Here is a 72,089-nt window from a genome sequence, read left to right as displayed (position 1 = left end):
ACTGAGTTGCGAAACTCAAAGAATTAAATTAAGTCAGCACAATTAAAGCGAAAAAGTTACATTAGTTCCTAACCTCCCATTTGGAACTAATCACAAGGGACCAACAAGTGGTATCAGAGCTATATAGCTCACTACTCAAAGATATAACTATCTTGAGCTGATCCCGATAAATGGCTGAGAACAGCACTCGTTTCCTTCCAGGGAACCAAACAACACAGATACTCCCTGAGGGATTATGAATTAGTCGTCCTCCCCTATTCTTTGGATCTAATTATACGTTCTAGAAGAATAGGATGAAGAACTTTATTCAAGCCACAAATATGAGTGCATAGCTTGCAATAGTTCAAGGCCCATATGTGCCTTATAAAACTGTTGACAATGAGAAAATTGTCAAGAGTGAAACTGAGTGGTCAGAAGATGACCTTAAGAAACTACAAAATAATGCTTCGGCTATCAATATGCTTCACTGTGCGCTGGACGCTGCAGAATACAATAAGATTTTAGGTTGCGAGTCAGCACAGGAGATTTGGAAAAAGCTTGAAGTAACCTATGAAGGTACAAGCAAGGTTAAGGAATCAAAGGTGAACCAACATATGAGATTATACGAGTTGTTCGAGATGAACGACAATGAGGACATCTCTGGAATGAACGCTAGATTCACCAACATCATAAATGAGCTAAAGAGGCTCGGCAAGAACTTCACTGAAGAAGAGCAGGTGAAGAAAATCCTGAGAAGCTTACCCAAGAGCTGGCAAGCTAAGAAAATTGCCGTGGAGGAAGCTCAAGACTTGACCACATATAAATACGACGAGCTGATCGGATCTCTGCTGACTCCTGAGATCTCTCTGAAAAATTTCGAAGCAAAAGAAAAGTCAGAAGACAAGAAACAAAAATCACTTATCATGAAAGCTGACTCAACCGAAGCTGACTCATCGGATGATGAGGAAATGGCCATGTTCACAAGGAAGATGAAGAAGCTGTTCAGAAAAAATGAAAAGAACAGCAAGAGGCCATTCAGAAGAGGCGATAGGTACAAAGCTGAGTCCAGTGACAAATACAAAAAGGACAGCTCCAAGCCTGTCACGTGCTTTGAGTGCCATCAAACTAGGCACATTAAGTCAAGCTGCCCTAATCTTAAGAAAGAAAAGAAGGGAAGCAAAAAGGCAATGGTGGCCACATGGAGTGACAGCGATGAGTCAACATCATCTGAAGCTGATGCCACCGAGTCAGCAAACATATGCTTCATGGTCGATGACGCTGCTGACCACACTCGATCTGAGCAAGCTGACCTCTCTGAAGAATCTGAACAAGAGGAGTACTCAAATGAGGTAACATCCTTACACTTGCTTAGAAATGAAATGATTAACGCCCTGAGTGATTTATATACACTGACTAAAAAGTGTAACAAGAAAATAAAGGCACTCAGCAGGCGGTGTGACGAGATTGAAGAGGTCAAACTTAGTGACCTCCGATATCTTCTCCAAGACAACTCAACTTTGCATAGCAACATGGAAATTATGCACAAGTTTGTCTCGGAAGTCCAATCAGATTCAAAGAAACTGAGAAAGGATGTCACAAACCTTCAGAACCAAATAAAAGGTTCAAAAAAATCCCATGCTGAGTACTCAAGTACTGGTCTGCGCAGACAGTTCACTCAGTGTGACTATTGTGGAAAAAGGGGACACACAATAGATGTGTGTTGGTACAATAAGCGGATTGTCCAATGTGACTTCTGCGGAAAGAAAGGACATACCACTAAGGTATGTTGGCATGCTCAGCACAATGGTGCTGACCAAAAACAAAGTCACCCTAAAAGGGTAACTCATTGTGACTTCTGTGGTAAACAAGGCCACACCATAAAAGTATGCCGTCACAAATTAAAACATGACTTTGCACATGTCTATGCTAACAAACGAGGACCCAAAAAGAATTGGGTACCTAAAGATGAATGATTCAAAATGTAGGTGAGCCTGAGGTGCATGGAAAAGTCCAAACTTTGGTATATTGACAGCGCATGCTCGAGGCATATGACTGGTGATGAAACTCAGTTCATCACACTTGAGCTTAAACGAGGTGGAAACGTAAGCTTTGGAGACAATAAAAAGGGTAAGATAGTCGGTTCAGGTACTATCGGAGGTAACCCTACTATTGAGTCAGTCTCCTTAGTAAAAGGGTTGAAATACAATCTATTGAGTGTAGCTCAGCTGTGTGACAGCGGTAGACAGGTTGTATTTGATGCTACTCAGTGTCGGATACTCGAGGGAAAAACAAACAATTTGATTTTAACTGCCCCTCGCGTTGACAATGTATATATGTTGAGTTTAGAAAAACAGTTTTCCAAAAATATATGCTTAGTATCTAAAGAGGATAACTCCTGGCTATGGCATAGGAGACTTGGTCATGTAAGCATGGACCTCCTTGCCAAATTAGCTAGAAAGCAACTAGTTAAGGGATTGCCCAAATTGAAATTTGAAAAAGATCAATTATGTAATGCTTGTCAGCAAGGTAAACAAACGAAAAAGTCTTTTCAAATTAAAAACATTGTCTCAACCAAGAGACCATTGGAGTTACTACATTTGGACCTTTTCAGACCTGTTCAGCCACTCAGCTTGGGCGGTAAGAAATTCTCCTTAGTCATTGTAGATGACTTCTCTCGGTATACTTGGATCATCTTGCTGAGTAGCAAGGATGAAACTTTTGAGATGTTCACAACGTTAATTAAAAAGCTTGAAAATGACAAAGACCTAAGAGTAGCTCATATTAGAAGTGACAATGGCGGAGAATTCAAAAACCAACAGTTTGATGAATTCTGTGAAGTCAGTGGCATTGACCATAACTTTTCTGCTCCTAGGACACCTCAACAAAATGGGGTTGTTGAAAGGAAGAACAGAACAATAGTTGAAATTGCTAGGACAATGCTGAGCGAAAATAGGCTTCCAAAGTACTTCTGGGGTGAAGCTGTCCACACAGCTTGTTACATACTGAATAGAGCTTTAGTTAGACCTATACTCAAGAAAACCCCATATGAACTTTGGAAAGGACGAAAGCCCAACATTGGCTACTTTCGTGCTTTTGGGTGTAAATGTTTTATACTCAATACAAAAGATAACCTTGCAAAATTTGATGCTAAAGTTGACGAAGCGATCTTTTTAGGGTACTCAACTAACAGTAAAGCATATAGGGTGTATAATAAACGAACTCAAGTAGTAGAAGAGTCTGTCCATATAGAGTTCGATGAAACTGACCCTGCAGGAAAGACAACTCAGCCCGCCGAAGATGAACCAAGCTCAGCTTCCGCTGACCAAACAAGAGCCGCCGAGTCATCAGTACAAGGGCTGACCAAAGGTAAAAATGAAACCGAAATTACCTTTTCTGACCAATCTACTTCTGTAGATATTGTAGAAACACCTATTCCAGACAACTCAACACTACCCAAAGAAATAAAAATTCCAAGAGGACATTCGGAGAAGTCCATTCTTGATGCCGCTGACAACAAGCTGATGACAAGAGATCAGCTTAGAAAGTATCTCAGCAATGTTGCATTCGTCTCAGTACAGGAGCCAAAGAACTTCTCAGAAGCTGAGCATGACGAACATTGGATCAATGCTATGCAAGAGGAGCTTGATCAATTCAAAAGGAATGAGGTATGGGATTTAGTACCAAAACCTAGGAATCAAAAGACCATATGAACTAAGTGGGTCTTTAGAAATAAACTAGATGAGCAAGGCAATGTGGTCAGAAATAAAGCCGACTTGTAGCCCAAGGCTATAGTCAGCAAGAGGGCATTGACTATGGTGAAACCTTTGCTCCTGTTACTAGGTTAGAGGCTATACGTATTTTGTGTGCATATGCTAGCTATATGAACTTTAAATTATATCAAATGGATGTTAAAAGTGCCTTCCTTAATGGCTTTATAAATGAAGAGGTATATGTTAGTCAGTCTCCAGGGTTTGAAGATCCAAAACTCCCAAACCACGTTTATAAACTCAAGAAGGCCTTATATGGCTTGAAGCAAGCTCCAAGAGCTTGGTATGAGAGGTTGACCAACTTCTTGCTGACCAGGAATTATGTCAGAGGCAAAGCTGACACAACCTTGTTCATTAAGAAAAAGGGTAAAAATACCCTGCCAGCACAAATTTACGTAGATGACATAATCTTTGGTGCTACTGACGAATCTATGTGCAAAGAATTTAGTAAACAGATGCAAACTGAGTTCGAAATGTCCATGATGGGCGAACTCAACTTCTTCCTTGGTTTACAAATCAAGCAAGGGAAGAACGGCATCTTCATCAGTCAGTCCAAGTACGCCAAAGAAATGTTGAAAAAATTCGATATGGAAGAATGCAAGTCCATATCAACCCCAATGGGTACTGACACTGTCCTTTGTGCTGACGAAAAAGGTAAGTCAGTAGATAGCAAGTTATATCAAGGTATGATAGGCTCTCTACTTTATCTTACTGCTAGTAGACCTGACATTCAGTACTCAGTGTGTTATTGCGCAAGATATCAAGCTGACCCCAGAGAATCTCATCTTATACCTGTAAAAAGAATTTTCAGATATTTGCAGAGCTCAGTTAATGCAAGTTTATGGTATCCAAATACAAATGACTTCACACTCATTGGATACACTGACGCTGAATATGGACGAGATAAGCTAGAACGTAAGAGCACTTCAGGAGGATGTCACTTCCTAGGAAGCTGTCTAGTATCTTGGTTCAGTAAGAAGCAATCGTCAGTGGCCCTGTCTACAACTGAAGCTGAGTACATTGCTGCTGGAAGCTGTGTGGCCCAGGTCCTATGGATTGAGCAACAACTAGAGGATTCTGGAGTCAAAACGGAAACAATAGAGGTCAAATGTGATAACAAGAGTGCCATTGATCTATCTAAGAATCCAATCCAACACAGCAGGATGAAACATGTTAGCATAAGGCATCACTTCATCAGAGATCATATACTCAAGGGTGAGATCAAGCTGACCTACGTACCAATAGATGAACAGCTTGCGGATATCTTCACTAAGTCTTTGGCTCATGAGCAATTCAACATACTAAGGGAAGCAATCGGTATGTCTAATCCTCTTCAATAAAATTCTTTGTTTAAATTGAATGTTGAGTGATTACCATGCTGAGTGATTTGTGCCAAATTAGTAACTATTGCATGTTGAGTCAAACATAATATAAAATCACCTCACACTGAGTAGACTCACATACTGAGTGATTATCTTAAGCTAAGTTACTAGGCAGACGAATAATTCTCCTACGTAAAACTGACTACTCAAAATTTCAAACGTTTAAAATTCTTAACGCTGAGTAAAAGATCCGTTGTACAATTAATGCTGGCACGCGTATTAAATAGCCACCTAGGATGACATAATCACAATAATTAGAAAACACATGCGCTGATTGTGTCATAAATGCCAGAATCATTGTCGGTTGATTATCTCGAGGTCAAACCGCCATTCCAACGATTCAGATCAATTCGACACCCCTATAAATAGTGGATGAATTCCCACTTCTACCTCTTTACACTTGGAATTTCTGGAAATCAATCTCTCTCTATCTAAAATTCCCAAACCTCTCAAAATCTCTCTAAGAATCATGTCAAATGATTCACAGAATATCTCCGATGCCGGTTACGATGACAACCCGATGAAAACCCTCAATCTCCTGCTCATCAGGAATATAGCGAGACTCCCACCAAGCATCAAGAACATGGTCAACATGACCAAACTCCGAGAAAGAGCCCCCATGCTGACCTAGAAACTTCGTCGAAAAAGAAACAGAAAAAGGATAAGGGGAAGAAACCGATGGAAAGAACTTACTCCCCAGTCTACAACAGTGTCAGGGGATGCCAGGTTGATCAGTCCCGATGGTTTTCTAAGGGATTTGTAGACACTGAGAAACCGTTCTGCGAATGGATCTCTAAAAATGGCTGGGGCGAGCTATTTTCTATTCGAGAAGCCACTTACCCAGAACTAGTAAAGGACTTCTATGCAAATTTGTGAGCTGCTGATGATGACAGGGACTATATGGTCACCAAGGTCAAGGGAAAGGAAATCTTCGTCAATCCTCCCTACCTCGCTAAATTGCTCAAGCTGACCAATAGCGGAACCAAACTCAGAACAACAAATGACCACACCAAAGTTGACTATCCCACTGAGTTTTGCAAACCCGCCGGTCATGTAGGGGAAATCGCTAGCACCTCCATGGGTCAGAATCAGAAGATGGCCCATTACATCCTGACTAATTTCCTCTTCCCAAAGGTCAACTCCACTTCCTCAGCGTCAAATTTTGAGCAATGCTTTATCTGGCACATGCTGACCTACAAGCCACTCAACATGCCTGTCTTTCTCATTGGTGCCTTCCAACGAAGCACTGGCACCCTTAGGTTAGGCTCCCTCATCACCAAAATCCTCCAAGACTACCAAGTGAGCCTAGTAGACGAAATCAACGTCTGGGGTACAAAGATTTCAGCTGGAATACTGTTCGGCTTGGCCTACGACCAACCAATCGTACCGAAGAAAGGTAAGGGGGCCGCAACTAAGGAAACACAGGGCATGCTGACCAGAGAGGGGAAGAAAATAAAGCAAGCTCGCACTAACAGAAAGAGGAAAGCGATTCAAACCTCTTCCAAAGACATAGACGTTGTCCCGAAAAAGCTTCGGATTGTATCAAGAGGAAAGAAAGCTGATGCTGAGCAAGGTCAAGAGGAACCTAAGTCAGCAAAAAAACAAAAGAGGCAAGTTGAGCCTGAGGAAGAAGAGAAAGAAGACACTCCCGAGCAGCCCCTGCGTAAAAAGAAGAAGATTTCATCTGGGTTGAACCCTATAGATGCACCCCCTCTTGCCTCGGTGATATCTGAAGACTCACACTTTGTGAGAAGCCAAGAGATTGATCTCGAGAAAACCCCTACTGACCGAGATGAAGAAGAGTTAGGTGATCTCGGAGGTCAGTTTAATGTTGAGGAGACAATGGCTGCTGAGCATGAACAGACAGTTAACACTAAGCAGGTTGAAGAACAAACTGAGCCAACAGCGAAAGATCACGCTGACCTAGGGGTAAACTCATCTTTTGAATCTCTTGACTCTATTCAAGCTGACCCCTCTCCCCCAAAGGCTAAGAGATTCAAACGGCTCAAGAAAAAGGCTAATAAATCTCCAGTCATTGACCTTTTGAATGATTCTCCTCTACGGGATCCCATCACTGATCTCTCTGACATGCAATTCAAATTCTTCTCCAATCCCACTGAGCCTTCTCCAAGGAAACTCCAGAAAAAGCAAGCCTCTATTTCTCAAGCTGAGGAACAAGCCGATCCCAAGACTCCGAAAAATCCAATCCTTACCAAGCAAGTGCTTGAAGTTCCTGCTGATCAAACCTCTGAGTCAGCGCAGGAAAAGTCTGCTCGAGTCAGCTTTGAACTTCCTCAATCTCCAACTCCAATTCCAGCTGACACTGAGCAAGTGAATAACTCTGCAGATCAACCTCTTCCAAATCCGTTAACACAGAACGCAAACCAGTCAGCTCCTAATCTGAATAAAAGTCCAGCCGCTGACCTCGCTGGCAGTGGCACATCTGCTTCTGGACAGCACCAAACACAAGGTGCTACTCATATTCCGGCATCTGGGTCACACAATGATGAATCCTACATGTACTTGCATACTACTGAGTCTGGATGCCGAATCATCGACTCAGCTCAAGCCCTACTTCAGGATATTCATCACTCTAATGCCGAAGCCACTGGGTCTGATCATGTTGAGCCAACTCAACTTTCTTCTGTCACTCAGCTTCTAACCGAAATTAAAGGTTTTAAGGATATTCTGAGTATCATGACATCTCTCCAATCTCAACAGCCCAAGCAGGAATCTATAGTAAAGCTGGCTGAACTCCAACTGACAATGGTAAACCATATGAACTCTCTCCAGGGTCAACTCAACAACTTGTCAGCTGTGAACTCAATGTATGCAACCTCCGCTGAGGTTCATCAACTCTTTACCCAGCTAAACGCTGAGTAAACCATGGCTCGTGAGTTAATCTCCTATTCGTCCCAGTGTTCTATTGAGAAAATAAATGAGGCAGTCCTCCTACTCAACTTGAGTAAGGAAGAAATGGAAACTGACCAATTCAAGACGAACGAACTTTTGCAATACTCCCGAGCCACCTTCAAACATGTGCGCCACACGAATGCTCAACGTCAGTTCTATGATTCGGCTTTGCTTAAGATGTATCATCAAGCTTATGCCATGCTGACTGACACTATCACTTGGGTAGGCAAATCCTAAGAATATATTTTGAGTATGCTCAGTGCCTCTATCCGAATTCCCGGTTCTGTCTTGGACGATGGTGTTCCTGTTTTTGATGGTCTAAATGAAAGCACAAAAAGGCTTAAGGCGTATTCCGTAAGATTAACTCGTGCTGCTCTCAACGACACCTTCGTTCCACCTCCACCCAATGCTGGCAAAACGGGGGAGAAAGAACAAGCTGATAGAACTCAACATCACTTTAGGGAAACATGAGGAGCATCTAGTAGTCAACAGCAATAAAAGGGAAAAGGCAAAGTTAATCCTGTCCAAGTCAATAGGAAGAAATAGTTTGGCTAGATTTGCTAGTTTTTATTCTTGACTTGTAATTTTTTTTTGTGTTTTCCTTATCTGACATACTTTGTCTTGCTGACTATCTATAAACTTATGCATCTCTTATTCAAAATTGACTAATCTTATGTGATGCTTACTTACGTATTGTGCTTTATGCTGATCTATCTTAACTGAAAAAAAATGGAATATACTCAGTACACACTAAGACTTGATACATCTGTTCTTATAATGTTTTCCCATAACTCTGATATCAAACTAACCATGTATCAAAACTGAGTAAAAACATTGACCTCTTCTGAAAGCTGACCTAGGCTCATCTGAATTAGATCTTGGAAGGTCTAGAACTAAGCTAAGCCAGGATAAGCATGCCTTAATTCTACTCAATTAAATCTTAAAAGGTTTAGAGTTAAGTTAAGTCAATAGATGCAACCCTTATGGGGGAGTAATTTCAGAAGCATAAAAGAATTTCAATCATGGGGAATCTCGTACTGAGTTCCATCAATTAAATATTTTGCTAACATCAAAATGGGGGAGTTTGTTGAAACACCTTTCCACATGATTTTGATTTGACAAAATTATTTAAGTTAATCCATGATTAAGGGACATAAATTTAAGTGCTTTGATTTAATTGTACTAATATGTTTGTTCAATGTTAAGTGTAAATATAAATGCAAATGGAAATAAAAAGTAAGACAGGACGAAGTTAGCATGAGAAAACAGCACAAGCTGAGTGGAGTATAACTCAGCGTGATAGAAGATCTTCAGAATAGAAGCTTAAGGATCAAACAAATCAATGAAGCTGAGTGGAACGCAACTCAGTATCAAAAATAGAGAAGTCTTCTTGAGAACTGTGTCTTGTAGAATGAAGCTGACCATGGAAGCTGAGTAAAAGAGAACTCAGTATCTGAATTAGAAACAATCGAAGACAACGGCTATCAAAGTCAAGCTGAGTGATCTTCAGGACATCGCGAATGATCCGTTTGCTAAAAGACAAGATCCGACAACTGTCTGCACCAATAATAGAAACCTTGGAATTACACAAAAGCCAATTTCGAGATGCATGGGTCAACTGTTCTTTTGCTAAAAGACAAACTGGCACAAGAAGACGAAACCTGCGAGAAGAAGACAAACCTGACGCCTGCGGAATTCAGACGACTGGATTGGCCTGCAAAATCTGAAGCTGACCAGAACATGTCTCAAGATAAAGCCGTTTGAATCCAACAGATAACTCCAGATTAAAATCATTAGGCTTCAGACTTCAACTATAAAGGACAAGTTCATTCTTGGATCCTTTGCCGATTGTGAAAACAAGCATACATACAAAAGCACATCAATACAAGAAAGAGATCTTACACCAATCTATTCCTATGTAAATGCTAGAGTGATTTTCCTTGTAATCATCTAAAGTGTTCTTTGTCTGAAAAAGAACAATTTTGTATCAATCATAGTATTGAGAGAGTGTGCTGAGTACTCGGTTTGGTACTCAGTGGTAGAGAAAATCTAAGTGTTGGGTTGTAGCGCTTGGTGGAGTTGAGTAGACGAATAGAGGACGGTACTCTTGCATATTCAACTGCCTTGTAAACGGTTTGTGCTCTACCTTTAAAGAGCTCAGTATTGGATTTAAAAAGCACGGAGGGATTCTAGGGACTGGACGTAGGCGGAGAGGCCGAACCAGGATAAGTTGTGCTGAGTAATTTCTAACTCTCCTTCAAAATATATCTGTATGTGTTGCTTGCTATATTTACTCAGTATATAAATTGCTTAAGCTGACACTAAGTAAATCAGAGTGATGAGTTGGAAGCTGACTACAAAAGTGTCATTTCCCAACTCACAAGTAAAACAGTTCTAGTCAGTATCTGACTAAAACCGTCTTACGCCTCACTCGGCCACGCTGACCAAAACTGAGTTGCGAAACTCAAAGAATTAAATTAAGTCAGCGCAATTAAAGCGAAAAAGTTACATTAGTTCCTAACCCCCACTTTGGAACTAATCACAAGGGACCAACACACTCTACTAATATAGTAGATCGAGAATTGCTCCGTTCATTCCTCCCGAATCAAAACCATACCTATATTGAGCCACACTTATGTATGAGTACAAAGTTTCATTTTACATTTATATATACTTTATTTATCTCGGATGGTCATTTTACTGTCCGCTTATTCTATTCCTGGCTTTTAGGGAAGGGGCCCCCTGATCCTCTTCGTCATTTATGGCAGCTGTATATCCCTCCGTGCTATTCTTTAACAGCTTGGAGAGCCGTGAGGGGTCGGATGCCAACTCACGACTTGCTGAAACGCAGGGGTTTGCTCATCATTTCCAGATGTTGCCTCTGTCTTAGGAGCGAGGAATCTGCCACGCACTTGTTCTTAAGCTGTAGCTTTGCAATGCAGCTCTGGGAGGCTATTTCTTCTCTCTTTGGCAGAAGAATCGGGTCGGATAATCAGCTGTTGTTGAGGATTAAAGAAGTTGTCGAATTCAGATTCAGTTCTCAGATTCAAGCTATTTGGCGGAGTGCTGTGGTAACTGTGGTTTCGGTCATATGGAAATCGCGTAATGACTGCCTATTTGAGGAGATTACACCGAATATACATAGTGCTCTTCGCTTGTTAAGGGTGCTTATTCGTCAATCGGATACTTTGGGTTTTGGAACTGTGTGGAACTCGGAGGTTGAGCGCAAAATTGCGGGCTCTTTGGCCATTCGTCCGCGGTTTCACCCCGCGCCTAGGATAATCCCTGTTAGTTGGACGACACCTCCGGTTGGCTGGGTAAAAGTGAACTCAGATGCCTCAGTTACCAATAGCTCAGCAGGCGGTGGCGGCATTTACAGGGATAGTGAAGGTCGAGTGATCAGCGCATTTGCTAGACCGTCTATCCACCAAATTGCTCACATGACTGAGTTAGAAGCGGCAATCTGCTGTGTCCGTTTCGCGGCGGAAAGGAATTACAGTAACCTCTGGCTTGAATGCGATTCCGCTTATGTGGTGTCCATGTTCCGCACTCGCTCTCTGCAGGTCCCTTGGTGTTTGAGAGAGGATTGGGTTGAGTGCCTTGGCTTGCTTCCTCGCTTCAGTTTTGTGGTGTCTCACATATACCGTGAAGGCAACCAAGTGGCCGATAAACTTGCTAATTACGGTCGCCTCCTATCTTCGATTCAATGGTGGAGTTTTACTCCGGATTTTTGTTTTGAGTTGATTAGGGACAATTTATGGAACCGGCCTACGTTCCGGTTCGTTTAATTTCTTTTTCTGGCTGTATGTTCTACCTTTTAATTTTTCCTTTTAATAATATATGAGTCGGTGTTTTAGGGAGGTGCCAACCTAGTTGGGATGTCCCTGACCCCTCTCCATTTTATTAAAAAAAAATACTTTATTTATCTCTATCAGGTTTTATTATTTGTACTTATCTTATTTAACAAAAGTTTATTTGATGGTTTATGTTTATGTTTTTTTTTTTTTTAATGTTATTCGTGATTTTTTTTTTTTTGGTGCATTTTATTGTTTAGTTGTAGTTTGAATTTGATTAAATGGAAGTGTATTTACACTTTTATTACCACTGCATGTAGTTACTTTTATTACCACTGCATGTAGTTGAATAAATGTATGATTGTACATGAGGACAATTCAACGTTTTTTTTTGAAAAAACATTCTGCTTAATTTTAACTTATGAAATATGAAATAATGTAAATTTAATCATAGAAGGCACCTTAATTCTAATGTTTCCAAGTAAGATTAATTTTAGCAATACGTTATTTAAAATAAAAATAAAATTGGATTGATTGGTATTTAATTATCACTTTAGACATTTTAAATATCAATTATATCTAAGATATTTAATGTATTATTAACAAAATTATAATTTTTTTTATCAAACTGTCTAAAATATTTACTGTGTAATTAATATAATTACAAAAAACCAATGAAAAATTTATGAAACTGTTTCAATTTATTAACAAACTTGTTTGGAAGATTTGATGAGACAGCTATATAAAAGTCAAATCAGTCTTTTCAAATTTTTGATTATGCAGAGCTAAAATTGATCTTGTTTAGAAACGTTACGGTTAAATTTGTACAATTTTATACGTTAGAGCTAAATCTGTATTTCGCTTGAAACGTTAGTGTGTGTATATACACACTAAAGGCTTAATACATTCTGCACCCCCAGACGTCAACAAACCCTGGATTTTAAAAATATTCTATTGAGCCTATGTACTTGTTTAAAGTGAATACTCAACCTCCAAAATCTACATAACAGACTAATGAGAGATTTTTGGAAAAGTTAAAATGTGAATACTTTAAGCAAGTTTAGAGAGTCAATTGTCTTAAGCAAATTCAAAGTAAATAAAGCTTTTTGAAATACAAGAGAGCATTTGACTATTTTGGACAATAAAGAGCTAAACATGAATAAGAATAAGCCTATAAAAAACAATGAATAAAGGTTCAAATTGGCATTCAAAGTTGGTATGGATGGTCAATTAAGTCCAAATCAATCTTTGGATATCAACTCAGTCTTTAAAGTTGGTCGGAAAGTTCAAATTAACCTAGGATCAAATCAGTCATGAAAATATAATATGTTTTTGATACCTGAACTTTATCATGTTTACATTTTGATACTTCAAATCTATTTTTATACTTAAAAACTATTATATTCTGCGCAGCTGTAGAGCACTTTGGTGTTGGCCTAGGATTTCTCCCCCATGGAAGCAAACAATACAACTAAAATAATTTTTATCCAAAAAATAATAATTAATAAAAATCAGAAATAAAAGCTCAAGTTCATGTAAAATAGTAGCAGAAATATAAAATCAAAATTCAAGTAGGAGCAAAAAAAAAAACTAAAGCAGAGAGACAAAGATCGGAGATGGAGTGTCGGACCAACGATCAACGATCCGACTACGGAGGGATTGGCTGCCGATTTTGATTTAATCTTAGTTAGGATTAAGGATTTCAATTTAGGTTTAAGAAGAAAGAAGAATTGAGGAAGAATTAAAGAGATTAAAGAGAGTAAGAGAGACCGATGATTTGTTTTATGACCTATTTAATTTTACGTTTAAATATTTATTTTTTATTTTTTTATTTTTGTTGTAAACAAAATGACGTAGTTCTAATTAAATAAAACGACGTCGTTTTGCTTTAAAACAGAATTAAAAAAATAAAACGAAAATATTAAATTTGAAATCATTCTCAATCCTCAATTATAGAACCAGTAAATCCTAAACCTCCATGAAGAGGGACAAAGCTCTAAAACTTCAAAATTAATACATGAGTTTTTAAAAAAATGCAAATGTCAGTGGAGGCAACTGCCCCCAGTGCCCTCATACTGGATTCGCCCCTGTCGGCACATTACTTTATGTGTTAGTTCAGAATATCAATGCACTAATATTATTTTGAGGGATTTAGTGAAGTGTTTTCTGTTTTTGTTTTGGAGAGTTTCTCTCATAATTAATTGTTCGTGGCCCGTACTCCTACTTAGAGAGTTTTCCTTTGCCAGTGCGATTTCTACCTCTATTTATTCCTCTTACGTATTATCACTTAATATAATTATTTCAGTAACAATTTAAAAAAAATAAAATAATATAGTATAATTAAAATTCTAAACTTGATCACTTCTTATTCAAAATTAGATATTCTGCACTAATACGTCGAAGTCAAAATGTTCTGTAATTGCATGGAATATAACCGTTTTTTATAAAAACAGATTTTAGATATCAAAATAAAAAATGTATTATATTTTTAAGGCTAATTTGATTCTGATTTAATTTAACATTTTCAATCAACTTTAAAAGCTGAGTTGATATAAAAAAAAAAAGCTGATTTAGCTAAATTAACCCTCTATACTAACTTTGAGGGTGAATTTGAACCTTTATTAAAAGAAAAAAAACAAAGAACAAAGTAAAGCAGACTTCATACATTTTTAAGCAGAGACTCTAATTAATTATTAATGTCATAAAAAGTTAATTAATTAATAATAATTGGGTGGAAAGGAAATTCCCACCGTACGTGATTCCTAGAAAAAAGGGAATTATTGGGCGAGATTTAAATCTTAGAGAACACGAATTATAAATCTTTAATATATTGGTGTGGTGTGGGTCATTCAGACAGCCCATCTTTTTGTTGTAAGAGAAATTAGCTTCATAACATACTTGATTATATAATATTACACCCAGAGACAGCTATAGAATTTTATTTTAAGATATGATTAAAATAACTTGAAAGATTTCATAATTTAATCCACCAAAGCAACTTTTGTGTTTATTCGAAAACGACATACATCTACCATACCATTCATTTATGTTATGTTCACTAATCCACCGACGGATACTATGTTCGAATTTTGGGTATATTAGATATTGCCTAATTTTTATATATGATTTTTCTAAGTTCCCAAAATTTATTTAAATTTGATTAGAAAGATTTCACTAATCAGCTAATTAATTAAGTATCATTCACTTGATTATTATTTTTTAACTGAATATTAATAGTGGGTTATCAAACATGTAACAACCAAATTGACTTGAGATCTAACACGCCACATCTTATGGTTGCTTTGCTTGTGATTGTTATGTAAAAATTACCCACACCCATTTATCAAAATACATATATTGTAACCAAAAAAACAATACATATATATATATATATATTTTTTTTTAATGATGAGAATTTAATGGTCATTTTGCATAGAAACTTATATATCCAAAATATTCATATCTTGGTTAATGCAACCTTGTAATATTTTTTAAATGCAAGTTTTGATATGCTTCCAATAATTAATGCAATTTTGTTCTTAATTGGTATTTATTGAAGTAGTGTTGTCATTGACCTTAATCACTAGATGAATTTTAGAGGGCGTTTGGTTACTGCTTTTCATGCTCTTGTTTGTCTTTTCACTTCAAAAGGGAGAGTTTTTAGGTGTTTGGTTCGTGAGCTCGTATTTGCCTTTTACACCCGAAAAGTAGTTTTTTTTACAAAAGCAGAGAATCTCTGCTTTTTGGAAAAGTAGTTTTTTCCAACAGCAAACAGCAAACCGTAACAGCAAACAATATGTAAAACAAACGGACCCCTAGAATGATTAAAAAAAATCATAGACTGACATTTAAGAAAAACTAAATTTATTGTTTTTAATTTGTATTAGTTATTTAAATTATTTATGTTAAATTTATCTAGCTAGGAGTCCGAAATGTGGCAAGGGCTAAGGTTGAATTCATTCAACACAGCAACAACACCTCGTGGAAGTGGAAATGTCATTTTCCACTCCAAATATTGAAGGAAAATACCCAATTTTCCTTTGGGAGGGTTGTTGGCTCGTTCGTCCTCATTAGGAATAGTGATGATCATCTGTTTCAGCCACAAATATAGTTATGTATTTACAAGTTCTAATGTCATTATCGAAAGCAGGGCAGGAACCTTCAAGTTTATTTTACAAACTTTAGTATGAGCTTCTTCTGTTAGGTTTCGAGACGAAGAAGGCTATGAACTCTTAGAAAGACGAACCTTTTTCAAGCCAGTTTTTTGAGACTTGAGAGCCATAGAAAAGAAATGAAGAGGAAAATAACAGAAAAAGATCAAGGAACTTACGATTCAAGTTGCAATAGTAAAAGCAAGAAAACAGTGTGAAGTTTGAGAAAAGCACCTTCTCCATTTATAATAAAAGGGGAGTAACGAAAGGTTTTTTCATAATTATCATCTTAGGCTTTTCGTTTATCCCAAAGCCTAAGATAATAATGAGGAGAAGTTGAACGATGGCTCACGTGTTGCTTCAGCAAACTGTCATTATTGGGAAACGTTTTGGAAATAAACGTCATCCTGTCAGAAACATAAGCTCTAAAGAGCTTTTATAAGCTTAGAGGGACACATCTGATATAGGATAAATAAAGTAGGGCCAAAACAAAAGTCCAGATGAATTAGTTTATTAGGCTCAAGCTAAAGGACCATATTGCAAAGAGCTTCATGAAGAAGGCATCTAATTGTGCATGTGGATCAATGGAAGCTAAGGCCACGCTCCTAATCCCTAGATCACGCCAAAATTTGCACAGTGGTATAAATGGATTAAAGTCTAAAGCCAATCAATGGACTATACATGGAAAGGTGTTTGGCTGAACCAATCAGAAACTGACACGTGTAAAGTACATTGCAGTTTAGGTATGTAATCATCTATAAATAGCATTGGAAATCATGCTCCAGGTACGTTCACTGTTCATCTACATACTAATTGCTTTCAAGTTACTTACCTTTAAGAACACTACTGACTTAAGCATCGGAGTTGTATTTCGGCCCCTCATTGACTGTTTGTTGTGATTCAGGTCATCAAAAAGTAGCTAAAAGATTGTGTTTAGTATTGAAGACATCAATGTTAGAAGTACGAGTTAATCCATAAAGATAACTGAACATAAAATGAAATATTATTGATTACAGAACGAACAGAATATTACAAGCGGAAATACAAAATAAAAAACAAAAACATTTTTAAACATTTGAATCAACACAAAACAAAAGTTAATTGTGCTGAGACCTGAAACTACTAAGTTTTCTTAAAACATAATTTGCCCTGTAAGCATCAAATCGTGTCCCAGGATACAACAACAGCGTAAGCGGACTTGAACCGTGCATGTACCTACCATCGGAGGCAAGAGTGGAAGAACGACAAACGAGATGAAAAGAACAATCTGTTGTGCGTTTTTTGGAAGAAAATTTTCATGAGTTTGTAATACTCTTTGTGACCAAACTGGAAAAAATAATCTAGTTCTTATTCATATAGAGGAAAATCAGAAACGTTTGTCTATTAATCCGCCAATTAAGCACAATTTGAAGGTTTTATTAGAGTCCTGCAATCACACAAACGTGTGCATTTTTTAAACCAAGAGGTTGTTAATGTTTTTCCGTTTTCCAGCTCACCAACATGAACAGTAATAGGTTTGAGAGAAAAAATGTACGGGCTGGAAAAATAGGCCAGCCCAAAGGTCGTCATTTCGGTGGGCATTTATGTCGCCGCGTAGTGCTGGTGGCCCCCAATCTAGTGGGATTGGATTTGCACCCCTGGACGTGAGAGAGCATAACCTCTCGTTATTAATTAAAGGCTTGTAAAAACTTTTCTTTCCTCAAAAAAAAAAAAAAAGGAAAAACTTTCTTAGTTATTGTTTTTCTACAATTGTCGGGTGCTATGGAATGTAAGTGATGAATGTGAGGAAAGAAGAGAGGAGGTGGATTGGCCCTATGGCCCTTCTCTAAGAGCGTCTGCAACAAAGTTGAAGAGTTTTAATGATGAGTTTATGGAAAGAGCGGCTAAACAAAGTGAATCGAAAGACCCAATCTCAAACATTTGTGTCAAGCAAAGAGGGACCATCCTGCTGCCCGAAGCAACTTAGCCTAATTCAACATGTGAATAGCTTGAGTCACTAATGGGCTTGAGTCAAACCAAAGCAACAAGGTATGTATGGATGTTGGAGAAAATTAGGATCAAATAGAGGAAAGTGGAGGTAAAGAGATATCAGTTCCAATGAAGAAATGGATACTCTACTCATCACATATAAACTTAAAAATGATGGATTTCTTGCATTGGGAGAAAAGGGCTATTGATAAAAAAAAAGCTTAAGTTCACTATGCTGAATTTCAGAAGGTGGAGACTATTTTGCAGTCACTTAAGCTATAATGTTAAAGTGTTGGACAACCCGAGACCATTATGTTCCTCAAGTTGACTGCGAGGGATATTTGACCAGATATCTTTTCTATTAATCCCCGACGTTTAACCCATTCAATTAAAATGTTAAGCTGATAGATGAGGTCCAACAATAACTTTTCTATTAATCTCTAACACTTATAGAGACAAAGTTGAATCCAGATTATACAAAAATAAAATAAGAGATGGTTGTTTATGGTACAGATTGTTTGGTGCTGAAGCAATGGGGAGAGCTTGGGTTATTCCTTAGTTGGAAAATGAGATTAATGTCCATATTGAAGGCTTCACGTATCACTACAACTTATCAGACATGCCCCCGTTGACGTTAAACTTCGGATGGGAAAATGTCACATGCTACGATTTCTCTCCCTTCGAGGGCTTAAAAAATTTCGGAAGACTAAATTGGTCGACATAACAAGTATAATCCCACCATCATTCTCTATCTGTTGGAATGAATTTGTTTGAAAAAAAAATTAAATTTAATACAAAAGAAAATTTAAATACAAAAAATTTAAATTTTAAAAGATGCAACGGTTACGGAAATAATCTTAGACCTAAAGAAATTGCAATACACATTTTAGACCAAAAAGAAATCTTTATAAAAAATAAAATAAAGAAATTAAAATCTCAAAAGATGCATCAATAATAATTATAATCCATAGACCTAAACAATCATAATACACAATTTTATAACTACATTTTTTTATAATAAATTTTCGCATGATGATGCAGATAATGTTTTTTCAGAAATAAAAGTGTTGCAAATGACTTTGTCAAACTTGTTGATGTGAAATTCTTGAGTTTATCAAAGTAGGAAATTACGAATATTTCAATTCCTTTTTTAATTCTCGTAACTACGATAATGACCATTCTGTCTGTTCAAAGATTTTTATCGAAACTAATATTATGGAAAAACTATTTGAGGTCATCAACGTCACAAAAAATGTTGACTGGTTTATTAATTTTATGTATTGAAAGAAATATGTTACACCATAATGACGTAAACACGATTTTTAATAGTTCTCCATCAAGAAATGCTCGTAGATAATGTTTTATATAAGCAACTAGATACTTAAAGCGAAATAAAAAAAATGTTTTTTTTTTACGAAATTTGATGTATTTATTAGATCCCTTGTGAATTGTAATAAATATGTGTCATTTTTAAATAATTTTTCCTTAAATAATTGATTTTTCAATTTTACTTTTTACTTGTACTTATTAACAAAGGGCCTCTATTTGCTACTACGCCTCTAGACCTCCAAAATCTCAAGATCGGCCCTGGTCCAACCAAGCACCATCATATCCCAGTGCTCCAGTTACGCGCGGCTAAACCTTCTTTTATATTTTGTCATACATACCTACCATAGTCTCTTCACCTTGTAGCAAATCTTTCACTACATTTACCTCTACCAATATCCTTAATGGTTGAGATGGCTGGATGAGCAGAAATGGTGTCGTCTTCCACTGGTACCGGTGGATTCCTCATGCACGGTTGCTACCACTTTTTTTTGCACTTTTACTCTCACCATGTACAGTTTTTCGTTTCCTCTGTCTCACTCGGATAATATCGACCATCGTTGGATCTTTAGAGCATCTTTAATAGAGGGTGCTTGGAAGAGGGATTGATGATGTGACAATTGTTTCGTCAACTTTTAAATGGTGCCATCTATTAGAGTAAGAGTGGTTGCTTAGCAAGATTGCCGATAGAGGTTGATCTAAAAAGTGCCAAAACTTAACACATCATACTAAAATATAATATTTTATTAATTTAATAATCCACATTACTCTTGGCGACTTTTGTTAAAAAAATGCTTCAATAGTAAGCAATTTTAAAAGTTGACACAACGGTCACGCAAACCATTACTTTATATATAATTTATTTTAATTATAAATATTGTCGACCAACAGTGAAATGAGAGGGACTCGTTAAAAAGGTGCACCAATAGTAATAAAGTAAATCATTTTTTATATTAAAAAATGTTTGGCAACTTTAAAGCAAGTTGCCAAAAATTGGCAACCTTCTTTGGTACCCACCGTCACTCTAATAGTAGGCACCATTTTAAAGTTGTCAAACTCAATATCACATCAGCTGACACTCTTTCAAGCACCATCTATTGAAGATGCTTTAAGGTTGCTAAACTTTTTTAATATAGAAAAAAATGATTTACTTGATTACTATTTGTGCACTTTTTTCGGGAGTCTTTTTCCTTTAACTGTTAGTTGACAATATTTATAATTAAAATAAATTATATATAAAGTAATTATTTATGAGATCATTGTGATAACTTATAAATTGCTTATTATTATTAGAGCATTTTTTAATAAAAGCTACTAAGAGTGATATAGATAATTAAGTTAGCAAAATATTATATTTTAATATAAGGCTGTTATGTTTTGGGATTCTTTAATGTAATCTATTAAGCGGAATCCTCAATAAACCCACCGCTCTTGGGTTGATAAGACTGATAGTAAGTAAACCCAAAATTCTTGCATGTTCTACAAGGTCATTAAAAAACAAAAAACGTTTACACTTTGTAGATTCTGCACCCTTTGCATGTTTACTATTTTTTTTTTTTTTTGGTGAATCAATCAAATAAAAGAATAAGCATAAAGCCATTACAAAGAATCAGATATAACAAAAGGTATTAGGAAAGCTGGTATATCTTGTATCAGCACTACTGTCTCCATAGTCTCAGCTCCCCATTTGGCCAATTCATGCGTCGGTTTATTGCATAACCGTCCAGTATAGCAAAATTGTAATTTCTGGAAATCTGCACCAGTATGTGCAACATCTGACAGTATAACAGCCACTTCAGCCGACGGAGGCCTTTTTCCTTGCATTGCTTCAACAATATTTTTGGCATCCAGTTCCACCAGCAGCTCACGGAAGCCTGCTTCAGCCGCCAAACGCAGGCATTCCCGTAGAGCCGTCGCTTCCGCCACTTCCGGAGAAAAACAATGGCCTAAAGGCACCCCAGTCGCCATCAGTACCTGTCCTTTTTCATCCCTTACTAACGCTCCCGCTCCACATTGCGATCCATCCTGGCCAAACGTAGCGTCAACATTCATTTTTAACCAGGGGGGATTCGGTGGCTTCCATTGCTCATCTGTCAGATTTCGTTCTGTATGGAAAGCCATCTGCTGTTTTCCTTCCCGCCACTCTTCAAGTAGTCCTTGTGCTCGTATAATAATGGGCAAGTTTCCACAGTTCTCAGCTCCTTTACTCCGCCTATTCCTCGCATACCATAGTAACCAGATGATTGTGGTAAACAGGGGGATCATGTCCCTTTGCACTGTCCTAAAAACATTCTCCACCCAGTCGACCATATTCTCCCCTAGGATTTTGTCAATCCTCACACCCATAGGAAAAGCCTTCCATTGCTCCTTCGCTTGCGGACACCATTTGAAAATATGAATATCAGATTCCATAGGAGATCCACAACTGTTGCATCTTATCTCCACCTTCATATGGCGTTTTGCACCTTCATATGGCGTTTTGCTAAGTTGACCATGCTTGGGAGGATTCCTTTGCACGCTCGCCATAACAAATGCCGTACCTTTGCTTGAACTTTTACACCCCAAATCATTCTCCACAGACTTATATCTGGTGCAGAAGATGATGGAGCCGCGGTTCCCTGCTTGCGAATCCGCTCTGCAGTATGGTATCCAGATTTGACGTTGTAAACTCCATCCTTTGAGAACATCCAGCGAAGTCTATCATCCGGGCGCTGGTAACTCAGTGGTATCTTTAATACCTGCAAGGCTTCATCATCAGCAAACAAGGATCTAATTAGTCCTATATTCCACCTTCCCGAATGTTCGTCAATCAAGCACGAAACGGATTGGGAGGGAAGCGGAGCCTTTATAATGAGTGGGTGCAGGCATGGTAAGCCTGGGACCCACTGATCCTGGGTGATACGAATGGATGATCCATTCCCTACTGTGAATCCCAATCCTTTTGTTAGTACTCCTCTAGCCTCGATGATCCCTCTCCATACGTAACTCGGTTGAGCCCCCAATTCAGCTTCCATGAAATTGCAGTTATTATGGTATTTTCCTCTAAAAATTTGGGCACACAGGGATTGCGGGTTTAATAGAAAGCGCCATCCCTGTTTGGCGAGCATAGCCAGATTGAAAGACGATAACCACCGGAAGCCCAATCCCCCTTTCGTCTTTGAAGAGCACATGGCTTCCCAAGTCAACCAGTGCATAGGCCGATCCGATTCTCCCGCTTTCCACCAAAACCGACTGATGATTCGTTGAATTTCCGCACAGAAACTGTCAGGGAGTCGGAAGCAACTCATAATGTAGGTCGGGATAGCTTGTGCTACAGCCTTGATCAGTATTTCTTTCCCTCCTTTTGATAGAAGTTTTTCTGACCATCCATTCACTCTTTTCATTAATCTCTCTTTCAGGAAGCCGAAGATCTCTTTCTTCGATCTTCCGATTAGAGTCGGGATGCCCAGGTATCGCGGTAAGCTCCCTACTTCTTTGGCTTCAAAGATTTGTTTCAGTTGGTCTCTAACCTGGTGGCTGACATTCTTACTGAAAGACAACTCTGATTTCTCATAGTTAACGCATTGCCCTGATGCTAATTCATACAGCTTCAAGAGTTGATGAATCTCCCGTGCTTCATCTATCATGGCCTTTCCAAAGATTATGGCGTCATCTGCAAAAAATAAATGTGATATAACTGGGCAAGAGCGGCCAATTTTAATACCATGGATCAAACTACGAGCCTCGGCACCTCGTAATAGTGAGGATAGCCCCTCGGCACATAGTAGAAAGAGATATGGGGATATGGGATCGCCCTGACGAAGGCCGCGTTCAGGTTGCAGAAAACCCCTGGGATTGCCATTTATCAGAAAAGAGAAAGAGACCGACGATATACATTGCATAATTAAAGAACGAAAATGATCAGGGAACTCCATCTTAGTCATCACTTCATCCAAGAACCGCCACTTCACCCTGTCGTATGCTTTGCTCATATCTACCTTTAGTGCAAACTGGCCCTTTTTACCCTTCATCCGAGTTTTCATAGAGTGAAAAATCTCAAAAGCCACTAGAGCATTTTCAGTTATCAGCCTTCCCGGGACAAAGGCACTCTGCGTATGATGGATGACCTCAGGTAGAATACCCTTGAGCCTGTTAGCTAGTACTTTTGAAATAACCTTGTAAATCACGTTGCATAGACTGATTGGTCTTAAGTCCTTCACTTTTGTGGGATTTTTCACTTTAGGTATCAAAGTGATATAAGTGTGATTGAGGTTTGCTGGCATAGTCCCTGTTTCCAAGAACCGTAGCACGAGGTTAATCACATCATTTCCCACAACATCCCAATTAGCTTGGTAGAATAAGCCTGTCATCCCATCCGGGCCTGGCGCCTTAGAGGGGTTGATACCCTTCATAGCTCCCTCAACCTCCTCCCGACTAAACGGTGCATCTAGTGACTCTTTTCCTTCCGTACTCACTTTGTTTGTTATTTTACCCACCACGTTCTCCATCTCTGTTGGGTTAGAGGACTGAAAAAGCTTCGAGAAAGACTGCTCGATCAATGTAGTTATTCGGTCAGTCCCCTCAAACCAATGGCCATCTTCATCTTGTAATTTTGATAGTGCATTTGTCCTCCTCCGGACTGACGCCTTTGAATGGAAAAAAGCCGTATTAGCGTCACCCCCGTTCAGCCATTCAACGCGTGACCTTTGCTGCCACATGACCTCCTCCCGTCGCAGTAGTTCCGCCAAGTTCTCTGATTCCTCATGAAGCCTGTGACGAGCAGAATCAGATTCCCACTTTTCTTGGATGTCTGCAATTAGTGCCCGTTTTTCCTTAATAAGGTTGACTAGGTGACCAAACGTTGATTTATTCCACTGATGCAGCTTGATTGCACACCGCTCCACTTTAGCCTGGAAGTCAGCTTCCGTGCTATTTTGACCAGTTTCTGTCCAAACAGACCGGATTATCTCCCTGCAGCTGTTATCTCTGAGCCACATTGACTCGAAACGGAAAACTCGTGGTTGCCCAGCTCTAGTATTTCTTGTGTTGTGTATATTTAGTATGATTGGTAGGTGATCAGATGATAGTTTTTCTAAATGGGTGACCGTAGCATTCCGAAACAGCTGGTCCCAACTCTTGCTAGCTAGGAACCTATCCAACCTTTCCAGCACAACCTGATCCCCATTCCTTCCATTACTCCATGTGAACTTTTCTCCCACGAATCCCAAATCTTTGAGGTTGCACAGATCAATACAGTTTTGGAATTCTTCAATCTTGCTCAGGTCATTTTCCCTACCTCCAAATTTCTCAGATGGGTTTAGTATCTCATTAAAGTCACCGAATAGGAGAAAAGGTATGTCTTCTACGTTGTTTAAGAACTCCATCAATTCCCATGTTAGGTGTTTCAACCCCCCTTCCGGCCACCCGTATATTCCTGCCCCTCGCCACCCTATGCTCCCATCCGCATTAATCATATGAAAATAAATACAGTGAGCAGAATACCTTTGAATATGAACCATTATTGCCTTCTTCCAGCCCAGCAGTAAGCCCCCTCCACGTCTAACAGCTTGAACACCAAAAATATTATAGTCCACAAAAACTCTTTCTAGCCTTTTAAGTTCTCCATAATGTAACCTTGTCTCCATGAGGAAGAAGACATCCGGGCAATTTTCCCTTACACAGTGTCTAAGGGATCGGAACGTTCGCGGATTGCCCAACCCTTGAACGTTCCAGCTTAAAAGTTTCATGATGTAGGATGGAGCCGCTCAACGGACTCCACCCTCTGGTCATTATTGAATCAACTTCCACACATAATTTCTTCCCCAGCATCTGCTCCCCAGAATTCCAGTTCATTCCATCATGTGTCTTGCACTTCCCCGTTCCCCTATTAAATTGGATTGGGATCGAAACAAGTTCCGTTGAGTTCAGTAACCCTTTTCCTTGTTCGTCTCTCCTCTTCTCGATCCTCACCTCACGCTTCTTCCGTTTGCTCTTTCCACTAGCTTGGAAGGTAAAGTTCTCATTACAAAGCTCATTGTTTCCATTATCAGTACATTGGTTCTTAGTCCCCTCCAACTCTGGGAAAGTTGAGGCTACTATGTTTTCTTCCTCCAGGGTCAGGTTCTTGTTTATCACCACAACCTCACTAGTGTCCATTCTACCAGCTCCTTCTTCAATGTCCTGTACCGGCCGCTCTTGCTCTTGGCCTCCTTCTCCCCAATCTCTATTGATTTGATTCATGTTCAGTTGACGCCTTGGAGTGGAAGTCGTCCCTTTATCCCCACTCATTGTGGCTGCTTCTGTATGTTTGTGAAAAACCTGTCCAAACGATCGTAGCTTGTAAGGTGATGCTCTAAGCGCAGGACCATAAGGCCATTCAGTAACATCCTCCTCCTCCCCCTCCTTCTCTTCACAATCATCCTGTATGTGTCCTATGTGTCCGCACTGGTAGAAATAGTTTGGTAATCGTTCATAGCGGAAAAACACCCAGCACGGCTCCGGATTGCCATTCATTATCATTAATCCCCTGTTTAACGCTTGAGTAATATCAATAGAGACCCGAACTCGGATGTATTTTGCCCAAGAGTCAATTTCCTCCTCATCGATCTTCAGTGGCTTTCCCACCCTTGATGCTACCATCCAGGCTGCTTTTTTTGATCGGCAGTTTAAGGGGAGGTCGTTTAGCCGGACCCAAAAATCAGCATGATCAAGTTTTACCTCAGATGGTTGCTCAGAACCCTTTACCTTTGCCAGAATGACCAGGTTGCGATCAAAGTTCCAGGGTCCTTCCTTCAGAACCTTTTCCCGATCCTTGTCTGATTGAAAGTCAATCAGGAACGTTCCATTCCCACAATCCTTAATTTTGAAGGCCTTTCGTAATCTCCATAAACCAGAGAAAGCCTGGTACAGAGCTCTAACATTCAGCGGCTTCGTTGAAAGAATTCTTCCCACCAATACGAATCGAGTCTCTTGTGTTTCATTAATAACAGAACTTAGGTCGAGCGTAATGTTTTCTTTCTCTGTCAGAGAAAACTTCTTCCACAGCACCTCCATCTCACGATCCATTACGGTGAAGAAATCCAGAAATCGGTGTTATGCCCTAATCGCCAATAGCGCAGGGAGAGTTCCACGAGGGTCTACGGGTTGGCTATGCATATTTGCATGTTTACTATTTTAAATAAAGGAATTTGATCCTATTCCTAATTAAGATTTTCACAATTAATTAATTAAATTATACCACATCCGGGGAAGGTTTATGCAGACCGGTCATGTTTAACTTAACTTTTGTATGGTAATGATGTCCACTTTCACAGATTATTACCAACATAACAATAATAATTCGGTGATTAAGAGTTAACCACTTAGCTTGGTGGTGACTGATTGATGTAACCACCTAGATCATGATTTAATTGTAATAATTCATTCATCCATAAAACATTCAAGGAAAAAAAATTCTGATTTTGGTGTATTACATTCTTCGTTTCAACACATTAAGTTTTTTTATCTTTTTATTTTTTTTGTTACAATAAAATTTTATTTGGTTGACAAAAAATAGTGAATTACCGTCCCCAAATTATTTATTACAATCCTCATATTTACATTTTTTCCTTTATCATATTTTCCTTTTAAAAACTGTTAATTGGGTTTTTCTTCCGATTAAAATTGAAATTATAAAAATAATTGATGCGTAACAATTCAAAAACCTTGGAAATTGATGATTACGAGTCGGAAACATTGGATGAGGTATCAATTTCGAAAAATTTACGTTTTATCGAAGAAATTATGAAAAAATACATGGCAATGGGTCAGGCGGTCACGAAAACCGCATGGTCATTGGCCATAAGCCATGCAGTTTCCATGACCGCATGGCCATTGGCTAGATGGTTTTCGTGACCACCTGGCCAATTGCCATGCATTTTTTCGTAATTTTTTCGATAAAAATACGTATATTTTTCATTTTCGGGATTCTCGGATTGTCACACATCAATTTTTTTTAGAATTTCAGTTTTGATCAGGAGAGAGAACCAATTAACAGTTTTTGAAAGAAAAATATGAAAAGAGTAAAATTGTCCAATAGAGGGTGGTAATCAGCAATATGGGAGCGATAAATAGCAACACCGAAAAAAATATTGTGTAGAACCTTCTGAAACTTTGGTATACATACGTGATGTATAATTTTTACTCATTTTCACATGCAAGTCAACGTTGTACATACGTGCTATTTGCTAAACCTTCTGAAACTTTACTCAATTTCTTTAGGTAGTAGTCACCACCATTTTTTCTCTTCTTCAAACAACCACCCACCATTTTTTTTAATTTACAATTACATTGAATGTTTGTCAATTGAATATTTTTTTGGTAGAATAGGAAGGCTAAAAATCCCAGCAACACAACAAAAACAAACAAGAAAAAACTAACTGATAGCTATCCTTAACGACGCGCGCCCACACCGATCTGCAAAAAGGATATCCTGAAGGTCTGCAGGAGGCACACCACACTCGTGATGACCCAAAGGAAGAGTACCTGCGAAATTCGCCATCCAGTCAGCTCTTGGTTTCCTTCCCTAAAGGTGTGCGAAAATTTGATGTCCCAAGGTCTATCCCGAAACTCTTGGCATTTGTAAATTAGCCACGTATGGGGGTGATGGATAGTCGTTGTTAGACTGATAAACAGTAGAACCGATGATGAATCTAACTCCATGTAAACCTTCTGATGACCCTTATTCCACGCAAGTGTAAGTCGAAAAAATAAACCCCATAGTTCCGCTAAGAAAGCCGAACAGATACCTAGGTTTGCCAAGAAACCCCCAATCTAATTACCGTTAGAGTCTCTGATCAGTCCACCTGCTACAGCAAAGCCCGGGTTTCCTTTGCTTGAACCGTCTGTATTTATTTTCACCCATTCCCCCTCCGGAGGCCGCCATTGAACCCAAATCGTCCTTCTAACAGGCTTGACTGCACAAGTTCTTAATTGATAAGCTTTAAAGCTTTCACTAACTCTGGCTAACACAAAGTCTTTCCTCACCTGATTCACTTGTCGATCATCAAACACCCTCTGGTTTTGCCATTTCCATTGCCACCAAAGATAGGTTGCGAAGATGGATGTCCATGGGATTTCATAGAGCATCTGTTGCGATTGTAAGTTGGCTTGTAAGCAGTCCGACCAGTTCGCACTAAAGAAGGCACTGTGGTGGCTGTTAGGAACTAGCTGCTTCTAGCAGTGTCGAGTTTGTGGGCAATCTCTTAGTGCGTGTAAGAGCGTTTCCACCGATCCGCACATCAAACAAGTATCATCTGTAGCAATATGCCGACGAACTCGCTCACTGTTACACAGAACAGCTTTCTTCAAAACCAACCACATGAAGACTCGGATACGTTCAGGGACCTCCATCCGCCATATTGCATCAGCAGACTTGGACCTCGCTTACGGTGTATCATCCGGCATCAACAGGCTAGTGCTGGATGAAACAGAATACTCCCCATTTGGCGTATGCATCCAATACCAGGTATCAGTTTGATTTTCCTCTACATTTACCACTATAGACACCATCTGCAGCAGAACTGGCTCTAGGAGATAGCTTGATAATAAGGTCCAATTCCAGCCAGAATCCACGATCCAGAAATCTCAAACATGCCCTGTTAATAGACTCGGCGGAACTTGCTTAAGAGTAAGAGAGATAAGAGGAGATTTACCGCACCACGAATCAAACCAAAAAGAAGCCTCATCCCCCGAGAACACAATCCGCCCCAAACCACGGTGCAGCACCGTAAGAGAGCTGAAGACGATGTTGTTCCAGATTCGGGAACTCGAGGCCCTGTATTCAAACAGTTACAGACCCTGAGCCGATCTCCCATACTTGTGCTTGACCACCTGGATCCAAGGGGCTTGGCTATTTCGTAATCAGCTTCCATCCAAGCTTAGCTACAAGTGCTAAGTTAAAATTTCTGGTGCAGCGAATCCCCAAGCCGCCAGCTTTCTTCGAATGACACACGGTTTTCCAATTAACAAGGTGAATCTTCCGTTTTTTAGGAGCAGACCCCCACAGAAAGGCTCGATTCATAGCATCTAATTTCATACATATTCTCATTGGTAATAACACATGCTTCATCACAAAGGTGGGGATATCGGACGTGACAGATTTGATAAGTGTAAGTCTACCTACAATTGAAAGGCATTTGGCCTTCCAACCCGTCAGACGGTTCCTTACTTTATCCACCAGATAATTGAAAGTCGAGTGAGTAGGTCGTTGATGAAACAATGAAACCCCGAGATAGATTCTGAGGTCTTCTGTCTGACTAATGCCAAGAATATCCTTAGTGCCACGACTTAGCGTTGAGGAAACATTTGGAGAGAAATAGACTTTAGACTTCCCAAGGTTAACCTTCTGACCAGAACAGTCACAAAAATAATCCATAGTCTGACGTATCAAAAAGGCTTGGGCGACATTAGCCTCAGCAAGGAGGATAATATCGTCAGCAAAAAACACATGTGAAAGTTTAGGACCTCCTCTTGAGACTTGGATCGGTTTCCAGTGAGCACTCTGAACTGCATCTTCAATGAGGTGGCTAAGCCTTTCCATGCACATACAAAGAGATAGGGGGACAATGGATCCCCTTGCCGGAGTCCTCGAGTAGGCTAAAACCCAGAAAGTTTTTCACCGTTCCATAAAACATGCATTGAAGAAGCTTCAACACAGCTCATAATTAAATTTACCCAATAGGAATCAAAACCGAACAGTTGAAGAGTATCTCTGAGAAACCTCCAACTGACCCTGTCATAGGCTTTTTCTAAGTCAAGTTTGAGAACCATGTTACTTTTTCGACCCTTCTTCCGTTTTAGCGAGTGGATAACTTCCTGGACAAGGATTATCCGAGATAGACCGACCCGGGAGGAAATTGCTCTGCATAGGACCGATCATACTCCCTAAAAAAGGTTTAAGACGATTCACGATACATTTTGTAACCAGCTTGTAAGTAACATTACAGAGGCTAATAGGGCGGAATTGATGCAGGTATTCCGGATTATTAACTTTGGGAATGGTTGTGATAAGAGTGGAGTTAGCTCCCAAGTCCATAGCTCCAGAATGGAGAATATTGATCACATACCTGCACAACTCCTTCTCAATACTCGACCATTGACGTTGGAAAAAAATTGCTTGAAAACCATCCGGGCCCGGTGCTTTGAGAGGTCCCATTTGAAAGAGAGCTGTCTTCACCTCAGCAGAAGTAAATTGTTGTGTAAGCCCAAAAATCGCAGCATCCTTCAACCTAGGTAACACATGAGTAGTATATATGCAGTAGAGGCCTCTCATGATTAGTCTCACAATATAGCTGCTCAAAGAAATCTCGCACCAAAACTCGAACCTGATCCTCGTCCCAGTGCCACACGCCTCTTGAGTCCCGGATACCCTCAATTATGAAGTATTGCCTACGGATTAAAGTGGATAGGTGGAAAAATTGATTGTTGCGGTCACCATCTTGTAGCCACTTAATTCGGGATTTCTGTAGCCAGTATACTTCCTCTTGACTCAGAATGTCATCAAGTTCAGCCTGAAGCTTCCGCTCAAGCTGGATCAATCCATTTGTTGCCCGAGCAGTTAAAGCCCGTTGCGTTCTAGCTAAACGACGAAGCAGCTTCTGCTTATTGTAATGGATATTCCCAAAGACTGAGTGGTTCCATTCCCCTAACCGAGTCTCAAGAGAGGCTAAGCTGCTTCTGAAACAAGTAGACGGCTGCCAATTATTATCAAGAAACTCCTGGAAATTAGAATGAGTGAGCCAAGTAGCCTGGAACCGGAAAGGACGGGCAATTCTAGGGGGGACAGCGCCAGAGAGAGACATCATGATAGGAGTATGGTTAGATTTGTTCCGGGGAAGATGCCGAATAAAAGCTTCAGGATAATTAATTCTCCGGTCAGAACTACACAAGGCCCTATCCAAACGACAAGCTATTCGAGTCCGAGCAGTAATACCTCTATACCAAGTGAAAGGCAGACCCTGGAAACCGAGATCAATAAACCCCATACTGTCAATCCAGTTAGAAAAAAGGGAGCAGCAGTTCAGAATGCTCAGATTCCCTCTTTGCTTTTCCTCAAGTGACTTAATACAGTTGAAGTCCCCCATCATAATCCACGGACCATCAAACTGAGCCTTCATTTGATTCATTTGTTCCATAAATTGGCGTTTAAAGTGCATTTGAGGCCGAACGTACACACACGTAAGCAAAAAACTAGTTCTAGAGCGAGACCCGCTGAGAGATGTTACCTTGGTGTGGAGAAACTGAGGATTGGAGCTGCATACCTCAACTGAGTAATTATGGTTCTGCCAGAAAACCCAAATACCACCACTAAAGCCTTCACTTTCAACAATTTCAACCGTAGAAAAGGAAATCTTCCGACAGAGATCAATAGCCCATATCCCAAGGAGCCTAGGCTCGAGCAGAACTAATATGTCAGGCTGATGGATACTTATCATATGTCGAAGGGAGCGGATAAACTCAGCGCTTCCGGCGCCACAACAATTCCAAGAGATGACTTTCATAAGATAAATAATGAAAGAAAGTAACCAGGAGACCATAACTCAAGATTGAGAAAAATCCATCGATCCACTTGTCCCTGCGTCAAGACCAAGCGAAAATGGAGCTATATTGGCGGTGGGTGCCTTCAGGGATTGATTCGGGTCTTCTTTAGAGGTTCCACTAAACATTTCAGGTTGAGTCTTAAAGACAAAGTTATTTGTGCCAACATTATCATTCGGTGGTATGTTTTCCTTCGTTTGATCAGCTCAAAACTGTTTAGGCCGGTTTGATGGGGCTTCATCAGTAACTGCGCTGACCACCATATCCCCTGCACCATTCACTAATGCCGCAAACCCATTATGGCAGACGATCTCCTTCAACGGTTTCCTAAAACCTGTACCACGCCCCTGTACTCCTAAAGCATTCTTGGTTTTAAGTCCCTGAGATGAGGTAGTAGCTTCGCCAGTTTTAGCCTTGTCATGCGCCTTTGTCACAGGAGAATCAATCTTCCCTATTGATGGATGAATATTAGGTGTCATCTGTGGCTTGGGTTCTCTTGGCGAATATCTCCTCCTTGGAACCATTCTCCAAGGTCCATACTTCGCCTCTTCAGGACTTCTACTCGGCACTTCCTGGCTATTAAACACAGGGGGTCACTACCAACTGGGGCTTTACCATGATCTCTCTGACCTCCTTCCGGGTCTCCTAAAATTAGCATCGGGGCTAAGCAATCAGCTCTAGTGTGATCATATTTCCCACACTTTGTACAAGCTATATGGAGCCCCTCATATTCAATACGGTAGGACACTTCATTGACCTCAAATTCAGCAATAAGCGGTTTTTGTAAGTCAATTTCAACACAAACGCGAGCAAAGCGGTCCCTGACAGTTTTGAGAGTATGCTTATCAATCTTCACTGCTCTACCAATCACACTGGCAATAGTCATAATGAAGTCCTCATCGTACATCTGAACCGGTAAATCTGGTAAGCGAACCCAAACAAAAGTAGACGCAATAGTGGCTGTGGCTGCCACAAACTCGGGGAACCACTGGCGAACTGTGAGGTAATGTCCCTGTACTTTCCATGGACCATCACAAATAACCCTTTCCCTATCCGCCATATCGTCAAACCGAACCAGATGGAACCCGTTACCAACATCCATAATGCTCACCCCTGCTTTCGGTTTCCACAGTTCAAGTACTCTCTTTTGAAGTGCTATATAGCCAACACTCTTACCCAATATTTTTATGATTAGCGCATCCTTCCATCTCTGGGACCAATCGTCGAGTAGTTGGGGGACAACCACAAACTTCGGCTTAAGGGGATTCTCCTGATTAATAGTGACTAAACCAGCGACTTGGAGATTACGAGAGGTGTAACGAGTGTTTCTAGTCTCCGGACCGACAACCGAATCGCGGTAGGACGGACGTTCAGAGGTATCCATACGAGCAGGGCCGCCCTCGCCTGTAGGCGGCGAGCTTGACGGTGGATCGTTGATCATGCTCAGTGCAGCAGCAGGGGTTTTTTCATAAGTTTTTTCGCAGCAGCGTCGAACATAAAACTATTGAATATAATTTTCATATAAATACAATTAACTTCTTAATATGGGTTTAAAAAATTGAGATGTTTTTTTCTACTCCACCACTAAATCATAAATTTTAATAGAAAAAAACTATCATCAAATTCTAGAACTCATCAATATTATTAGTTCTGCCAATCATATCATCATAAACAGTGATTAATGATAATGAGTTCTTAGAAACTTCTTGTGTTTCATTATAAGAATTTTTTTAATAGTTTGATAGCTTTAATTTTAGTTACATGATCTAATTGAATCGATAATTATTTCTTCGACCATTCTTCAATTTTCAATTCTGGTAAGAATTTTTTAAAACAAAAACAAACATCAGAAAATATTTAATTTTCTAAAAAAAATTCCTTTTATATACTTATTATTATTATTATTATTGATTACTTTTTTTTTTTTTGAGGGAACTTCTATTCAAATTCAGAAACTGTTGCATCATCACATATCAACTTCCTAGCAATATTAGGGGCATCCTCAACTAAGTAAATAGGATTGCTGAGGCCCTTAGCCCATTTGAATCAAAGGTACGAGAAGAGTTTGTTCTTCCTTTGATTCCATCAATTTCAGCCATATATTCAGAACAGAACCGGGTGGCAAACCGTCTTGCGGCTGAGGGACATGAGAGGATGTTGGGAGTTTCAACTTTCTCTTCACCTCCTGAGTTCCTGTCTTCTCTCCTTTTAAAGGATGTGATGGGAGTTAGCTTCCAAGACTGATCCCGGATTAGGTTTTTTTTTGGATCTTTTGTTTGTCTTTTTCTTTTCTTTTCCTATCAAAAAAAAAATTATTATTATTGATTACTAACAGTTTTGGTTTTCCACTCCTATTTCTTGCCAATAATCTCTCAATTTGGGAAGAAAAGATTCCAACTTAACATGTGGGCTTGGTTTAGTTACATCTTTTTTTAAAAAACATCATTTTTATCCATTTATCATGTTTTCACTTTCTCTTCTCGGTGCACAATTAGCAATTTTGAATCTTGATCAATACGTACTATAAACTGTTTACTGTTACAGATAGATAGTAGATATAAATTACTCTGATTCGGCTCCATGGGTTATCCACATTCTTGTGACATCCCAAACAAACCAGGATTCCATTCCACATTCACTTGACATTCAACTGTTTTGTTTATTTTCCACACCTTTCTCTTGATATTACTTAATGATTTTAGGTCCATTAATCCATAATTTTAATAATCTTATTAAAAAAACTGATTAAGATTATAAAAATTATTTAACCTTCCTACAGATACCCTTTTTACATGTGTAAATGTATACAATTATAATTTTCTCCCAACTCATCTCTTGAAGACTCTTTATATGCCCAAGACATGACATGACATGACATATTCACTCTCATAGCAAACCAACTCCCTCTTAAACCCATTGAAGCCCAACCCAGCCCATTTAGAGTCATCTATATTCATTCACAATGTCTTTTTTTTTTTAACATTTTTCCAACAATAGGGCTACACCACCCAAACTTAGAAGAGTTAGGGATAATTTCAAATTAAATTATGTGGTTATAAGATTTTGTAAATCCGTACATTTTTTTTTTCACCAACCAAACTCTATAGTTTGCGCCGTTAACAGAATCAAGGCAAATATCTTAACTCTGTTAAAAGGCCGGCATGTCATGGGGATTTTTTTTTGAGGAAAATTACAAAATTGGATGAAATTGAAGACTCATTTATATATTTAACTCATTTACTCAACTTACTATATATCTAGACTATTTTTGTGTGACTTTCCCAAAATACATTTAATATATATATAACACTTAGAAATTTTTTAGCCTTTCTTCTTTCTTCCTCCCGTCTGACTTCGCAGATTTTGTAATATGCGAAGTCTGCGAAGATAATGTTTGGTTCAGTAGATAATTTTAATTCGCAGATTTCGCAATATGCGAAGCCTCGAAGATAAAAGGCTTGTTTTTAAGCATTTTTATCTTCGTAGACTTCGCATATTGCGAAATCTGCGAAGTGGTATATAACAAAAAAAAGGTATAATATAACAAAAAAAGGTATAATATAACAAAAAAGATTCTAACATTAAAATGATAATATTATCAAAATTTACAACAAGATTGCAACAATAACAACATTCAAATCATTTCAAAATCAATGTGACGAATCTTGACGGAAATTTCTCAATGTATCAGAAGAGAATCCAAGAAAAATTTCTCATCTGCATCCGAGTACACCGCCTTCTTGAAAGGGATGTTATTTATTCAACCACCTTCAGAAAAATTTAATCGTGTTAGGAAGAAAAAAGATGATTTGGCTCCGCGAAAAGAGGATTTTGCGAAGTCTTCGAAGAGAAATGTGCAAGGAAGATGATGATTTTACTTCGTGAAAAGAGGATTTCGCGAAGTCTGTGAGGAGAAATGTGACGATTTTACTTTGCGAAAGTAGATTAAGTGAAGTCTGCGAAGGGAAAAGTCATGAACATTTCTTCTCGCAGACTTCGCATAATCCTCTTTCGCGAAGTAAAATCGTCTGTTTCTGGCTCTTTCTCCTTGCAGACCTTCGCGAAACTAGATTACGCAAAATGATGTTCTGGAAAAAAGACAAAGAGAAAGCAATAGATTACTTATATTTTTTCCGCCTTTTACTATTAAAATCGTCAATTTATTTAAAATAATTTATTGGTCATCTAAATTTGCTTAAAATGATCTATTGGTCCTCTAAACATGATCCATGTATTCTTAAAATTGATTTAAGTGATCTAGATTGCAATTTATCCGTAGAAGAATTAAAACTTTAAAAGTAAAAACTTAATTTATAATTTTAAATTTTTAAAATAAATTAACTTTTTATTTTATAAATTTTTACACCACGATTTAGTGATTTAATGGCGAATTAAAAAAGATAAGTTTAGAAGCGATTCATGGGGTAAATTACATATGTGGTGTACAACATTTACCCCAAATCACACTTTAGTGTACAACCAAAATTTTGTCACACTAAACTGTACGAACTTCAGGTGACCTCCCACTAAAACGTATAGTCGGTTTTTATGACTGGTCAACTATGTCATGTCAGCTTTAGTCGGTTTTTATGACTGGTCAACTATGTCATGTCAGCATTTTGCATTGTAGAATTAAAAAAAAGTGGGACCCACTATTTATGGGGAAGACTAATATAACTTTATTGTTTATATAATTACTAAAACACCATAATCTTCGTATTAAACTCTTATTTGGGATAATTTTTATAAAAAATTACCCCATTCGACCTGGTTGAGAAATTTTTCCCTAGGAGGGGCTATTTCCCAACCAGGGTTACTTTTTTTGAATTTGTTAACCATTATGGCGCCGATGGCGCTGTAATGGGCTTGTGGATAGGAATTCCTATCCATAAGTGGGGCAGTGGCTTCACGCAACTGCCCCAAAATAAATATTAAAAAAAATATATATTATTTTATAAAAATAAAAATAAATTTATAAAATAATTATAAAAAAGAAATTAATTTATTATTTTATAAAAATAAAATTATATATCACAACGATATTATTAATGCACTAAATATTTTAATGTGTTATTAATGCATTAAATTTTTTTTTTTTGTTAGTAATACATTAAATATTTAACATATACGTTTCAATCGAAATATAAATTTAGCCATAACGTAAGAAATTGTACAAATTTAACACTAATGTTTCAAGGAAGATCAATTTTAATCATATGTTACCGAAAATTTGGAAAAAATTTGTTTGGCTATTATTTAGCCACGTCGGACCTTCTAAACCAGTTTGTCGATAAATTGAATCGGTTTCATATATTTTTTTATAATTATATTAATAACACAATAAAATATTTTAGACAGTTTCAAAAAACTAAACCTGCTACATAGAAATTAATCACAATTTTTCTTTTTTAAATTGTCTAAAATATTTTACTATGTTATTAATGCACTAAATACTTTTTTATTAGTAATGCACTAAATATTTAACCGTAATGTTTCAAGCGAAGTGCAGATTTAGCTCTAATACATAAAATCGTGCAAATTTAGCACTAATGTTTCCAAGAAAGATTAATTTTAACCATACGCTATCGAAAATTTGAACAAAATGTGTTTGACCGTTATTTAGTCACATCAGACTTTCTAAACCAGTTTGTCGATAAATTGAATCAGCTTCATACATTTTTTTTGTAACTATATTAATAATATAGTAAAATATTTTAAACAGTTTCAAAAAACTAAACCTGTTACATATAAATTAATCATAATTTCTTTGAAAATGTCTAAAATATTTTACTTTGTTATTAATATACTAAATATATTTTTTTGTTAGCAATGCACTGAATATTTAACCGTAACATTTCAAGTGAAGTGCAGATTTAGCCCTAACGTATGAAATTGTACAAATTTAGTCTTAACGTTTTCAAATTAAATTTAAACTAATCAAAATTTTATAAAATAAAAATTCACTAACATCATTGTAATATGTAATTATACAGTTAGGTTCTGATTACAACCAAATACATTTTTATCTTAAAAAAAATTATTTTTACATATCAGCAAAACACAACATCCAAACAAACTTTCTAAATCAAAACAATAAATAATATGGTAGAATTTTATGTTTTTTTACAAATTTGAAAGTTTATGACTAAATAACAGGCAAACAAGTCTTTTTAAATTTTCGATAGTGTATGGTTAAAATCGGGCTTAAAACACTTTTTGGCCTTTGACCTATCCAAAATTTATGCATTTGACCTCTGGCCTATTATTTGGTCATATTTGGCCCCTAACCTATCAAATTAGATAAAATCCAACCCATATTGAATGAAAAATTAACCGTGTTAGAAAATTAATAGCAGTAACCAATACAAAAATGACACATGACACATAAATAAAATTAATTTTCACACTATCGGAACAATAGAAAAAGTTTTTAGGATTTTTTTACTATGTAAAATAGTTACTGTTGCCATCTCTAATTGAAAATTAATTTTATTTATGTGTCATGTGTGTTTTTTGTATTGGTGACTGCTGTTAATTTTCCATTCAATATGGGTTGAATTTTATCTAATTTGATAAGTCAGGGGCCAAATGTGACCAAATAATAGATTATGAGCCAAATGCACAAATTTTGGATAGGTCAAGGGCCAAAAAGTACTTTAAGCCTTTAAAGTCGATCATACTTGAAATTGTTAGGATTAAATTTGCATAATTTCAAATGTTAGGAATAATATTGTACTTCATTTAAAACGTTAAGGTTAAATTTATACAAATTCATAATATGACTAAATTTGGACTTCCTTCAAATTTAAATACTAATTAAATTTCTATAAAATAAATAATTTTTATATAATTTTATTTTTATTTAATACTATAATAAAAAAATTATTATATATTTTGGGACCACTGTCCAAAAATATATTAGTTGACAGGAATTGATATTCCTATCAACATTTGATGCTCATAAAAAAAAAAAATTAAGGGTCCGTTTGGTTGCTACTTTTCATGTTCCTGTTTGCCTTTTTATTTCAAAAAGGAGAGTTTTAGATGTTTGGTTAGTGATTTCCTGTTTGCTTTTCACACCTGAAAAGAAGCTTTTTACAAAAGCAGAGAATCTCTGCTTTTTGGAAAAGCAGATTTTCCTAACAGCAAACAGCAAACCGTAACAGCAAATAGCAACAACAAACGACAACAGCAAACCGTAACAGCAAAAAGCAAACAAAAATAGCAAACAGTAGGTAAAATAAACGAGCTCTAACTGTGGTTGGAAAACAGCCCTTTTGGAAAAAGATTTTCCAACCATAACCAATAGAATAATTTTTTATTAAAATTGCCCCATTTAAAGGATTAATCCATAATCTACTCTCACTCTTTTCTCTCTACAATTTCTCTCTCACTCTTCTCTCTACCGTTTGAAAACTAGGATATTCAGAAAAAACTAAAACATACAAGTTTAACCAAAAAAAAAAAACTCCATAGGACATATTCTCTGAATATTACAAATATTATACTTGAATTAAAAGAAAAATATAAATTCAATTCTATGAATTAAAAGAAACAGATTGAAGCTTGTGCATGATGGAAATAGTGTGTTTGGGGATCATAATCAACCCGATTTTGGACATGTTAGAGCATCCTTTAGTGGGTGCCATTTACTTATTACTTTTAACCAAAAAGTTGTAACTAACCATTAGATAGGTTGTGTCTAAATATAGTTTCTTACTTTCTGTAGTGATGAACAATAGATTTATCCCATAAAATTCAAAGAGAGAAAAGCAAGGTGGGAGTGTAGCACACGGAGGCGCCAGATGAGGCGAGCGCCTCCGACGCCTCAAACAATAGCACTCATCACCCTGCTTTTACTTTATTATTTATAGATCCAGTCATTTTTCATTTATTTGTATTTTTATTTTGACCTTCACAAACTACTAAAATGACAAGCACTCTAATACTATGTTACTTTTAGAAGTGATTTATATCTAGGTGGCACCACTAGATATGCTCTTAGGAAAAAAATGCTAGAATGAACTCCGTATGAAAGTTCCCTCTCTCACTGTCGAGAAAATGGAATTGTCCCATCCTTTGCCAGACAAGGCAGACGAATAAGAAGAGAAGCCACACGAAAAGAATACAAATCGAAGAAGATGAAAATTATAAATTGAAAGAAACAGATTACGGATTCCACATAATTACCGCTATTTAAACTTAATTAAATTAATTTCTTTTCATAATTTTTTTAAATTTAATTACTGTTAGAATTTATGCAAAATAGTAGAGAGAGAAGTGAGAGAGAGAAAACGTAGAGGAAGAAATGGTAGAGAGAGGAGTGAGAGAGAAATGGGAGAAAAAGGTTGAAGGAAGAAGATAAGGGTATTTTAGTAATTTTATAAGGAATAAGGCTATATTAGTCATTCCATAAACAGTGTGTCCTACTTTTTTTTAATTTTACAACTGAAAAATGCTGATATGACATAGTTGACCAGCGTTGACCGGTCACAAAAATCGGCTGTACACTTTAGTGGGAGATCACCTGAAGTTCGTACAGTTTAGTATGACAAAATTTTGATTGTACACCAAAATGTGATTTGGGGTAAAGGTTGTACACCACATATATAATTTACCCGCGACTCATGCATTTAGCCATTGATAAATAAAGAAAAAAAGGAAAAATTATAAAATTGGATCAAATAAGAGATCAATTTACATTTTTAACCCACTTAATAAACTATATATCTAGACTATGTTTGTGTGGTTTTCCCAAAATATCCTTACCCTTTCATCTTCCCCCTTCTCCATTATCTTCCTTACGCGAACAGTTGCTCTCTCAGACTTTTGATCTTCATCTCTTCCTTTAAATTTCGTGAAATCTGTTACATTTCTCCATATCACCATGTATTTTTCTTCTTCTTCTTCCTCTCTTCATCTCTTGATTCTTCATCTTCCTAATCCTAGAAAACGAAGCCATGGTTCTTCATCTTCATGTTCCTGCTCGTTTCTTGGTTTCTTTCTTCTCATGACCATCGAAGAAATGGTTATTCTAGGTTATTTTGTTTTTCCAGTTCATTGTATTGTTATTGTCAATTTTAATGGTGAAAGATGCGAAAAATGTAAGTATCTACTGTTTTCTCTGTGTTTTTCCAGAAAATCACTTCTCGTCATCTGGTTTCGCAAAGATCTGCGATGAGAAAGAGCCTTAAACGTGATGATCTACTTTACGAATCGATGATTTCGCGAAGTCTTCGAATAGAAAAGTTCATGATTTTTCACTCGTAGACTTCACGAAATCATCGATTCGCGAAAGTAGATCGTCACGTTTCAGACATCGCAAACTTCGCGAAATCATTGATTTGCGAAATAAAATCATCATTTTCCCTGCACATTTATATCCGCATGCTTCGCGAATCCTCATTTCGCGAAGCCAAATCGTCATTTTTTCTACCTAACAGGATTAATTTTTTCTGAAAGTGGTTGAATACATAATATATATTTCTAGAAGGCGGCGTATTGGGGTGCCATGAGAGACATCCATCCCAAAAGGTCTGGACATCCATTTCTCATCCAAAAAGGTCTGGACTTCCAATACAGGGGGAAATTTCCATCCAGATTCGTCACGTTCACTTTAAAATGATTTGTAGTAGTTTATTGTGATAATCTTGTTGTAAATTTTGATAATATTATGATTTTAATGTTATTATTATGGCAATCTTGTTGTAAATTTTGATAATGTTATGATTTTAATGTTGGAACCCTTGTTGTTGTGCTTTTTGTTGTTATATATCACTTCGTAAAAACTCGGTCGGAATTCGCATATTGAGAAATCTGTGAAATGAAATCATCTAATAATTCAAACATTATCTTCGCAGACTTCACATATCGTGAAATCTGCAAAGTCAGACGAGAGAGAGACAAACGCGATGTAAAATTACAAACATATTAAAGGTATTTTGAAAAATCACACAAATATAGTTTATATATGCAATAGATTGAATAAATGAGTTAAAAACGTAAATAAATCTCCTATTTGATTTGATTTTATAATTTTCCGAGAAAAAGAAATTCAAAGTCAAGATAATCGGTTCATAATTGCATATTAATAGCAGGCGTATGGTTCGGTCTACTCTATCTTTATCGTCATCGTCATCGGATTGACATTTGGACCATAAAAAACTATCATCTTTACCTTGTAGTTTTACTCGCCCTTATAAGCTTACACGTTGCATTTAAAAAACATCAAGGCAGTTCTGTCGCGAGTACGCTTATTACTAGCAGCGCTGAGATTATATCATCTTTGCGATATTGTGTCTCGTGATATTCTAGGTGTTCACCGTGCAAGTTTTTAGAAGTCAACGAAATCCATCTAATCATAAATGCCCACGTCATACAACTAGTGGTTGTTTTAGCTAACCATGATAATCTGCAACGGTGACGCATTGACAAAAAAGAAAGGCTTTGTCATTTTCGCCCTTCTAAATCTCATAGGTGAGAAATTTGGGTCTCTCTCTTAGATCACCTCATTTTCTTTTATTTCAATAAAATTCTTATTTCATTTCACTAAAATCATTCTCTCTCCACCAAAACAAAAATATAACTTAAAAATAACTTATCTACACTTATACTAACATAACCAGCAATTTTCAACATAAAAATAAAAATATATTTTTATTTATTTAATTTAACTGCTTAAAACTATTACTATTACGTAACAGTAATTTTTTTTATATCAAATGTGAGTTAATAGTATGTTATACGTAAAAAATAAATTGTTTTTAACATGATTATCATGTCAATATTCAATAATCTTTTTATTTATTTTTGGTAGAAAAGGAAAGGAAAGCAAAGCAAAACAAGCAACTACATCGGGATTAGTCTAGGAAAGTTAACCTCAATCCTATCCTCTAAAAGAAGAGGAGAAAGAGCGATAGAGGAAACGGTAAGGGTAGAAACACCTAACACTCCCTCATGGTCTGCCGCCGCCAAGTGATCTGCAACACGGTTCTGCTCCCGGAAAATGTGGTTGAACTCAAGGATATCAAATGAGGGGTTAAACCTCTTAATAGCTTTAATAAGGTTGCGGCTATGAAGACCCATGACATGACTACCCAAAATCATATTGATGGCCTCCAAGTTATCTGACTCAATAATCTTTTTATCTAAATTAGTTGAAATAACATTATTAAAATAAAAAATAAAAAAATAAAACTTTACTAACTTTATTGAAATAAATTAAAAAAGTTAAAGTGATATTTTTGAAATTATCCTAAATTTCAATTATCATGGATGCATTTTTTTGGATAAAAACTCCTCATTGGTCTAAACCAATTTGGAAACATAATATTATGTTGAAACATGTTGTTTCAATCAAATTTTAATACATTAGGAGTGTCAAAACTTGACTTTAAAAACTGATTTACCCCAAATTTACCAAAAAAAAAAGAAAGGAAAAAGCATTTTTAATTTGTTTAAAGGGATTTATTTTCATTCTATTTTTTTTTAAATAACAAGTTGGCCTCTTAAATTTGCTAATAAAGATATGTAGCCTTACTAACTTGCTTAAAAGAAAATATATACATGTGAATTTAAAGAATAAATAATGTCAAGGTAAGCAAATTTTAAGAGCTAATAAACAGTTTGTAAATTTAGAAAGGCAATTAATCTTTTAACCTAAATTCAGGAAGCTCATACTGTATGAGCCTTCAATAAATGAATATGGCAACAAGATTTCATCCTATAAATTTTTTAATTAAATAATAGTAATCATAATTAAAATGGAGTAGTTATTTAAGTTTCAGCATTAAAGACGGGTAATGAACCCGGAACAATCAATAAACAAATAATAGATTTAGACTTAGTTATTGTAGCGCAGATCCGTTGAATAGCAACAGAAATAATTAGTATTGATTCCATATCACTGATCTAGGAGACTACTACATCACATGAGCAATCACTGTTGTTCCACGAACTAAGAATGCACCGAGGACATATAGGGGCGATAGCTCAGGAGAGGAGGTAGAGTGAAATTGTCTTTTGCAGTATCTCTAAGTATTGTGTTATTAGGGTAAACTTGTGTGTTCCCTTTTTATGTTTGGTTTAGCCTCCATGACTATCTATTTATAGCTAGGTTAAACCTAAAGGCCTAATCTCAACCCTAACTGATTAGATTACAGACGGGCCATTAATGGATCCATAAATGAGCTAGACCCGTTTACTCCATTTATTTCTATATCTCTCACTCGCACGTAACAGAAACATAATCCATTACTCAGTCTTATACATAATCGCAAATAGTTCGTGTGACCGATATACAATCAAGAACTCTAACGTAGCATACTCGTTGGAGATATACAACCTCTCGAATTACGTGTGTAATTAAGAAATAATATGTTTTATCCCAGACTTTTTTTTATCACATCTACTATAAACATCATCATCTCAATAGTTTATCTATTTTCACAAGCGTGCACACATGAACAACTATTTGGATTTGCGAAAACTAGAACTGCAATATGTGAACTAGATAAAGTCTTTCCCTTTTACTACACTATTTTCATAATAATTCATTTTACTTGCCTAGTCGTCCCCTTTCCGAGATGAATTGCTACATAGCTCGTAAGAGTATACTTCTAAAGTTTCCAAAATGAATTATACTTCTTGAACTAGTTAAGGGTATCAAGGATAACGTTTCGAGAAAAATATGTTTTTCACGAAGAGAGTCTCACACTAGAAATAAAGTGAGATTGTCATTTTTGCATCTCTTGGTCACAAAGCAAACATGGTATGAAAAACATGTGCTATGGTGTTCAAATCCTTCCATCTGAAGGAAGCGCATGTCTGTGCTCAAAGCGAAAACCATACGAAGGATTCCGTTTTGATGTGCCATATCATGTAACCTTAGTCTCTCTCATTATAGGACTACATTCGCCTATCTTACATAGAAGATTTCATTCAAGCAACTCTGATTGAAATCTCAGATTATAAATAATCTTTTGTATATATATTTATCCAATTATATGTATATCTCTATCCTGCAAACTAATAAACTTAGATCCACCGTTAGTACAAGACGGTGTCAATTATTAATCAAGGTCTCGTTTACTCAAAAATTTGCCTCATCCTTATCTTTGTCACCGTATTTAACAAAACAAGGGTAAACGCTAGTGTGAGTGAGCTAGTTTTCTGTCCCAACATGCTCAATTGTTGATAACAACCCAAATTATTCTTGAATAAGGAATAAGGGAAAATAAATAGAAATAATGGCAAACCATTATTTCTTCTAAAAGAGATATTTATGCATGATTAATGTGGAATTAATGATAATTAATGTAGGGGTGAATATGCAAATAATGAGGAAAAGGAAGGAGTTTCTAGTATTATGCCACACCACGTGGACCATGGCGAGATACGCCATAACGAGATACGCCCGATGAGAGCGAGTAATGGAGACCCGCCATTGTTCTCAAGGAGAGCGTACATACGCCTTGGCGGATTCAAGAATACCAAAAGGCGACTTTATTACCATCCATGAATGGGAATAAATACAATTAAATGGCAATTAATAGTCATTAAAGGGGAATAAAGACTTGACTGTTCGAATACCTCAACTCTGAGCGTTTCAATGCTAAATGCTAGGATTAATGGAGAATTGATAGCAATTAAAGATGAGTAATGGCACAACTCTTCACCTGCTTCCCCATTAATGCTGAAGGTTACAGAAACCTATATAAATACCCCAGCTTCCTAGGATCAAAGGTACACTTACTGATTCTCTACTTTTGTGCTTACAGTTTATTCTCAGAAATATTACTGACTTTGGCATCGGAGTGTCCCCGGCCGATCCCAACGGCGCCTCACAGGGAAGTGCTCTGATCAAGGATTTTTTCCCGAGTTATCAATTGTAAATATACAACATTTACATATACGTTTATTATAAGTGATTCAAAAGATACTTTATTAAATTCAAAATACATGTTACAAAAATTACATGTAATAGAAATATGTTTAAATCCTAAGCAATCCATGGGACCTAATATGTTTCACAAAAACATCTCACTTGACAAGTTTTCTTAGAGGGCCAGCAACCATATGAGTCGAAACATACTTCATACAAACTTTTTTGTGCAACTAAATCTCTAACAAATTGATACTTAATCTCAATGTGTTTTGCTTTGCTATAAAGCCTTTGATCCTTAGAAAAAACAATGGCAAATTGACTAGCACTACTAATTATTAGTGGAGAGCTTATAGTACAACGTTTCGGTGATCCAAGAATCTATTCAACCAAATGGCCTCCTGGGCTGCAGATGAGTAAGAAACATACTCAGCTTCCATGGTGGATAATGCTATACATGCCTGTTTCTTACTACTCCAGGAAATTGCCCTATTTCCAAGTAAAAAGACGTAGCCATACATGGATTTTCTTTCATCCAAATCTCCTGCCCAATTTGCATCTGTGTATCCTCTAAGTATAAGATTTTCTTTATTCAAAAAAAAAAAAGTAGAAGATTTTCCTTGGTAACATAGAGAATAGTTTGTTGTACCTTTTAAATACCTGAGTATTCTCTTCACAGTATACCAATGAGTTTGACTTGGGTTGGATTGATATCTGCTAACCATCCCGATAGCATGGCAGATATCAGGCCTAGTGCATAACATTGCATATATAAGGCTACCAACCACATTTGCATAAGGAACATTTTCCATTTTATGGATTTTTTTTTGTTGTGTTTGAGGGCACATCTTTGAGCTTAGAACATGATCTTTGCTGAGTGGAATATCTATGGGTATGCAGTCTCGCATATTGAATTGTTCAAGAACTTTATTGATATAAGTCTCTTGAGACAAGGCCAACAATTTCTTAGAGCGATCTCTTGTGATCTTGACCCCAAGGATATACGATGTTTCTTCCATATCTTTCATCTCAAAACTTGAACTAAGCCAAACTTTGGTTTGATTTACAAAAGTCTTATCATTACCTGCAATTAGGATATCATCGACATATAATGATAAACTTATTTCCGGAGTGCTTGGTATAGACATAGTGGTCTTCTTCAATTTGATTAAAGCTATTCGATGTTATCTCATTATAAAAACGAAGGTACCATTGCCTTGAAGACTGCTTGAGACTTTATATCGATTTGATAAATTTGCAAACCTGTTGTTCACAACCTTTTTGAATGAAACCTACATACTGTTGCATGTAAATTTCTTATTCCAATTCTCCATTGAGAATGGCAGTCATAAGATCATTTGACGTAGCTCTAGGTCCAAACTTGCCATAATTGCGAGTATGAGCCTTATGGAAGTAAATCTCACAACAAGAGAAAAAGTCTCCTCAAAGTCTATTCCTTCTTATTGTGTATAGCCCTTGACGACTAAGAGAGCCTTGTATCTTTCAATATTGCCATTAGCCTTTCGCTTAATCTTGAGAACCCATTTGTTCCCAATTAACATTCTACCATTGGGTAAGTCAACCAATTATCAAACATGGTTGACTTGCATGAAAGTCATTTCTTGTTCCATTGCCTTAATCCATTTGTCATTTTCGAGATAAAAGAGAGTTTGTTGAATATTCTTTGGTTCTGAATCATCACAAGGAGTTACTCAAAAAGCTGACTTTAACACTAAATCATCGACGATCAACTTTTTGTCTTTTAGTACGATGTGGTTCCGAATCCTAATAGACGAACTTCATATATTCATCATAATTTGGTATGCTCCCACTCGGACCAAGTTCCATATTGTCATAATAAAGGGGAATAACACTCCCACTTTCATTCAGATATAGCGTATTCATAGCGTTTTGAGGTACATTGATATGATCTTGTTCCTCAAATTCTTGAGTGGTTTGAACATTTTCATGTTCCTCAGAAATTCTCCCACTAGAATCGAGAGGTCCGTTAGGCTCTAATTCCCCATAAAGAGTGCTATCTTGGTCGACATTGCCTGATTTTGAAAACTCGTTTTCTAGAAAGATGGCATCTCATGATTCAAACTTTATGACTCTTCCATCTTTATTTTCTTCCACTAAAACATCTTCTTTTGACAATTATAGGTATCTTATAAAGATACATTTCTTACCCCTCGGCCCTAGTTTCCCAAACTTTCTCGAGGTGTCGTGGGCGAAAGTGGTGCAACCCCAATGATTTAAATTAAATTTGGAGTGGAAGTTACAAATTTGGAGGGTACTCGGTTTAGGATGTAGGTTGTCGTGAGCAACGCATCTTGCCAAAATGAAATGGGTAAGTTGGCCTCAGCCATCACCTAACCATATCAAGAAGAGTTATATTCTTCCTCTCGGCAACACCATTTTGATGCGGAGTGTATCGAATGGTCAACTTATGTTCAATTCCTTTTTCATCATATAAAGCTATGAATTCATCTGAAAGATATTCCCGACCTCGGTCAGTTCTCAAAGCTTTGAATTTTCTATCTAACTGATTCTAGGCTAAGTTTATGAACCTTTTGAAATAGCTTAATGCCTCAGATTTGTGAGACATAAGATAAAAGTGACCATAGTATAGTCTTTAATAAAATTGATGAAATAGTAGGCCCTGTGCCTTGCCCTCACATTCATTGGACCACAAACATTTGAATGGATTAATTATAAAGGGTAGTTAGCTTTAATAGCCTTTCTAAATGGTTTTCTAGACATCTTTCCTTTTAGGTAGGTCTCACATGGTGGTAATTCGACTTGGTTCAAACTACCTAACAAGCCTTCTTTAGCTAATCGATTCATACGATCTTGGCCTATGTGATTCAAATAAGCATGTCATAATAATGCTTCTTTATCATTAGAAGAAAAAGAAACCGTATTAAAGGAAACACAATTGTTATAAGCACTTAACTCAACATCCATGGCAATTAAATCATTCATAAAATAACAAGATCCATAAAAGGTATCTTGCAAACACAACCTCAAGCTGTTATCGTTAAAATACAAATTCAAATCAATGTTCATTAATTAAGGAACAGAAATGAGATTTCGACAAATCTTAGGGGTATAGAGAACATCATGTATGAAGAGAGTCCAACCACCTTGTAGAACTAACCTACAAGTACCAATCCCTCGAACTTCGACATTTGAGTTGTTTCCTACATACAACCACTTTGATCCCTTTGGCATACATCGAAAATCTATGAAGGCTTCACGATCCTTCATCACATGGTCCGTGGCACCTAAATCAAATATCCATAAAGGATCTAATTCAGTGGAAAGAACAATAGATGATACATAAACTTTACTAACAAGCATTTTAGAAACGTGTATACCTTAGGGTCTTTACATTCAGACGGATAGTGCTCTTGTTGCTGACAGTTGTAACATTTCATATTTGAGATGTTCACTTTCCGCTTGTTCTTTTTGTTCTTCCCCTTTTCGTAGGGTTCTTTTTTGCTCTTTACCCTTTCCATAGAAATGCTTATGATTCGTTCCTTGAGCTATAGGGACATTCCCTTTGGTATGAGAACCGACACAATTTGCTTCCAAATTCACTCTGACAGCAGATAACCAGTCCTCTTCCAGCTCAAGGTGGCGACTTACATCCTCAAAGGTTTTAACCGATGTGGAATGAGTCAAGTGCATATTCATATGCTCCCAGCTATTTGGCAATGGTCAAATAACAACTTGAACTTTCTCTTCATCAGTTAGTTTGTGACCTCATGTATCAAGGGAACTGATCATATTGGACATTTCTCTTAAATGCTTCTTTATATTGTGATCAATTTTCTTCTTGTAGGCATCAAACTTTATAGTAAGAGACCAGAGCTTAGTTAGAGACATGCCTCCAAACTTGTCCTTCAAAGAATCCCAAATATCCTCATTTGAGAGATCATCATCCATTGCACTGAGTAGGATGAGTCTGGCTTGAGAGTTTTTCTTCTTCCAAGCCACATAAAGATCCATATCCCTTTAATGCCGAGCAGTAGTTCCTTCCTCAGCTTTGGCCATAACCATCATCACATTATTATCCTTAAGTAAATACTTAATATTGACACTCCACGTATCATATTTCTCTCCATTAAGTTTGAGTTCTTTATTCAGTTCAACCATTATGGATTTGGTAGATAAAGTCATTGTGATACAGATATACAATGAAGTGAAAGTTGTACGACTTATTAAGAAGTACTTATAATACACGTTTTAAGTTCTTTATACAACCTATATCTAATCAATCTCAACTTCACACTGGAGTTCAATTTAAAAAAGAGACCAATCACCCTTTAATTCTAATGTTCGATTTAACTAGATAACATGCATAAAGAACACTTATTATTAGTTTGGAATTAGCTTAACGTGTGTTAAACTAATAATTGAAAGATTAATGGTTTATGTAGTGCTTTCATTTCTATCATAAATAGTTATAAAAGCTATGTAACAAAAACATAATACGTCAAACCATAATAGGAAAAACAAATTCTCACAATTCTATTAATCAATGAAACTAATAATCTCCCGAAAATGAAAGTTTTAACAAAAAGAAAAATCCAAAAAACCACATGTTCAAACCATCTACTAAAAAACCAGAACTTTAAACTAATCTGGAAAAACTAAAGTAGGCCATAACCTACAACCCATGGACACATCCATAACCTAGGCAAAATATGCATTTCTTACGGGAACATATCTCATGACACGTACAATGTACCCATCAATATTCCTGTTCAGGGTGCTGATGTATACACGGGTAAAGATTGTCTTTCCCGATCACAGAGTTATACTCAAACAATTTCGAGAAACTCTAACACCCATATCTCCTAGTATGTTCATGAACAACCGCACATCTTTTCTGTAGTGGTTCTCGTGAATTTACCACGTTGCATCTAGGATTATTGGAAGCTTTTCATATTGCAACGATTCACGGAGTTGTTTGTATAGGGTCCACTCATTATACCCTCTAGATAAACCACCTGCCCAAATGAACTCTTGCATCTGAGTATGCAATGATTCTACGTGGCTTGTAATAGCCTCAATATCATTCCAGATGATACGTTTACCTAAGTGGCACCTTCTAATGTTCCTCTCCATTCGTCTCATTCTAATCCGTTGCTCGACGAAATGAGCAAGAAGTGGGATCCTGGTAATGTGGACCATACTGTCAAGGCAAAGAAAAAAAAAAGAAAGATTAGGTCATGAACTAAATCTTTCAGGGATCAAAAACCAACTTCGATCCATTTCTTTGAGGAATATTCGATTCACGATAAAAACAATTATCCAGATTACGTGTATGTATGATTTTATTGGTTACACAATAATTGCAAACCCACTACACTCATACATTTATATGCAACAAACGACATATAAATTTATAAAAATAATATTTGATTATCTATCATGAATTAATAATTAATGAATAAGAAAAATTATTTCTAATAATTTTTTTTATTAATCACATGCTTCAAAATATATTAAATTCATTTTGAATATCTAAAAAAAAAGCATAATCAATCATTTAATAATTTTACTTTAAATAAAAAATGTGTCTCTAAAAAATTAATTTTTAAAATCTGAAAAAACGTTTTAATTTTCTATAATTTGACCTTAATTTATATAATTTTATGGGCATTTAATAATTTTTATACATTAAAAACAATTACAGAATACTTATTAATTCAATATCAATTATTCCGTACATCTAAAAATAAATTAAAAATTACAGAAAAATTCTAAATATTCATACGAGCAGACCTGTAAAATTCGACGTTGTACAAACGTCCAGGAATGCCGCACACGCCACACACACTGTGCGTGTGGACGGTGGCTGGTGGTACGTGTAGGCCTCACGCCGCCTTATTGGCGTTCGAGGCTTCCGAAACTTTGGATGGTGGGGGGTTTTTGGTGTCTCTGAGTTCGATGTTGTGATTGTTTTTGGGTTTCGACGACTGAAAATAAGCGAAACAATACAAATAGACCCTAAATCGTGCGCATTAAATCACTAAAATGCGTCAGAAATTTCCAGCAGCCATGGAGCGATTTTCTGCAGACAAAAACCATATTGAGACGTACAAAATACATAGATCTAAGACATGACTCAACCAAGCATGTATATATATTCAATTAACCAAGCAAAAGAATCTCAAAACATGCTAAAAAAATTCTTAACAGAAGTAACACAGAGCTTAAGAGCTTTGATCCCAATGAAGGGTTTAACACAGTCATAATAAATATTATCTCTAACCTCAAAGGGACGGGTAATGAACCCGAAACAATCAATAAACAAATAATAAATTTAGGTTCATCTCTTGTAGCACAGATTCGTTGAATGACAGTGGAAAAATTAACTTTGGCTCCGTATCACTGATCTAGGAGACTACTACACCACATGAGCAATCACCGTTGTTCCATGAACTAAGAACACACACCGAGGAGGGGGCGACGGCTTAGGAGAGGGGGTAGAGTGAAATTGCCTTTTGCAATATCTCTCAGTATTATGTTATTACGGTAAACAAATGTTCCCTTTTTGTCTTAGGTTTAGTCTCCATATCTATCTATTTATAACTAGATTAAACTTAAGGCTTAAAGCACTTTTTGGTCTCTGACCTATCCAAAATTTATGCATTTGGCCCCTGAGCTATTATTTGGTCACATTTGGCGCCTGACCTATCAAATTGGATAAAATTTAACCCATATTGAATGGAAAATTAACTTTGTTGAAAAATTAACAGCAGTCACCAATATAAAAACGACACACTACACATAAATAAAATTAATTTTCAACTAGAGATGACAACAGTAACTATTTTACACAGTAAAAAAATCCTAAAACTTTTTTCTAGTGTTCCGATAGAGTGAAAATTAATTTTATTTATGTGTCATGTGTCATTTTTGTATTGGTTACTGCCGTGAATTGTCCAACACAGTTAATTTTTCATTCAATATAGGTTGGATTTTATCTAATTTGATAGGTCAGGGGCCAAATGTGACCAAATAATAGGTCAGGGACCAAATGCAAAATTTTTGGATAGGTCAGGGGCCAAAAAGTGTTTTAAGCCTAAACCTAAAGATCTAACTCTAGCCCTAACTGATTAGATTATGAAATGACCATAAATGAATCCGTTAATGGATTAGAGCCGTTTAATCCATTTATTCATAAAATTTAAAATAAACATTTTTTTTTTTGGGTAGAAAAGGAAAAGAAAAACGAACAACAACAAACTACCCAGGAATTAGCCTAGGGAAGCTAACCCCAATCCTATCTTCTAAGAGAAGATGAGAGATGAAACTAGGGGAAACAGGAAGGGTAGTAACGCCTAACGTCCCTTCATGGCCCGCCGCCGCCAAGCGATCAGCAACACGATTCTGCTCTCTAAAAATGTGTCTGAACTCTACGAACTCAAAGGAGGAGCAAAGCCTTATAATAGCTTTGATGAGGTTGCGACTGTTAAGACCCATAGAATGATTCTCAGAAATCATTTTGATTGTTTCCAAATTATCAGACTCCACAGAGAGGCTCTTAACACCCAGCCTTTTAGCAAGATTGATTCCAGTAAGAATAGCCCAGAGCTCCGCAGAAAAGGAAGAACCCAACCCTAAATTCTGGGAGAACCCAGAAAGCCAGACGCCCCCTACATCTCTAAGCACACCTCCAGCCGCAATCTTACCGTTACTGAGGCAGGAACCATCAGTATTCAGCTTCACAACCCCCTCTCTTGGCCTGCTCCATCCCACGAGATGGACATCACAACACTGAGAGGCTCTGGCAAGGGACTCTCCTTTGAAACTATCGATAATAGAGAAAAGTTTTTTCGAGAAGAAATCAGCTAAGTTTGTCATAAAAACAGTTTTATCTCCAAAAATCTCCTCGTTTCTCCATTTTAATATTTGAGATTCGCTATTTTATTTATGGGTAAATTTCAAATAAAACGCATGTGGTTTCACTAATTTTCAGATAAAGAATTGTGGTTTACTTTTTGTCAAAACGAGGATTGAGGTTTCACACTTGGATTAATGCTATTAAAACCATCTTCAACGACTTGAAAATGAAAATTTTCAAGAAGTAAAATTGTTCAATGTCATATTTTCTATGGAACTAAATTTTCGATTTTCGAAAATCATTTTTTTTTAGAATTTTCTCTCTCTTTACCAAATTTCATCTAAATAATCTTAAAATAAAAAAGTTGAAGAATTAAAGTTGTTTAGAATATTAGTAGTTCTTAAAATATGTCATTTTTGAAGTTGTTAAAGGTGATTTTAATAGTAACAATCGAAAAAGTCCTTATTTTGCTAAAGTTGAAAAGCTCCATCTCCGTTTTGATAAAAAGTAAACCACAGTTTTTTATTTGAGAATTAATGAAACCACGTGAGTTTTATTTAAAATTTACTCTTTATTTATTTAATTGAGATTCTAATAAAATCTAATATCCACTGGTTTCAAAGTATCGAATTAATTATAAGTCAATCCCAAAATTTATAAATAGTTTTAATAATGGTAAATGATTATCCACATCTTTATACCTGCCTAGTCTCCAAAGATACCCTAATTCACCTTGCATTATCATCTTATCCTTTGCCTACTTTGATATTACCACCGTGCGCTACGATGTTGACATATTGATCATGATCAGTGATGAACGAATAAAAAAAAGCAAAAAATATTAACTAATTAATTTTTTTTAAATCTCATGATTTAAGTCAATTCTGATTACAAAATAGGGGTGTTTGGTAGCTGCTTTCTATCTCCTGATTACCTTTTCACTTTTCAAGAGTTCAAGGTATTTGATTAAACACTTTCTGTTTGTCTTTTGTAACCAAAAAATAGTTTTTTATAAAAGCAGGGATCCTACTTTTTGGAACAGCAGTCTTTTCACACAACAAACAGCAAACAGCAAACCGTAACAGAAAACAGCAAACAACAGATAAAACAAACGGAACTAGAGAAAGTAAACAAAAACAAAAACTTGATAAAAAAAAAGTAATGGTTACATAATAAAAACATATATTTGCAAACTTCCTAACAATAAATAGCTTTTGTTTTCTCAAAATAAATAAATAATAGTTTTTTCTTAAAAAATAAAAATAAATAATAGATTTTGTACTTTCTTTTTCCCGAAAAAAACAAATAATTAGATAAACCGAAATCTCAAATTTCAAGAATGACGTCCCATCAATTACTCCTCGTTTTCGTCGGACATTTCTCATCGATCTGAATACTTTTTCTACCTCTTATTCTTCTCCTCTCTTGGAGAACTTTCGTCTGCCAAATCTCTATTTCTGCTCACAATTAATTCAACACTGAAAAATGTCAAAGGGACCTTCTTTTATTGCAGCGATCGATCAAGGCACGACTAGCACCAGATTCATCATCTACGATCACAATGCTCGCCCTGTTGGCTCACACCAGGTGGAATTCACTCAGTACTATCCTGAAGCCGGGTAATTTCTCATTCTCTTTTCATATATACTCCATACATATTTCTGTTGGACTTAACTTGTTCTAATGGTGGTAGATGGGTGGAGCATGATGCGATGGAGATACTGGAGAGTGTGCGCTTGTGTATGGCTAAGGCAGTGGACAAGGCTACCGCTGATGGCCATAACGTTGACGGTGCATTGAAGGGAATTGGCATTACTAATCAGAGAGAGACCAGTCTTATTTGGAGCAAATCGACCGGTTCTCCTCTTCATAATGCTATTGTTTGGATGGATGTTCGCACCAGTGACATTTGCAGGTACTACTTTTTTGTTTTTTCTACGCCCGATTTAATTTTTTAGGATATGTAGGTTTTTCGTTGTTTCTTATTTTAAGATTATAGCTCCGACTTTTCGTATTTGTTTGCTTATCTCTAGTTATACGTATGTTAAACTTTCGTTGTTTTACATGCTGTATTTTGCTTTTCTCGGAAATATATTCTGAATATCATAACAATTGTTTCTCTAGTTGATTGATCTAAACGTATAGATTCTGAAATTGGTTATCGAATCCCTATCAGCGTTCTGAATTCCACTGTTTTATTATTGTATTTGGATTTATAAAGGCATTTTTTTTAAAGTTTTATTTTCTCCTTTGTCCACCTAGGAAATTGGAGAAAGAATTATCAGGAGGAAAAACTCATTTTCTTGAGGCTTGTGGCCTGCCTTTAAGTACTTATTTCAGTGCAGTGAAGATACTATGGTTGATGGAACATGTTGATGCTATTAAAGATGCAATTAAAAAGGGGGATGCTTTATTTGGAACTATAGATACTTGGTTAATCTGGAATTTAACCGGCGGAGTAAAAGGTGGCTTGCATGTCACTGATGTCTCTAATGCATCTCGAACTATGCTTATGAATATAAAAACTCTTGAATGGGATCAAGCCACGTTGAAAGCTTTGAACATTCCTGCTGCAATTCTTCCCAAAATCGTTAGTAATTCTGAGATTATTGGAGATATTTGCAAGGGTTGGCCAATTACTGGTATTCCAATTGCAGGATGTCTAGGTGATCAACACGCTGCAATGTTAGGCCAAGCTTGTAGGAAAGGTGAGGCCAAAAGCACTTACGGGACTGGTGCTTTCATACTTCTCAACACTGGTGAGGAGATAATCAAGTCCAATCATGGACTTTTGACCACTTTGGCTTATAAGCTTGGTCCAAAAGCACCAACTAACTATGCTTTAGAGGGTTCAATTGCTATTGCTGGAGCTGCAGTTCAGTGGCTAAGAGACAGCCTTGGGATAATTAGTAGTGCTAGTGAGATTGAAGAACTTGCAAAAAGGGTTGATTCAACTGGTGGAGTCTATTTTGTTCCTGCTTTTAATGGATTGTTTGCACCATGGTGGCGAGATGATGCACGTGGTGTTTGCATTGGTATCACAAGGTTTACAAACAAGTCTCACATTGCTCGAGCTGTTCTTGAGAGCATGTGTTTTCAAGTTAAAGATGTATTGGATTCAATGCACAAAGATGCAGGCGAAAAAGGTGAAGTTAAAAATGCAAAAGGGGAGTTCGTGCTTAGAGTGGATGGTGGTGCAAGTGCTAACAACCTTTTAATGCAGTCTCAGGTTTGAGCTTGTTTTATTCTTTTATTCTTTTTTTATTTTTTTAGTACTTCTTACTAACTATACAGGTTTTAGTACTTTTTTTAGTGCTAACAACCTAATTGTTGTAGTGATAATTATGACTTAGACCCATTGCCTGGAGCATTTTGAGAATGATATACAGTTTGATCAATTTATATGGATTTGATTTGTTATTCTAGTTCTGTACTGTCTAGATTTTTCAGCAGTTATTTCTAGCTTTTGTCAAGTCTTTCTTCTTCCTTGTATAATTTAAACTCATGATTGATGTCCTGTTTTCCTAATGATTTTGCAGGCGGATTTGCTGGGAAGCCCGGTTGTGAGACCACTTGATATAGAGACAACTGCTCTTGGAGCAGCTTATGCTGCTGGTTTAGCTGTTGGGGTTTGGACAGAAGCCCAGATTTTCAATTCTGCAGAAACGGTTAAGAAAGATACTGTTTTCCGACCTTTGTTAGATGAGAAAGTGAGGAAGAAGAGGGTGGATTCTTGGTGCAAAGCTGTTGAAAGAACTTTTGACTTGGCCGATCTTGCAATATGAACAACTTTATAATTGATGTTTCAAGTGCTTTTTCATTTTGTCCACAAAATAATTTTCCTTGGTTTCTTTTAACTAGGTGACCTTAGTATAGTTATGAATAATCCTATGTAGATTCTTTATCATATTACTTTTCACGTTTATATTGAAGTGGCCAGTTCAGTAATAAATTAATAATTATTGTTGATCTCTTATCAGATGTTTGATTTATATGCTCACATTCTGCAAACAGTTGTGTACTATAACGTCTAACAAGACAACACAAGGAAGATTAAAAAAAAACAAGACAACACAAGATAACTGACACTTTGCTTAAGGCCACATTAATTGACTCGTAACAGATACAAAATAAAAGCGTATCGGTATGTGGTATGTGAAGAGTACTTCAATGCAGAAGTTGCAGAATCAATTCCATTTGATTTCATTGGGATGTGGAAAAATTACCGCAGCTCTTTACTAATGGCAGGCCACAGAGAAAAGGATTTCCTTCGTAGCTGCTGTTATCAGATGCTCCAGATTGCAACTTGATTCCCGGAACACTTCCTGATAAATTGTTGTAAGCCACACTGAAGAACTTGAGGAAGTGCAGGTTAGTCAGCTCTGGTGGGATTTCTCCGTTCAAGCTGTTGCGAGAAAGATCTATGCTCTCAATTCGGCTCAGGTTTGAAAATGTTCTCGGAATGGTGCCTATCAAATGATTCCGTGACAAGTTTAATGAATGTATTCCATATAGATTTCCCAACTCTGATGGAATTTCACCAGCGAGATTGTTGGATGATAAATCCAAACCAGACTTGAAATCAAGTATGCCACTTTGGTATGAAGCAGGCCTGCTTTTGTAGAGAAAGTCTAATGCACCATCTAGATATGCGTAGCCGATATTAGAATCATCCACATTGTACTGTCCCAGTAGGATGCTTCGATAGACATAAATTGTTCTGGTTGGTGAATATGGAAGAAATGAATAATAATTCATTGCTTCCTTGAAACTGATATTATAGAGGCATGGAGGTATTGACCCGGATAGAAGATTATTCGAAAGATCCATAAACTCTATTTGATTCAATTGGCATAACTGATTTGGAATTGCACCACTCAAATGATTTCCTTTCAACAGGAGAACTTCCAAATTGGGAAGATTGCTAATCCAATCAGGAATTTTGCCAGAGAAGCTGTTGTCTCTCAAGTCCAGTACTACTAACAAGATCGAGACGTTTACAGATTGGGGCAGTGAACCTGTGAAATTGTTCGCTCGCAAATATAGACCGTTAATGTTTTGAAGTTCCAAGCAAGGAGGAAGTGGCCCTGTTAGATAATTGTACGAAAGGTCTACAAGTTGGAAAGGGAGACTGCAGGGGAGTGAACCTTTGATTTGATTGTTCCGCATCGAAAGAGTCCTCAGAAATGTCAAGTTGCCTATCCACCTCGGAATGGTACCGGATAAGTTGTTGTTGCTAACATCTAACACTGTGAGTTCTGAACTTCTGAGGATCACTTCTGACAGAGATCCTGTAAACTGATTGTTGTCCAGGTGACAAAACTCTAACCATGTCAGGTTGAACTTTTCTGAAAATATTTGGCCATGAAGTTTATTCCCTGATAGTTTCAGAGTCACCAAATTGGTCAAGTTGGAAACGAGATTCTTTGGTACTTCTCCAGTAAAATTATTGAAAGACATGTCAAGATGCTGCAAGTATTGCATATCAGCAACTGAGGACGGAATCCTACCTTCAAAAGCATTTTTTGACAAATTCAAATAGATTGCAGCTGGAAAATTCTGCCCTATGTTTCTTTGGATTTTCCCGCACAAATGATTGTCTGATAAATCAATCCACCACGTTTGCGCGTGGCGAAATGAGGGTAGATGCAATTGACCCGCTAAAGAATTATTCCTGAGAGATAGGAATTCAAGTTTTTCATTGTTCCTAATCAACGAATCAAGGCTTCCTTGGAGATTATTGTGAGAAATATCAAGTATTCTCAGCTGGTGCTGCTGAAAGAGAAACTTCGGAATAATACTGTTGGATAGATTGTTCAAATTGCAGTTAGATAGCACAAGGACCTTCAACTGAAATGATGGAACCCAGGGAATTGGATTTTCTGTTTCAACTTCAAACTGATTGTTATCGTTGACGATTCGAACCACTTGGAGTCTAGAATGATTAGCAAAGGAGCTGAAGTAGAATTCACCTCCGAAGTTGTTATGACTGAGATCAATGTACTCAAGCCAAGTCAGGGCAGCCACCAAAGACGAAGAAACCTTTCTGGAAAATTGGTTCCGAGAAAGATCTAACAGTCTGAGAGAAGTCAAATTGCTCAAACACGGAGGCAGAGTTCCTTGTAAGGAATTCTGACTAACATCAAGCTCTTCAAGCTGCTCAAGCTGACATAATCCTGGAAAACCCCCGAAAAACTTGGAATTTAAATAGCAGACAGTAACACCAAATTTTGATACAAACTTTAGTTCAAACTTGGCACACATGAACAAATAGGCCAAGATGATCTTTTTTGTCAAAAAACTTGAGTCATTAGAGTAATAAAACCTGTGATCCAACATTACCTTGACTTGTTAAAGAGCCATTGAGATAGTTCCTAGAGAGATCTAAGGCCTTCAAAGATGACAGATGTTGTAGGTTTGATGGGATGCTCCCAGTGAATCTATTCCAGCTCAAGTCTAGAATCTCCAAGCTACTGAAATTCACCAAACCTTAAAAGAAAAGAAACTTGCAAATTAAAGAAAGAAGTTATACTGTAAATAAACCAAATGTGATGAGAGAATTGCATTACTATGGATTGGTAGAGTTCCATTCAGTTCATTGAATTGCAGAATGAGGACCTTCAAGTTGCTCAATGCAGCAACATCTGCAACAAAGTTGAATTACTCATTCTATAAATAATGAGCCATGGACTTAGCAAAATTATTGTCTCAGTATCCATACCTTTTTCTGATAGTGAACCTTGTACAAAATTATTGTGCAAGTCTAAAGATTTCAGGGCTGGGAATTTCCCCAAAGTGTTGAATACATCATTCCCAAGAACATTCCAGCTCAAGTCTAAATCCTCTAGCTTGTCCAGTTGAGAGAATCTTTCAGAATCTGAAAATTCTTGAAAGCAAATGACAATATGAGACTCCACTCCAGCAATGGTTATTTAAAAGACAGCAGTGGAAGAAGTTACCTACCCTTTTTGTCATGAGTAAATTCAGCTATTGCATTGAAGGACAAATTCAGGATTCTTAGTTCCTTAAAAGGTTGAAACATGGAAACATTAAGGTACCAAATACTCAAATCTTCATAATAGCCATCAAAATGAATTAGCCTGGTATCATTGAGAGAAAGCTTGATCACGTGGGCAGTGGTGGAATTGCAGGTGACTCTCTCCCACTGACAGCAGTCAGTTGAAGTTAGAGTAGTCCAAGAAGGCAGAAGCAGGTCTGCATCAGCTCCATTAGAATTAGAATGGACAAATGCTTTGAAATGTAAGAGGGCTAATCTCTCCTCTTCAAAGCAACCATAATGCCCTTGGATTTGAACCCAAACTATCAAACTTCCCAATAACAAATTCACTACAAACTTGTCCATTAAAATGCTTTTGCTGGGGAAGAAAACATTGGCATCTTAATTAATAAATAGGTATCACATGATCCATCCACTTGGTTTTGGAGATGGGTATTGTAGGTCCTATACTATCCTATCAATGGTCTAAGAGTCATTACCATATATCCATGTGGCTGGCTTGACCATTCTCAATTGTTTGCTTGTCCCATTGTCTGGTAGAACTGATGCTCAAATGTCTCAGTGTGACAATTTTGACTTCAAAACTAATAGGCTTTATTACTGAAATTGTCATGATAAGTTTTTATTCAAAATTTCTAAAGATATATGGTAATTAGGGGTGTACTAATTTGGATTGAGTAAGTTGTTGAAGCACAGTAAGGATAATAACGATAATGCAGATTTGAGTTTGAGAATTCAGGGGTTAGTTGTCAACGAGTTCAATCTCTTTAATACGTTCGCAGTAATGTCTCAAAATTGTACAAGTAGATAATAAGCCGATCGCCTCCAAATAAAGCAACCCAGTCAATACTGATTTGATTCAAATATGCACTATTCAAAATCGTTATAATAAAAAGACTCCAAATAAACTGCTCAGTCTTTTTGAAATTAAAAATATTGCATTCTCAAATGTCTCTCTGCAGAAAATTAATATAAAATTATTCAATTAAATAAATTTTCACCCAAAATATAAGTGTTCACACCTACCCAACCCAGCTGGCTAAACATCGGATGGTGGTCAAAGGTCAAACAATTAAAACGTGAGATCGAGCATGAACAAAAATATTTTATAACTTAGAACTTTTGCATAGTTCAAAAAAACCCATGTTTTTTTATGGACATGTCTCAATTAAGTATAGTGAACACTTTGGAATAGCGGCATCACTCCTACATTCATATAGGTGAGCCTATCATAAGTACTCTCATAAATGGGTACTGCACTCTCGAATCTTTGCCCAAAAATCCAAGGAAGGGGGTTCAGCGTATACATGATCTATTTCTTAAATATCCTAATTTATTATTATCCATTGAATCTAATTCTTCCAGATAGTTTGAGTAACCATCACTATAAGGAGCATAATCATATTTTCTAAGACCATCTCTAATAAGTATTACTTTGATGTTACTTGAAAAATTTAATTACAACTAACCATTTGGGAGTTGTTACTATATTTTGATGTTACTTGAAAAATTTAATTACAACTAACCATTTGGGAGTTGTTACTATATTTTGTAACAACTCTTTATTGGAATGATAAAATGCTGATTAAGTCATTTCTTATTAATTAATATTATTTCTTTTATCCTACAAATTTTTTCAGCGACAACTATCATAGTGGTATATTATTTTATTTCAGCTTCTGTGCTTTCAATTACATTATTAATCCATGACACTTCAATTTGTACGTCTGACTATGCATTTATTGGTTCGCCTCCCTAAAGAGGTCCAGGATTGTGAAAGGTCTTAAATACGCCTAGCTAGGCAAGATTGAATTTCCCCCAGAGTGTTTGTGATGGTAGTGGTGAAATTGTGAGTCACTTGTTCCTTGCTCAAATGGACTCAATTCATTCCTAACTGTTCTTTTTCTTATGATTATGACATTTAGGCTAGATGATCATGACACATTTCAGTTGCTTATTCTTCCTTTACATCATTTCAGATTGTCGTATACACGCTCGCATCATCAAAACCCAGTTCGCTTCTCAAGTTTTTTTACAGAATATGCTCATCGATGCCTATGGGAAGTGCGGTTCTTTGGATGATGCACGGAAGCTGTTCGAGAAAATGCCTGACAGGAACACTTTCTCCTGGAACTACATGATTACCACGTTCATGAACTCGGGATTTCCTGATTAGGCTGCGCGGTTGTTGGCTTCTATGCCTGCGCCTGACCAATGTTCGTGGAATTCGATAATTCCGGGGTTTGCCCAGCATGATAGGTTTGAAGAAGCTTTGGGTTACTTTGTCAGAATGCACAAGAAGGGCTGTGTTGAATACGTATACATAGAGAGAGAGAGGATTTAAAATTATCTTGCCAAGACCGGTAATGGACCGCTACAAAATTACCTTGTCATCATTCATTCCATATATTTTTGAGACAAAATGAAATCTAAGTACCAGATTACATTGGTCAAAAGAAAAACAGCTATTTTAAAAGTTTTTTTAAATATTAATATTATTTATTCTAGTTGGAACTAGTCCAATGCTTACTACTACATTGACTAGGAGACCTGTTGTTGCCAAATACTTTGTGGGTATGTAAAGAAATTCTTATGCTAAGTCTGCACTTGAAAGCAGACAAACATAATATAGTACTCTTAGCTGTGAAGTGTTATGGCGAGGATATTGGTTATGTTTTCATTATCAGCTTTTGTGTTTTTGGTTCAAATAAATGCATATAAAGCTTGTTGGGAAAAAGAGAGGATAGGTTTGCTGGACATGAAGGAATTCCTGAAATCGAGTTGTGTAATTCTAGATGATCTTGATTCATGGGTTGATGATACAAGAATGAGCAACTGTTGTGATTGGGATCGAGTTCAGTGTAACTTCACTTCCGGGCGTGTGATTTCCATCTCTCTTAATTACACAACTGGATTGCCTTTGAGTTCTACATCAAAATATTGTACTTTAAATCTCTCCCTTCTTCATCCTTTTGAAGAACTACTCGTCCTTGATTTATCTCATAATCAATTTGATGGATGGATTTCCAACCAAGGTACTTATCTTCACTAATTTAATGTTCAATTCAAAGTAATACATCATGATATATGTTATACCAGTCAGTCATTAATTGAGCCAAATAAACTTGTTATGCTATGCAGGTTTTGAAATGTCAAGTTTGAAGAAGCTACAGGTGTTGGATCTTTCTTCTAATTTCTTCAACACCAGTATCTTGTCATTTGTTGGTGGTCTTATATCACTTAAGACATTGATTCTTGGCAGTAATGAAATGTATGGATCCTTCCCTAGTAAGGGTATGTTCCTTAGCTTGCACCGAATGTCTTCTTCTGAATAAGCCTTTTGTTTCTTATCTAATCTGCTCTTTCATCTTTTTTTCATGCTTCAGAATTAGGTAATATGAAAAATCTGCAGGTGTTGGATATAAGTTATAATCAATTCAATGACACCTTATCATTGGAAGGTAACCTCACATCTTTCTCAAACGTTGTCGACTGCCAAAACCTTAATTTAGCTGCAACAGTTTCAGTACTTAATTGGAATTTGAATTTTTGACTTAATCTTCTTGAAAGCATAAACCCTGCAAATTAGACAGGATTAATATTTATAGCTAAGAATATTTTATTTTCTGTTTTTATACCACAGGATTATGCGGCTTCAAAAGCCTCCTTGAGTTGGATTTAAGTAGTAATTACTTATCTGGACCTCTTCCTGAATGTCTTGGCAACTTGACCAACCTCCAAGTTATTGATCTGTCATACAATCAATTCAGTGGCAACTTACTTTCTGTTGTTTCTAAACTCATTTCTCTCAAGTACTTGTTTCTTTCTGGAAATAGGTTTGAAGGTGTATTTTCATTTAGTGCTTTGGCTAACCACTCAAACCTTGAGATATTTCAACTCTCATCAGGAAGTCCCATGTTAGAATTGGAAACAGAAAATCCTACCTGGTTTCCTTCATTTCAACTGAAGGTCATTGACTTGCCCAATTGCAATTTAAATAAGCAAACCAGAGAAATTCCGAGCTTTCTTCTCCACCAGCATGACCTATGGTTCATTGATCTCTCTCATAATAAGCTTGTTGGGAAGTTCCCCAGTTGGATCTTACAGAATAACTCAAAGTTACAAATTCTTAATTTGATGAACAACTCATTCACAGGAACTTTTCAGCTTCCCAGTTTCAAGCATGACTTGCTTCAGTTAGTAATTTCTAGCAACAACATCACTGGTCAGCTACCTTATGATATTGGTTTGATCTTCCCCAGTCTAGGCTATATAAACTTATCAAAGAACAGTTTTGACGGTATTGTTCCTTCTTCAATTGGTGAGATGAAATCGATTTGGATTCTAGATTTGTCACACAACAATTTATCAGGAGAGTTCCCAGGAAGTTTGTTCACCAATAGTGTGTCTTTAGACGCACTATTTCTATCAAACAACAATTTCCAGGGAAACATTTTCCCCAAGAATGTGAACTCTACTTTGTCTGTATTAGATATGAGTAACAACAACTTCAGTGGGGAGATTGGTCTAGAAGTACTGAACATCCCCTACTTATCTGTTCTGGACATTTCGAATAACAAGGTATCAGGTACAATTCCAATTCAGCTCTGTAACCTGACTAGTATTCGAACTTTAGACCTCTCCCAAAATAAGCTATACGGGTCATTTCCCTCATGTTTCAATGCTACATCTTTGACATTCCTGTTTCTGCAAAAGAATAGTCTAAATGGCTTGATACCACATGTGCTTCATAGAAGTTCTGATTTAGCTGTTCTTGATCTGAGGGATAACAAGTTTTCCGGAAATATTCCATCTTGGATTACAGAACTCTCCAAATTGAGTGTGCTTTTACTAGGTGGGAATTCACTGCGAGGTCCTATTCCTAATCATGTCTGCCAGTTAAGGAATGTGAATATAGTCGATCTTTCGTGCAACTTATTTTATGGTTCAATACCTTCATGCTTCAACAATTTATCATTCTCGGTGGGATCAGAAGCAGATTCTTTTGAATCTAGTCCTATGGGTGCGGCAGTCAGCTCACCTAGCGATAGCTACAATGCAACTCTTGAATTAGATGTGGTTGGCCTAATTTCTTGGTCTTTCTCAGACGAAATTGAGGTGGAATTTCCAATGAAGTATAGATATAATTCCTATAAGGGTTACATTATCAACTTAATGTCAGGGATGGATCTGTCACACAATGAGCTAACTGGTAGTATCCCTCCAGAAATCGGCCTTCTCCGAGAAATTCGATCATTGAACTTTTCATACAATCATTTGTCAGGACCCGTACCAGCAAAATTTTCAAATCTAAAATTTTTAGAGAACCTGGACCTTAGCAACAACAATTTGAGTGGTGAAATCCCAACTCCGTTGGCTGAGTTGAACTTTTTAGCAATCTTTGATGTTTCATACAACAATTTGTCAGGTAAGATCCTTGATAAGGGGCAGTTCGGGACATTCGGTGAAAGTAGTTACCAAGGTAATGCTGGTCTATGCGGAGAACTGATTCACAGAAGTTGCAGCAATGAAGCGGAAACACGACCATCAATTGATATGGAAGAAGATGAAGAAGAAGATGAGGGTCCTATTGACATGTTCTGGTTCTATTGGACATTCTCCGCATCCTATGTTGCAATCTTACTGACATTAGCTGCGACCATCTGCATCAACAAACATTTGTGCATTTTATGGTTTCACTTGATTGATGAATGTATCTATAAATGTTCAGTTTGGTCTTGTAGAAAGACATTCCTCTGATGAATGATCATTAATATCCGTATAAAAAAGAAGGTTGTACAATAGTATAGCTGAAGAATAAAGAGGTTCATATCAGTTAATGTTGTAGCCTTGTGTTGTTCTATCAATGGATATTTTTTGTTTGTGGCATTATAGATTATAGATTATAGATTAGGTGATTATCAAAATCTAGATTACATCTTATGTATAATAAAGATAATAAGATTAAAGATTCTAATAAGTTTCAGCCGTTTGTCCCCTTAGCTAAACAAAAACCTTTTGTTTTTCCTATAAGTGAATCTATGTCCAATAAAAATTTCCAATAACACATGTTTCCGTGCCTTCCTTCTCTGAATAAATCTCAAACATCTGTTGAAATCAAACAATTATGTCCATATGTTTCTAATCCCTTTTCAACTACCATGAAGATAATAAGGACTGATAACTTATGTTTCCATATGTTTGAAAATATTCTCAAGTAAATCAAATCAGATGAAATACTAATTCAAATATGCTTATCAATGAATTTTTATCATGAAAAAAAGATTTGTAGTTAGGCCATCTCCAACCATTCTCCATAATCTATTTTTAGAGTAAAATTGCACTATAATGGTACTCTAAAACCTTACTCTATTTTTAGAGTAAGCCTTTTAGGTCATCTCCAACCGTGCTCTCTATTTAGTCTACTTTATCTTTAAATATAGAGTTGCTACAGTAAAACTTCTCCAACCATCTACTCTATTTTACCTATTCTTTAAATATTTTATTATTATTATATTCATTTTTCACATAACATTTATATTCTTTATATTATTAATCAAAATATACCCATTTATTAATTCGTGTAACGTTTTTATAATTCGTATAATATTTAATGTTTTATAATTATAATTTAATATTTAAATATACAATACAATAAAAAAAATCAAATAACACTACAATTAAAAATTAAATAACACAAATATTTCTAAAAAAATAATATATAAATAATAAATATACATCTATAAAAAAAATATAGATGAAATTAAAATAAAAGACAACAATCAATGAATAATTAAATCTATAAAACAAATATTAAACAAAAAAACAAATGAATTAATATAAAATAAATATTACAAAACAAAATTATTTTAGATTTAAAAAAATAATAATATTATGTATTGCCTTGCGGCAAAGATGCCGCAAGGCAATATGGTACTGCATATATGCAGTACCACCAAGCTTGCGGCATCTTTGCCGCAAGCTAATCCAGCTCCATTGGAGCTGGATTTTCCAAGGGTTCTCTAAGTTTAGAGAACCCTTGGAGATGGCCTTAATACTCTATATATAAAGAATCAAAATGTCTTAAATGATTGTTTAAAAATAAAAATATCATCTAATATAATAAATGGTACATAAAATTAATATAATAATAATAAAACATTATTTATTAATAGAAATAATCCTTTTAAAGTTATAAATAGAGTAGATGGTTGGAGAAGTGTTACTATAGTAACTCTATAATTGAAAATGAAATAGGAAAAAATAAAGTTGAAGTAAGAAAAATAGAATAGGTGGTTGGAGATGGCCTTACACTCTCCCAAAAGAATGGGGGTAGTAGAGAGAAAAATCAATATATATATATATATATATATATATATATATATATTAAATGTAGTCAGATATTTAATTACATCTTATCAATATTTTTTCCAAGTAGTGTAATAAAACTCCAATTGAGAAATTGTTTCAAAAATCTCATTTATATACAAATTTAAAGTTTTTTGGCTTACCCTTGGCTAACATTAAGCATAAATTTCCTATGAAATTAAGACTATGCATTTTTGTAGGATTATCCCTTATAATAAAGTTTATAAGTAGAGTTTATATTACATCTAAATATGTTCTTTTTCATGAAAATACTTCTCTGTATCAGTCTAATTCTTATACTAATTATATATATATATATATATATATATATATATATATATATATATATATATATATATATATATATATATATATATATATATTGTTTGTAACAATGGAGGGGTTATACCCGGACAGCCAAACACGAACCAACAAAAACAAAGGTACTATCCAGTACGAGTCATCCTAGGGAGACAGGTACCACATATATCTGAAAAAAATTATATCTTGGATGCTAGTAGGATACACTTCAGTGAAGATCAAAGTCAAACCTCCTGCTTAGTTTGCCATCCAATCCGCAGCTCAATTTCTTTCGCCAAACGTGAACAAGTTGTACCTTCCAGTCCTGACCATAAAGCTTCTGACACTCCAAAATCAACCAATAAAGCCATTACGAACCAACCACATAGCGACTTTCTAGTCCATCTGAAACACCACTCTACCATAGTGCCTATCCCAAGCATGTTTTAAGCCAAAATGTAACCCTCGTACCTCTGCCAAAACAGCCGTGTAAATACCGAGGTTCACAGCGAAGCCATCTAACCAATTAAGAAATTATGAAATAAAAGTAGAAGACTCTTTAGACTTCACAAATTACAACTCTTTATTTCTCTCTGTTTCTTTTCTTTTCGTTTTCTATTCTATTTCTTTGGTTCTTTTCAACTGTCCTTCTCTATTCTTTTCGTTCTCTTCAACTTTGTGTCTTTGTAATTCCATTAGATTTGAATGTTAACTTAAGTATTTGGTCAATAACTTGATATAATTTCTATTTGGATATTAAAATTACATTTTTAGACTAATATTTAGAGTCAAACATGGTTATTTTTTTATTTTTTTATAATATTTTGAATTTGATCCGAATCTTACGATTCGATTTGATTCACGAGTCCCGATTCACAAAATGAGGAGACTCGAATCTCGATTTAAAAACTATAAACAAAAGCCGGCCAATCCACACGGCGCCACGTCCTCTGCCTAGCGAAACCAAACTGCAACCAGTCACCTAGGTCCAAGTTGAAAACACCACCAAATCAGCCTCACTAAGCAGTGTCCGCCACACACCCGTAGCGTGCGCAGTCCCTCAATATGTGCAGAACTGACTCTGAATTAGGACTAGACACAGTTTGGTCCAGTTCGGGGATTTAAGAATCTCCAAGATTGTATTGAACTTTGAGGATTCCTAAAAATGAATCTCCAGGATTGGATTGAAAATTTCGGTCCGATCTAATTTGGAGATTCGGGGATTCGGTTCCGGTCCAATACAGTACAGTTATTTGACGAGTTAAATAATAAAATATCTATACTTTTACCAAAAATAAATTAAAAACATAATTTAAAAGATAATAAATATATAAAATTCTTAATAAAAAATAAACAACATGTGTTTACAATACCAAATATTAATTTCAATCTAAATAAAGTAATTGGTGAACCGAATTGCTAAAGAACAAATGGGTAACTTAGTTTCAAGATTAATAATTCTAATATCTTAACACACGCATATCTTAAGAAATGCACAACTTAAGCTAAACAACAACAAATAAAAATGCAATAGCAAAAAAATGTCGATCAGATTCTACCGAGTTAAAATTCAATATATAACAGAAATCAAAATTTTACTAAAGTTAAACACTGCCAAATTAATTGATCTATTTTGATTGTCATATGTACACAAATTTTAGGATTTAACCAACAACAAAAAAGAAATAGTAGGAGAAACAATACCTGAAATTGAAATTGCAAATAATTAGATTTCACTTTAGAAATGAAATTGAGGAGATGATGTCAGAACTAGGATTTTGGTGAACTAGGATTCTCATTGACTAGAATTTTAGAATAGGAAGAAAAAAGAGTGAGAATAGACAGAATAAAAAAGAGAATATAGAAGAAAAAAAATTTCATTAACCAATTGCATAATCAATTAGTACGAAATGATTCTCTTAAATAGGACACAAGATAAGAAAAGTACAATTGGCTTAACAAATCATCGCCCTAATAATTCCAACATACCTTAAATAAGAATAGGAAATACAATCTACCTTAACCCTAATACTTCTAACCTACCTTAAATAAGAATATGAAATACAATCTACCTTAAATAAAAATAGGAAATACAACACTTCACTAAATAGGAAAAAATAAAACTTCATATAAAATATAAATTTAATACGATCCGCGTCCAACCCTACTCTGAATAGCCACACACCAAGAATTCACATCCATATATTAATTTCTTGTTAATTATTCAAAGTTCCAAATTAGATGAGTATGATTGTATTCGTCATGTAATTTGTGTTTAAAATCATGCACCTGATACATCTGTTTCGGATAATTTGGTTGGAATTTGGTCAATTTCAGGTGGGTGTGTTTGTGATATATGGTCATCGATAGAGGGAACAATTTGAAACACAAATAAAATCCAACTAGAAAATAGAAAAAACTTATTTAAACAATAGAAACAACTTATTTGAATAATTTAACTACTAAGAATCCCAAACAATCAGCACTTAATGAGCACCATCAGTTGACCCACTCAACTAACACGTATCAAGATATTGAATGTAGTTGGAATTTGTTTATCGTATGTTTGTTTTCTTAGAGGTGCTGGAATGAAGTGAGCGTATCGAGTCCAGATGGAGAGTTTGAAGATGTAGTGGGCTGGTTTTTCGGTTTCTACCAAAATTCAAGCCCTAAACTAGTGTGGGCAGATTCTCTGGGCCATCGGCTCCACCCTTGAATACCGATGCTTCCACCTCTTATAACCCTCCTTATATTCGTTTACTTAGACTTTATGCATTATTATTTCAATAGTTTGAAGTAGATAAAATTGTTTAAGATGCATATTCCTATTCAAGTTCAATTCCCACTAATCTCATTTTATTTTAGATGGTTTTTATTTATTTGAAATACTCTTTTATTTTTTTTAACACAATGTCATTTTATTTTATAAATTTTTTATTTATTTAAAATACTCTTTATTTTTACAACACTTTTGAACTTATTTATATTATGTTTTTTCCATTAAAAAATTAATTTCTTATTTTTGACACTCAAACAACTTAATTTCTAAATTAAATTTTAATTTATGAAAAATACAAAATTTTAAAACTAAATTAAAAAAAAAAAGGTAAAAACGTTATGATTTTTTAGAAAATTAGCATTGAACTAATAAAAAAAATTAAACATGTGTACTCTTTTTACGATAGACACTTTTAATATTTTAGCCAATACACTAAAGCGACGATGTTTTAACGCGTTTGAGGCTAAATTTTTGTTTTTATCATGTCTGTTTTGAAAAATTACCCCTAACCACACAACTAAAGTTAGCCCTCCAATCTAAATTCCTAGCTCCGCAGCTGGAAAGTAAATGGTGGTTTTCTACTCAATTGGGCACCAATAGAATAACAATCTGTAGAATGATGTTAGCATGGCCGCTAATGTCTGTTTGGGTTTGTTCCCAAGGCTTGTTATTCTATTTTTAATTGTCCTAATTAGTATCCAAGAATGTTTTATTTTTAATTGTCCTAATAATATTCAACCTCTCAACGACTAAACATACCAGAAGTGTCAAATACTCAATTCGGTGCATTCAAAAGAAATCATCAATCATTCTCATTACTGTTTGTAGTCCAAATACAATAACTAATTCCTTTAATTATGTTATTTTGTTAAGGTCAGTCAATAATCAAATTTAATTATTGTTAGCTAGTTGGAGTCTTTATATAAAGAAAAAAATAGAACTTGTTTAAAGTCAGTCTGTCTGATTAGCTAATTAACAAATCTTACCAAAAGAGAAACAATTCGTTTACGTTTGCCACAGGAAACACCGTGTTTTTACAAACTGGA

The 72,089-nt window shown here is 36.2% G+C and overlaps 3 protein-coding genes across 5 annotated transcripts; 2 read left to right on the top strand and 1 right to left on the bottom strand.

Annotated features, from left to right (window-relative positions):
- Positions 1–54,900: 54,900 nt before the first annotated feature.
- LOC136222207 (glycerol kinase) lies at positions 54,901–57,552 on the top strand. The gene is made up of 4 exons (XM_066009756.1): positions 54,901–55,197; positions 55,272–55,493; positions 55,841–56,807; positions 57,118–57,552. Exons 1-4 carry the CDS (start codon positions 55,064–55,066, stop codon positions 57,361–57,363), a joined length of 1,569 nt encoding a protein of 522 aa, XP_065865828.1. The 5' UTR covers positions 54,901–55,063; the 3' UTR covers positions 57,364–57,552.
- Positions 57,553–57,661: 109 nt separating this feature from the next.
- Positions 57,662–61,020, bottom strand: LOC136222206 (receptor-like protein 15). Of its 2 annotated transcripts, none has more exons than XM_066009754.1 (5): positions 60,542–61,020; positions 60,300–60,464; positions 60,148–60,222; positions 59,921–60,067; positions 57,662–59,754 (listed from the first exon to the last, which is right to left on the bottom strand). In XM_066009754.1, the coding sequence occupies exons 1-5, from the start codon at positions 60,939–60,941 to the stop codon at positions 57,782–57,784; spliced, it is 2,760 nt and encodes a 919-aa protein (XP_065865826.1). In that variant the 5' UTR covers positions 60,942–61,020; the 3' UTR covers positions 57,662–57,781. The 2 variants fall into 2 exon arrangements, with proteins under 2 accessions (XP_065865826.1, XP_065865827.1); XM_066009755.1 differs by having other exon boundaries at positions 60,300–60,455.
- Positions 61,021–62,244: 1,224 nt separating this feature from the next.
- On the top strand, positions 62,245–66,485 carry LOC136224503 (receptor-like protein 15). Of its 2 annotated transcripts, XM_066012857.1 has the most exons (6): positions 62,245–62,445; positions 62,576–62,959; positions 63,320–63,631; positions 63,738–63,890; positions 63,983–64,057; positions 64,240–66,485. In XM_066012857.1, exons 3-6 carry the CDS (start codon positions 63,355–63,357, stop codon positions 66,354–66,356), a joined length of 2,622 nt encoding a protein of 873 aa, XP_065868929.1. In that variant the 5' UTR covers positions 62,245–62,445; positions 62,576–62,959; positions 63,320–63,354; the 3' UTR covers positions 66,357–66,485. The 2 variants fall into 2 exon arrangements, with proteins under 2 accessions (XP_065868929.1, XP_065868928.1); XM_066012856.1 differs by having other exon boundaries at positions 62,576–63,631.
- Positions 66,486–72,089: the final 5,604 nt, after the last annotated feature.

The sequence above is a fragment of the Euphorbia lathyris genome, chromosome 3 (genome assembly GCF_963576675.1).
Source record: "Euphorbia lathyris chromosome 3, ddEupLath1.1, whole genome shotgun sequence".
Taxonomy (NCBI): Eukaryota; Viridiplantae; Streptophyta; class Magnoliopsida; order Malpighiales; family Euphorbiaceae; genus Euphorbia; species Euphorbia lathyris.
This window is presented reverse-complemented; position numbering and strand designations above follow the sequence as displayed.

Bases quoted from the DNA above. Each gene is read 5' to 3' on its own strand.
- LOC136222207 (XM_066009756.1), top strand. From the start codon at position 55,064: ATGTCAAAGGGACCTTCTTTTATTGCAGCGATCGATCAAGGCACGACT. The intron at 55,198-55,271 runs GTAATTTCTCAT...TAATGGTGGTAG, and splicing joins CAGTACTATCCTGAAGCCGG to ATGGGTGGAGCATGATGCGA. The intron at 56,808-57,117 runs GTTTGAGCTTGT...ATGATTTTGCAG, and splicing joins ACCTTTTAATGCAGTCTCAG to GCGGATTTGCTGGGAAGCCC.
- LOC136222206 (XM_066009754.1), bottom strand. From the start codon at position 60,941: ATGGACAAGTTTGTAGTGAATTTGTTATTGGGAAGTTTGATAGTTTGG. The intron at 60,465-60,541 runs GTAGGTAACTTC...TTTGCTTTCAAG, and splicing joins ATTTACTCATGACAAAAAGG to AATTTTCAGATTCTGAAAGA. The intron at 60,223-60,299 runs GTATGGATACTG...ACTTTGTTGCAG, and splicing joins AGGTTCACTATCAGAAAAAG to ATGTTGCTGCATTGAGCAAC.
- LOC136224503 (XM_066012856.1), top strand. From the start codon at position 63,250: ATGGCGAGGATATTGGTTATGTTTTCATTATCAGCTTTTGTGTTTTTG. The intron at 63,632-63,737 runs GTACTTATCTTC...TATGCTATGCAG, and splicing joins TGGATGGATTTCCAACCAAG to GTTTTGAAATGTCAAGTTTG. The intron at 64,058-64,239 runs GTAACCTCACAT...TTTATACCACAG, and splicing joins TGACACCTTATCATTGGAAG to GATTATGCGGCTTCAAAAGC.